The 70962-nt window shown below is 42.0% G+C and overlaps 2 protein-coding genes across 2 annotated transcripts; both read left to right on the top strand.

The window, feature by feature from the left end:
* The first annotated feature begins 11361 nt into the window (after positions 1–11361).
* LOC147418214 (uncharacterized) lies at positions 11362–16974 on the top strand. The gene is made up of 8 exons (XM_086507080.1): positions 11362–11885; positions 11940–12192; positions 12980–13475; positions 13695–13880; positions 15387–15451; positions 15527–15624; positions 15713–15837; positions 16928–16974. Exons 1-8 carry the CDS (start codon positions 11362–11364, stop codon positions 16972–16974), a joined length of 1794 nt encoding a protein of 597 aa, XP_086363206.1.
* Positions 16975–17448: 474 nt separating this feature from the next.
* Positions 17449–44006, top strand: OGG1 (8-oxoguanine-DNA glycosylase 1). The gene is made up of 3 exons (XM_086507127.1): positions 17449–18528; positions 18761–18971; positions 43336–44006. The coding sequence occupies exons 1-3, from the start codon at positions 17489–17491 to the stop codon at positions 43570–43572; spliced, it is 1488 nt and encodes a 495-aa protein (XP_086363253.1). The 5' UTR covers positions 17449–17488; the 3' UTR covers positions 43573–44006.
* Positions 44007–70962: the final 26956 nt, after the last annotated feature.

The raw sequence follows: 70962 nt of genomic DNA, 5'->3' as shown, positions 1-70962 counted from the left end.
CAATCACAATCACGTGCTTGAGTCCTCATCGAACTAGAAGTAGGTGCTCAAAAGAAGGATTTGTACCAAGTCAGGAATGAGATATGTTGCTTCGCATTAGAAAGTCACATATTTAGGATCATACTGGTGAGTGTGTACGTTGGTCGATATGTATACCCATAGAGAGGCAGAAAATCCACTAACAACTCTAGGGAAGAAGCAATACTCGCATCACAAATCAATTCCAACTGCATTCACCCATGCTTGCACCTTGAAAGTTGGTCACCTTATGCAAGACCTTCACATGGGTTTGAGAATCCATGATGTAATTGCTAGTCACGGCCATTGGAGGGGAATGTCATGCTTAACGGTGATTTGATCAATATGTATGTTGAATGTGGTGCCCTCACGCAACTACAAAAAGTTCTAGATGAACTTTTTCTACAAATTGTCGCCTTCTGGAGCATGTTGATTGACATGGTTGTGGAAAGGCATATCTTGGCTATTTTTTAACCACATGAAAAGTAAGGGTTTCTCAACATACGAAGTCTTTTGGAGTGCTTCTATACGACCTTGGCATGTTCTTGATGACCATTTTACCCGTAATGTTGCATGTCAGATACATTGAATGATGGGAATGGCATCTCTTGGAATCCACTAGTCGTGAGATATGCACCACAGGAGCACGGCCAAAAATTTCTAGGCTGTTTTCAGCTTCCTATCTAGAGTGTAGACTCTTGGAATGCATTATTGCAGGATTTGCCCCACTGGAGAAAGCACCTCTCTCTAGATGCAATGACCTATGCATGCATCTTGAAGGCATATGGATCTACGCAAGATGCTAATATGGGCACAAAAATTCACAATTATATTGTTAGTTGAAGGATGTTGTAAAAAGATATTGTGCTTGGCACTATCTTGGATGTATGCCAAATGTGGTGCGTTTGAGAAAGCACAAAAAGTGCTTGAGGAGCTTACTGTCCAGAATGTCGTTTCTTGGAATGCACTTATTGTGGGATGTGCGTAACAAGAGCAGGGCTAGAAAGCTCTTGGATGTTTTCAGTGGATGCAAAGCAACTATATCTCTCCAAATTTAGTCAGTTATACTTTGGTCTTGAAGGCTATGCTTACATCTTGAAGGCATGTGGCTCTACACAAGTGCTCGAAGAGCTTCCTGTCTGGAGTGTGGACTCTTGGAATGCACTAATTGCAAGATTTGACCCATAGGGGCAGGGCCAAAATGCTCTAGCAGATGTGAAGCGGGGTCCTCTCTCCAAATGCAATCACCTACGCATGCATCTTGAAGGCATGTGGCTCTATGCAAGATGCTAATATGGGTACAAAAATTCACAATTATATTGTTAGTCAGAGGCTCGTGAAAAAGGACGTCGTGCTTGCCACTATCTTGGTCGATATGTATGCCAAATGTGATGTGCTTGAGAAATCACAAAAGATTCTTTAGGAGCTTCCTGTCCGGAATGTCGCCTCTTCGAATGCATTGATAGCGGGATACACACGACAAGAGTAGGGCCAAAAAGCTCTAGGTTGTTTTCAACAGATGCAAAGCAAGTATATCTCTCCAAATTGGGTCACCTATACTTTCGTCTTGATGGTTTCTCACTAGGCAAAAACTCTTGGAGTGCTCATATAGAAGTTTGATGCCTAGCTCGATCTTAGTAAGAAATCTCTAAACTTTTTCTTTGATGTAACACAGGGGCATTTCATCAAAGATTGTTTCTTGTGTAATTTGTTGGAGTGTATTGATTGCAGGAAATGCGAGAGCTTAGAGGAAGGATTTGTACTAGATCAGGAGGATAAATAGTAAGCTCCTCAACAACGCGCTACTTAAAAAAGACATAGATTTACGAAGCTCACAAAAGCACAAGTTTTCTCTCGATGGGCTTCTTGCCCTGAATGTCATGGCTGATATGCCCAACACGATTGTGGCAAAGATGCACATTGGATGCAAAGGGAAGGCATGTTTCCATATGCAAAATGACATGCTTGGTGGCGCTTTGGTTGATTCTCTCGGGACTTTTATCACTCAGAATGTATTGACTGCAGGATATGTCCAACATGGCTAGGACAAGGAAGCTTTGGGTGGTTTTAACCAGATGTGAAGGGAAGACCTTTCTCCTACCACAATCTCCTATGATTACACCATGAAGACTTTATGGCCTAATGCAAGACACTTACATGTGGGAGAATTCACAACAAGATTGTTGGCTGTGCAAAAAGATGTGATTGGTGATACTATGGTTGGTAGCATAGACAGACAGAGCGTCAAAAGCGATGAGCTGCCAGAACCAATCCAACAGGACAAATAGAGCTTCACCAATTTTGGGGGAACACATTTTTGAAGTTCATATACCAAATCTAGTATCCGCTTGAAAGCATGAGAAGTTCTTTTTCTGGAATGTTAGCTCTTGGAATGTGTTGATTGCAGGATATCCTCAACATGGCTGTGGCAGACTCTTTATCTTTCTTGCTATTTTTAACAAAGGCAAAGACGTGCAGACTTTTTGTGAGATAGATGGTGTGATCCATGGAAGAAACAAAGTCAAGGAGACTCTTTGGAAAGGAAGCTTTAGCTGGCATCATTGTGTTGGTTAGGACAATCGACAGATGAATGTAGAAATAGAAGGTATGTAAATACTTTGTATTCTTTACTCATTACTGAGACTGGAAATTGCACGCTATCGTGGGAATGGCACATTTCCTCGTATTATTAAAACTGGGGAGGACTGTGCAAACTCCCCCATGCAAGCAGACTTGCATGTTTTCTTTTTCTTCCAAACATAAAAAGGGGACAACATCTAAAAATGAACATATTTTAAACGATCCGTATCACTTTATATAAATTCTAACCCTTTTACGGTTCTTTTGCGAGGTACACGACTCAAAATTGTTGCATCACAATCGTAACGCACTTGAGACAGTACCAATTAAGAAACAAAAAACTTGCTTTGACGAAAGGTAACAAGCTCTCTCCCTCTCTCTCTCTCTCTCTCTCTCTCTCTCTCTCTCTCTCTCTCTCTCTCTCTCTCTCTCTCTCTCGCTCTCTCTCTCGCTCCATTTTCTTCTCCAAGAATATATACACTTATTGAATCTTCTAATGGCGCAACCATACTTACACAAATAACAAGAATGCACAAAATAAAGCGAGATTGAATCAAAAGATTAATACAATTTAATAGCTAAGGACATATTTAGACATATCAAAATTGAGACATCAAGATCGTGGCATTGTAAACACAAGAAAACAAGAACATAGAAGAGAAAATCTTGAGAGAGAGAGAGAGAGAAAGAGAGAGTTTGTGCTTTGCTTTCCACAGATCCTATTACCTTAAGGTGACAACCCTCACTATCTCTACTAACATATTATGGCGGAGGAGTTACCATGCCACGTGTCAACTTTTGCACGTTCTCAGCTAAGGAACAAAAAAAAAAGTTCTCAGCTAAGGAACTTTAAACAGTGGAGTTGCGCTGGAGGGCGGCTCTGCATAAACTTGAAGTACATTCAAGTACCTGCAGAACGTCTATAGCTACAAGCGATGAGCGCTACATTCCTTCTTAGTCATTAGCTGCGCTACATTCCCTGCTGAGACTGAGAGAGAGAGAGAGAGAGAGAGAGAGAGAGAGAGAGAGAGAGAGAGAGAGAGAGAGAGAGAGAGAGAGAGAGAGAGAGAGAGAGAGAGAGAGAGAGAGAGAGAGAGAGAGAGAGAGAGAAGAAGAAGACGCAGAGGCCGGAGGAAGGCTTGGTATGGTCTCCCCCCTTTGCTTGCATACTTGCTTGTCTGCATCTGCATCTCTCACTACCTCCCCCACCTCCCCCCCCCCTTCACGCCACTGTCCCTCAGCACGGCAGTGTCCCTCCACATGTCGTAGGGAGCTTCGTCATACCAGCACGGCATCTGCATCTGCATCTCTCACTACCTCCCCCTCCCCCCCCTCCCTTCACGCCACTGTCCCTCAGCACGGCAGTGTCCCTCCACACGTCGTAGGGAGCTTCGTCATACCAGCAGGGCATTGGCAAATCTGCCTAATGATGTTGAGCTTGACATGGCAGCCTTTGGACAGGCGACTCTGCATGAGGCTTCACACACACACACGCAATCATGCTAGCCCTCATTATCTTGCAGCTGCATCTGCCTGATGATGCTGAGCTTGACATTGCAGCCTTCGGACAGGCGACTGCATGAGGCTTCACACACACACACACGCAATGATGTTGCAGCTGCATCAACTTTGAAGATGGAGTGGCGTCAAGCTTGTTGCAGCGACAGTCCAGCTCAGTCTCCCTCCTGCAACATGAACGGACCTGCATTCCCGCTCTCTCTCCGTCCTGCTCCCGCCATCGTGATCATCTTGCTGCAGATGCTCCCTCCTGCTCCGGCAACAGCCGCTCTCTCTCCGTCCTGCTCCCGCCATGGCGTTGGCGCACGCGCCACTGCCTCCTCATTTTGGGCACGTCGAGCTCCGCCACTACCTTCAGAGGCATGGGCAGGCTGCAGAGAGTCGCCACCGCAGAAGCATGCCGACGTCTCTCTCTCTCTCTCTCTTTCTCTCTCTCTCTCTCTCTCTCTCTCTCTCTCTCTCTCTCTCTCTCTCTCTCTCTCTCTCTCTCTCTATGCATGCTCAAGATGCGTCTTCTTTCTTTTTTATTAGGCAATAGGCAATGTCTATGCATATGCCCTTGAGAGAACAAAGGGGGCAAGGGAACCTACATCACTGGTCGTCATCACTGGGTGACTCCATATGTGTGTGTGTGTGTTTTTTTTTTTGAGACATGCAATATGGCAGAGAGCTCTCTCTTAAAAATCTATATTTTTATTGTTGGCAGCAAGTGTGCAAGCCAAGGAGAGTGGAGTCGTGTTGTGGTGAGCAGTTCAATCAATTAGTGCAGCCAGGTAAAATGTGTTGGCTAATTTTTTTTCAATTTAATTATTTGATTTGTTGATTATTTGAGAGAGAGAGAGAGAGAGAGAGAGAGAGATGTTGTAGTAAGTTAGGTTAATGTAATGGAAAGAAATGAAATCAATTGAAATTGAAATGTTATATTAACGTCTTTAAAAGGCCAAAATGACCTATGAGACGGACGAGAGAGAGAGAGAGAGAGAGAGAGAGAGAGAGAGAGAGAGAGAGAGAGAGAGAGAGAGAGAGAGAGAGAGAGAGAGAGAGAGAGAGAGAGAGAGAGAGAGATTTGACAAGTAACCGGAAATGAATTGATATTAACATTTTCAAAAAGCTAAAAGTTCTATGAGACCAAACTGTTACATAATTGTGAAGATAGATGGAAAGAAATGAAATGAAATGAAATGTTCTACTAATGTATGAGACCTAAGCTTAGGTAAATTAGGTTATATTAACGTCTTCAAAAGGCCAAAATCAACTATGAGTCCAAACTGTTACAAAACTGTGTATCTGATACCATGTCTGGGTGCTAAACAAGTAGAAAATACTACTACTACTACTATAATCCATCCTCATTTGCACTCTAGATATCGAGAGAAGATGGCTCACAAATGTTATATTAACGTCTTTAAAAGGCCAAAATGACCTATGAGACCAGAGAGAGAGAGAGAGAGAGAGCTAGAGAGAGTCAAAACTGTGAATCTAAGACCATGTTTGGGTGCTAAAAGCTTAGGTAAATTAGGTTATATTAACGTCTTCAAAATACAAGATAGAGAGACAGAAATGAATTGATATTAACGTTTTCAAAAGGCTAAAAGGTCTATGAGACCAAACTGTTACATAATTGTGAATGCATGTTTTGACCTAAATTTAGGTAAATTAGGTTATATTAATGTCTTCAAAAGGCCAAAATCAACTATGAGTCCAAACTGTTACAAAACTGTGTATCTGATACCATGTCTGTGTGCTTAAAACTTAGAAATACTAGTATTGCTACTATAATCCATCCTCATTTGCACTCTAGCTAGATATCGAGAGAAGATGGCTCAGAAATGTTATATTAACGTCTTTAAAAGGCCAAAATGACCTATGAGACGAGAGAGAGAGAGAGAGAGAGAGAGAGAGAGAGAGAGAGAGAGAGAGAGAGAGAGAGAGAGAGAGAGAGGGAACTGTGAATCTAATACCATGTTTGGGTGCTAAAAGCTTAGGTAAATTAGGTTATATTAACGTCTTCAGGCCAAAATCAACTATGAGTCCAAACTGTTACAAAATTGTGTATCTGATACCATGTCTGGGTGCTAAACAAGTACAAAATACTACTACTACTACTATAATCCATCCTCATTTTCACTCTAGATATCGAGATAAGATGGCTCACAAATGTTATATTAACGTCTTTAAAAGGCCAAAATGACCTATGAGACCAGAGAGAGAGAGAGCTAAAATTGTGAATCTAATACCATGTCTGGGTGCTAAAAGACTAGAACAAAAATACTACTGCTATTACTAGAATCCATCCTCATCCTCATCCTCATCCTCATTTGCACTCTAGATTTCGAGAGTATGGCTCAAATCCTCTGTTGTACTCTATGCTATGTAGCCCCATAGCTACATAGTAGAGAAAGAAATAGCTACAGAGTAGAGAAAAAAATGAAATGAAATGATCTATGAGACCAATTTGTTACAATTACAAAATTGTGAATGTTTTGACCTGAACTTAGGTAAATTAGGTCAAAAGGCCAAAATAACCTATGAGACCAAACTGTTAGAAAAAATGTGAAGATAGAGAGAAAGAAATGAAATGTTCTACTAATCTTCACAATTAGGTCAAAAGGCCAAGATAACCTATGAGACCAAACTATTACAAAACTATGAATCTGATACCATCTCTGGGTGCTAAAAGCAAGAAATAAAATGAAATGAAATGTTATATTAATGTCTTCAAAAGGCCAAAATGACATATGAGACCAGAGGGTTACAATGTGTTGAATCTGATACAAAGTCAGAGTAACAAAATGAAATGACAAAATGATAAAATGGTAAGATAAAAGTACTATGGGATCCTAAACTGGTAGGCGTGAACTAAGCGCACACACACACACACACACACAGACAAAGAGTTGAAAATGAACCGAGTTTGAAGGGTACTTACACACATACAAACAAAGAGAGACAGAGAGAGAACACACACAAACACACATAGAGAGACAAAAAGTTGAAAATGCCAAACAACCACACACAAACACACACAAACAAAGAGAGAGAGAGAGAGAGAGAGAGAGAGAGAGAGAGAGAGAGAGAGAGAGAGAGAGAGAGAAGAAAAAGACCAAAGTGAATAAAATTAAAGATAAGCGAGAGAGAGGGAGGGATATAGGGAGAGGTAAATGTGAGTAACAATTCCATCCAAAGATGTAGCTTTTAATGTCATAGAGAGGGTTTCCAAAGATCTCTTGCTTGACGTAATTGCCTAGAGCAATTCCAATAGACCTTAGAGATTCTTGTATAGTCTTGAAAATCAAGGCATGATACTCAAAAGGCAATCCCAAGAGAGCCTTCATACTGAACTAAGATGGTATCTTTGTCTTCACCCTAATAAGAAAGAGTTTTTAAGGGTCCCGTCGATGGAAGTATTAAAGGATCTATCTAATGATAGGCCCTCCAAATCTAGCTATGCTATTCCAATGATAGTCAACATAACCAGTTTGTCACTCTCATACGAATAGTTTCAAAAGATCCCAAGGATATTATAAGTGCCCTGTTGTAAGAAAATCAAGAGGGAATTTGGATAATCAACATCTTATTCTTAACAATAAGATAAATCACCTGATTGTTCTATACATCGTGCCGAGTTTGGTAATTGTGATGTGAGATTATCCATAGTTTGATCACCAAAAGGTGACCACATGGATAGAAGATCACATGAAACCATTATAGATTTCAAAAAGGGTTGGATAGAGAGAATAACATTTGTGATTGAAAGATCCAGTACTGTGGCTGAACCCTATAAATTTTAGATATAGAGTGAAAGTGAGAGAGAGAGAGAGAGAGAGAGAGAGAGAGAGAGAGAGAGGGAGATGGAAAGGGAGAGAGAGGGATAGGAAACAGACTTATTTAAAGAGACATATTGTAAAGTCAAGTTTTGTGGATGAAGTCCTAGAGCAACTACACTTACAATGTCTCTCTTTTTTTTCTTAGGAACTTTATGGCACCTAGCGTATCTGCTGAATGTTTTGGTCATGGATTGGAAGCGATGGAGATAGTAATGAATCATATAATGATTCACTACTCTCCGGAAAACAAAGCTGACTTCTCTCAAAGCATTGTTCGAGGTTTCTTTCCGGGTGTTACTATAGAACAAGCTTGGAGAACCTACGACTGCACTTCCATGACTCGAGATGGAACACCCTTTCACCAGGTGTTTGTCAAAATCCAGAATGATCCCAGTCAATGGTTTCGCAACCTACGCCTTTTGCAGATTCGAGTAAAGATGGAATACTCAGATGCCCTATACTTTGATTCTGAGTTAGGTTGTTGTTCTATATGTGAAGCTTATAGCAAAATGAATGCGCTAAAGAGCATTGTAGGACCTGATAAGAGATAAGGAGCCTATTTTCAAGCGTCCCAGTGCTAAACGCTCTTTTCCCATTTTCAAATGTAGATGGGGTTGATTATGTATTGAGCAAAACTTTTATCTACTGAACAAAAGTGATTCATGAGCATTTTGGTTTGTTTTCCACTTCTCATGCAATCCTTTGTTGTTTTTCACATCTAGATAGAGATGATGTATTTTTTTAATTCTAAAATAGCAGGCACTTAAAAAGTGAATATTCTACGAGGGTACTTTTTAATTTACAAGCATTCAAACCTTCTCTTTGGTTGTCACATTTCTCTTTGCAACCACTTTAGGTTTTTCTGTACAGTAAAATGGAGATTAGTTGTGCCATTCCATTGGCTATTGCAACCAACGGCTTGATATCTTCTGGGATAGCTGTAAGTGCATCAGCGGATGAAGAGGAGATACCGTCATCTCTTCCTACTATTCACAATGTGCGTGCAACAAAGAGAGTAGCTTGAAATGTCGGGAGGATTAGTGCATCTGCTAATGAACGGGAGATACTTTCATCTCTTCGTATTCGAAACGTGCATGCGGCAAAGAGAGCAGCTCAAAATGTCGATTGGAATTCGAAGAAGCAAATTACTGAAACCTTGCTAGAGATCAAAGCCTCCTGCAATAGGATGGAGACAATGCAAACCAATGTCTTGGATGTGGTTGAAACTTTAAGCTCTGCATTGGAGATTGAAAGTGGGATACTATGGAAATTGCGAGAAGAGACAAAAGCATCAAACTTGCAGAGACTAGAGAGTGAGGCATACATGAGAGAGAAACTTTCCAAAGTTGAGGATTCTCAAAAGATGATATTGGCATCTATTGAGAATCTTTGAAAAGAGGCTTTGCAGAGTCAACGTGAATCAAAAGGACGAATGCAAGACAATAATCTACGACAAATCGTGTCAGGATTGAGAAGTATTGTCAACAAGCTCGGTGCTTTGACAAAGGTTCAAGGTTCAAGACTTTCAGATATCCGAGCTACCTCAAATAAATTGAGTGCTTTGGCTAGATTAGTTCGACCAAAGCAGCGTCAAGTTTCTCAACGACCTAATCCTACTAATCCTACCAATGGTAGAAGTATGTAATGTTTTGTTGTATCTTCATCAAACTGTTCTTTTTAATTGAGTCAAGCCGTTGTGTCAAATGTATTTAGTCTTACTTATGGTAGAAATATGTAATGTTATGTTGTATCTTCATCAAACTGTACTTTTTAATTGAGTTACTATCAATGTGTCAAATGTATTTAGGTTAGAGGATATAATTAGATGTTCCTTTTTATATCGATTTTCTATTATGCATAAGAATGTCCTTTTAGTGATTGACCAAAATTATAGCAAGTATATTATATTATAACAAGTATATTATATTATAATATGAGATCTATTTGCTCTTGATTTCATAGATGGTATCTGGACCACGCATATTATTACGTGGTCATGCACGACGTAGTCGACTGTGTGATGATTCGCGAAAGGCGAGGCGCCAAATAGCACGAGAGAGAACAAGGCATGCACTACAAAGTACTATTGGAACTTTATTGGAGTGCAATGAAAGGCAGAGCATACATGATGTACATGAAGGAAACTTTGAAGCCATGAATGTTGGGACAACAATGAACATAGTAGAGGGAAACTATTCTAAATTAGAAAAGCATTGTTTGTCCATCCGCTTTGAATATCCAACGTCTCTCCTTTTACATCACAAGTCTATGGCACCAGTTCTATCCAAAAAGTGTGTGTTGCACAACTTAGGAAGCTTAGATTTTGTTTGCTCCAAATGTGGAGCAAAGGCATGGAAGGATGAAGGAAAAACTCTCCAAATATTTGTGGGTAAATATTGTTGCTCTAATGGAAGAGTTCGATTACTTCCTTTGAATGAGCCACCAAATGAATTGAAAGATTTGATGAGCTCAACCACAACAAGAAGTAGACAGTTCTTACAAAACATTCGGGGATACAATAATGCATTGGCATTTGTGTCTCTTGGTGCCCATATCGATGAGACTATTAATTATGGTGGGAGGGGTGTATACACTTTTAAGGTTCATGGCTCTGTGTATCATAGCATTGGTTCTTTAGCGCCTGCTGAAGGACAAAATGAAGTTCCACGCTTTGCACAATTATATTTTTTTGATACCGAACATGAGTTGAGCAACAGATTGCATCATGTTTCAAATTTAGATCGTAGTATTCTAGAGTGTCAATTGATGATGCATAGAGTAAATCCCTATGCAAATGCTCTACGATCTGCTGCTTCTTTGTCTGGAGATGCTATTGTACCCAATATGAGGATGGTTATTGCGGAGCATCGTTGTGATGGTTGGCAATATCTTGCTCCAAGGGGTTCGGAGGTTGCTGCAATTATGCCAGGACAAGGGGATGATAGAAATATTGGCTATCGCGACATTGTATTGAATTTTCGACATGGAGGCTTGAAAAGAATCTCCAGTATGCATCGAGCTTATATGTCCTTATTGTATGTTTTATTATTTCCAAGTGGAGAGGATGGGTGGCATCTTTATTTACAGACTATCGATGGAAAAAAAAGAGAGTCAAAAGCAATATTATGCCTTTCGCTTACAAATAAGAGATGATACCGTGGAGTGTCTTCTTCGAGGGGGTAGGCTATTACAACAGCATGTCGTGGATGCTTATAGTACTCTAGAGGAGTCACAGCTTTTGTGGATGCGAAATAACCAAAAAACACTTCGTGGTGAAGTGTACCAAGGATTGGTGGACATGGTTGAGGCTTGAGATGGCTTAGAGAGGGCTGAAGGTCAAAATGTTGGCCGTAGAATTGTTTTGCCTTCATCTTTTGTTGGAGGTCCAAGATATATGTGCCAACTATTTCAAGATGCAATGGCAATTGTTCGTAGTAGGGGTAAACCGGATCTCTTCATCACATTCACATGTAATCCACGATGGAAGGAAATAGATGATGCATTACTACCTGGACAAAGTGTTGTTGATCGTCTTGATCTGACTATACGAGTGTTTTATCAGAAGTTCCAAGATATGATGCATTTACTTATCAAGCAAGCCGTGTTTAGGGAGGTGATTGGACATGTTTCAGTGATTGAGTTTCAGAAGAGAGGTCTTCCTCATGCTCATATATTGTTGATACTTGCATCCGCATATAAACCCATAGATACATTACACTATGACAAGTTGGTTTGTGCAGAGCTCCTTGACAAGAATGTGTTTCCAAAATTATTTGATGTAGTGAGTCGTTGTAATGTTCATGGGCCATGTGGTCCTTTGAACCCAAGTTCTCCATGTATGGTTGATGGAAAGTGTAGATTTAAGTTTCCACGAACATTTTCTACGTCTACAAATGTAAACGAAAGTGGATATTCTGTGTACATGAGACGAGATGATGGAAGGTTTGTTCCGTCTAAAAATTAAAATTTAGATAATCGTTGGGTTGTACCTTATAGCCCCCTCTTATCACTAAGATACCAAGCCCATATTAATGTGGAGATTTGCTCAATTGTCACTGCTGTGAAATATCTTTATAAGTATGTCTACAAGGGACATGATGGAGCCACTATTGTTCTTCAAGATTGTGAAGGAGCTACTGATGAGATCAAGAGTTATGTCAATGCACGTTATGTTTCTTCATCTGAGGCTATGTGGAGAATATTTGGCTTCGACATGCATAGTGAAAGGCCAGCTATTCAACGATTGCAAGTACACCTTCCATTGCAGAATATGGTTACATTTCAAGATGGTGATGATGTATCACATTTGCTGGATAATGAGCAAAATAAAAAAACTACCTTGACAGAATGGTTTGTTGCAAATCAAAACTATCCAGAAGCAAATAGCTTCACATATACTGACTTTCCAAATGGTTGGGTATGGAATAAAAGTCGAAAGACATGGTCTCCACGACAACAGGGTGTTTCTATTGGGAGAATGTATAATATTGTCCATACTGCTGGTGAGGTTTATTACCTACGAATGCTTCTCAATATTTACAAGGGATGTAAGTCTTTTGAAGACTTACGGATGGTCACATTTATGATACATACAAGGAGGCATGTATTGCAAGTATGATGGTCACATTTATGATACATACAAAGAGGCATGTATAGCTAGAGGATTATTGCAAGATGATGAAGAATCGTCACTTTGCCTCCAAGAGGCATCTTTTTTTCAAAATGGAATGCAGTTGAGACAACTGTTTGCAATCATATTAGTCTTTTGTGAGCCACTTCATCCGGCTACTCTTTGGGACAGATTTTGTTCCGAATTTTGTGAGGACTATGTTTATGCCCTAAGGATGCGTATTTCAGATGCAAGCGTGCGATTTGATGTGGCAAAAAATCAAGCTTTGCTTCATATAGAATGCTTTTTGCAACAACATGGCAAGAGGCTTTGCGATTATATGTTGTCTGCAATAGACTCAACAATGGTATCCTTAAGTGAAAATGGTGTTATGGCTGAAGAAACAATGTTCAACGTTGATGAACAGTGTAGTATAGCAGATTGTATGGAGACTTCCTTAAATGAGGATCAACGAGATGCTTACCACCAAGTGCTACAAGCTGTTGACACACATTCAGGGAAGGTGTTTTTCCTAGATGGTCCTGGTGGCGCAGGAAAAACTTACTTATATAATGCACTTCTTTCACGAGTGCAAGGAAGTTGTAGAGTTGCTCTTGCATGTGCATCCTCGGGTATTGCAGCTTTGCTTTTGAGTAATGGAAGAACTGCTCATTCTAGGTTTAAGATACCTTTGGAGCTTCACTCTGAAGCAACTTGCAATATAAAGGTAAATAGTCAACTTGCAGAACTTCTAAGGAATGCAGCTTTACTTATATGGGATGAAGCTTCCATGACACATCGCTATGCATTTGAAGCAGTGGACAGAACTTTAAGAGATATTATGCAGCGAGATACTTTGTTTGGTGGAAAAGTCATTTTGCTTGGAGGTGACTTTCGACAAATACTACCTGTTGTACCAAAAGGTAGTCGTACATACATTGTAAATGCTTTGTTGTGTCATTCTCACATATGAAAATATACGAAGATATTGAGGCTTACTAGAAATATGCGTATACTTGATTGCGGTTCAAATTCACTTCAACAAAGTTTTTCCCGTTGGGTGCTTGATATTGGCAATGGGGTTATGGATGATGGAGGAGATTTAGACAGAGTCAAAATACCTTCACACATGATGCTTCCAGAAAATAGTTTGGAAGATCTTCTAAGATTTATATATGGAGATTTGTGTCATGTGCAAGATCATGCAACTTTTTTCAGAGATCGAGCAATACTTGCTCCGCGGAATAAAGAGGTGGATTTAATTAATGACTATGCATTGCAAAGAATGCATGGAGATTGGAAAGAGTATCTGAGTGCAGATTCAATTTGTATGTCAGAGGAAAACACACATTTGTACACAATTGAATATCTTAATAGCCTTACTCTTGGTGGTGGTTTTCCACCTCATGCTTTAGTCTTGAAAGAAAATGCTCCTATCATGTTGCTGCGAAATTTGGATCCAAGACGTGGATTATGCAATGGAACCAGATTGATATGCAAGAAATTTCATCATAAGATAATTGAGGCAGAGATAGTTACATGATCGAATATTGGAGAGAGAGTTTTTCTTCCAAGGATTGACTTTATTATTGGAAACCAATAGGGGCTTCCATTTCAAATGAAGCGTTGTCAGTTTCCAATGAGGCTTGCTTTTGGGATGACTATCAACAAAGTACAAGGACAAACACTTGGAATTCTTGGTCTATATCTTGCATCATCGATCTTCTCTCATGGACAATTGTATGCTGCAATGTCACGTGTACGAAGTGCAGCTTCTATGAGGATTGTTGTCAATACTGAAAACATTCAAGCGGAGTGTTATTACACTCCAAACATTGTATTCAAGGATGTATTACAACTAGCAAGCTCATAACAATAAGTTCAAATTGACATTGTGGCTCTCACTTAAAGTCAGACACACTTGATGTTAAATTTTATTCATATCTCTTAGATCAAAGTATTGCCCACAGATGGATCCTCGACGCAGTGCCTCCTATGTAGTGGGTCACATCACTGAATTCATTCGAGGTATTTATCTTCTTTTTTAAATTAGTTTATTACCTTGACCTATTATTTTCTTGAGAAGATTGGCTTATACATTGACTTACTCTGTTGAAGATCCACCGCAATGGAGGGGAAGAGTTCCTGCTATGTTTTTGGTGATCTTATTTGATCAAACTCATATTGTTTTGTAAGAGTTTTTATATATGGTATATTTGTAGTTTTAAGCTTTTATTGCTCTACATAATTCATGGATGCCTTGCAGAGATCACTCTTATCGAGGTTTTATCATCGTAGGCGTTTATGAAATGCTATACTTAGGAAGAGATATGCCCATGGAAGTTCTTGGATATTATCATGTTGCCTTTTCTTCGAACCACGAGCATCGTCAAATTCAAGTTAATATTTGGTTTGTGAGTGACGAGAGGCCAGTCAATGGACAACAGGTGGGGGTTGCTGAAGACCACACTACACTATATCAATTGAGGATATTTACTCAAGTTGAAACACCACCCCGTATCTTACAAAACATATGCAACATAGGTCCTTGGACTTATAGAATCCCTAATGTGGTCTCTCGAAGGCTACACTTTGAATAACTGTTTTGTATTGTCTCTTTGTGAAGTTGTGAAATTTCAAAGTCTGTTGAATTGCTTTCATTCCTCTCTCTCTCTCTCTCTCTCTCTCTCTCTCTCTCTCTCTCTCTCTCTTAAATCCTTCACTAAAACAAAAGAAAGAAGGACATGGTTCTCTACAGCATGATCGTCAAAGTCTTCTTTATTCTATTTCATCTTTGGTCCTCTTAAACTTCCAAATCTGTGCTGTTAGAGCAGATAAAGAATGGCACGATACATCATGGTTTCGTACACCCTCAATGATGTACCTACTTATATTAGAGGTATGTAAATGTAAAATCTTATCTTTGTTACTTACTTTTACAAAAAATGAGAACTTTGTGGCCTTTATTTTGTAGTTTACACGTGTTACATTTTTTCTAGATCCTCCATTGTGGAGGGGTCCTGCACATATTGAGGATATTGTTCGTATTATCGAGGATTTTGAGATCCTTCTGTGCGTATAGCTTGAATTTGAATCCATATGACGTTAAATGTGTTGTTACTTTTTATGTATGAATGGTTGGTTGTTATTTTCATTGTAGACTTCAATATTATTGCATACATTCTGTCTTGGCATTATATGAAGCACGATATTTTAGAAGTGTTGTAGGTTATTATCACATAGAGTTTGATATAGATGATATGCTAATCACTATACGAGAGTTAGGTATGCAACGGCCTCTCAATTGCAACTTTTCATACGGTCCCTATGGAGTGAATGAATGGATGTTTAGAATCTATTCTTTGGGTGAATCACCTCGACTCCTCGGTCGCAGTGTTCGACGTGTCGGACCTTGGATCTTGAGAGTTCCAAGTAGAGTGTGTCGTAGGCTCAACTTCTCTAGATAATCAAACACTTTGATCCATTGTCTATACATGCTAAGTACCATATTTTTTTAGTTATTGGTGGCTTATTGAAGTGGGTTTTTATCTACTAGATAGGTTAATGAGAATGAGAGAGAGAGAGAGAGAGAGAGAGAGAGAGAGAGAGAGAGAGAGAGAGAGAGATTTGCGAATTGCTAATGTAGGTTAATATGGGTCATGATGTATTGTCTATTCTCCCAATACATATAAGCATGACTATATATTTGAAAGTTAAGGAAGAGTACATTTGTCAAGGATATGGTACATGGTGTTGGTGGCATCATTGGGTGTATTCATATGCTGATGGGTGGTATGGAAATTGTGGACGGTTAAGCATTTCACTATGCAAAGTGTCACAAATATTGAGCGAAATAAAATTGATGAGAGTCCTACAAGAACTATATATAGTTTATATGTATTATGTCAATGTTTGTGGTTGTGATATTCGGTTGTGAAAGATATATCACAATCACAAATTTTACATTTCGGATGAAGAGTTTGAAATTTTGAAATTAATTGTGAAGTTTATCAATGGGGTATATTGGAGCGATCCTGAACTGTCCAATTATAGAGTAGAATATGAGTTGTTGTAAGCAAAAAAAATTGGAATGTTGTAAAGATTTTGACCTAATGAAGCTCTTGACACTTTTTGGCATGACAATCAGTAATTGAAGTATTTGTATCGTGCTTATACTTTTTTAAAGTGTTTAAGTGGCCATGTTGATCATCTCTCTCTCTCTCTCTCACACACACACACACACACACACACACACACACACATTTTAAGCTTTGAGTACTAATGTTGTTTTCTTTTCTTGTAGCCAATTAAATGGCCCACGAAATTGTGAATATTTTTTCAAGTGTAATTTTTTTAATTATTGATGTCTTTGAAGAAAATTTGTTACCTGCGAACGGGGATGGCAATGGGCATGGGAAGTGATTGAGAAAAACTAGAATGTTTGGGGGTCATATATAGATGAAGAGTTGGACACGATTTACATCAAGTTGTTTGATCCCTATTTCTTTCCCAACATTAGGCTAATGCTCTTAAAGCAAGAGCTTGGGATGATTCGTCATTACAAGATTTACTTGAGTCGGGTTCAAAAAGTAGATTTAAGAGAAGTTTATAGAGCTCCAACTCAATGTCTTGATCCTGTTGAAATAACACGACTAAGAGTGTTATGCAGATATGTTCCTGAGCCTTTTTGACAATAATGTAAACTATTTTTTTATGTATAGTTTCGATCGTGTGAGTGTGGATCGTGTGTGTGTCATTGAAAGATGTATAAAGATCCACACACACTCAAACACATACAGAGTGAAGTGGTAAGAGCGAGCGAGGCCCGTCGATAGACGGGGCACGCGAGCTAGTGATTCAATACAAATGCGGCTTACGAAGCACTCTAGTTAATTGGAGGCAGTGCCCTTGACGACCTTGTTCTTTGCTTGACCCGATGAACGTTGGAAGCTTTGTTCGAGTGGGAGCTCGCGGTAGCGGGCTTTCCATGGCCACCCGCTCTGTTGCTACTGAGAAGAGCTCTTGCTGCGCGTCAAACGCCTCCCCTCTCCGCGATACCAGCAGAACAGTGAGGCGATCTCTTGCTTCCAGTTTCCCAAGTACAAGCGAGCGGGCACTCAGTGAATGCTTCAAAGCAGAACGTTCCGTTTCTTCGACAACAAATGAGTGGAGAAGCTTAGGCGTAGATCAATCCGAGCTCTCTCTTGCCCTCACCTTGCCCACAGGTCAGAGCTTTCGTTGGAAGCTAACGGGAGATTGTGAGTACACGGGGGTCGTAGACAAGTATATCTTCACACTTCGACAGACACCTACTGATGTTGAATACGTGCTTCACAATACTTGTACCTGCAGCATGGGCTCTCCTATCACGATATGCCATGCCACCCATGGCCCATATTTAGCCAAGTATCCATTCCATACCACCAAAACATGCCAGACCGAGTTTTCAGGAGGTGAGGCCTACGCAAGCCCTCTGAATGCGGGGAAAACATCTACTTTCAAATGCTATAAATCAGCAGAGACAAGATATGCTCATCCATGCCATGCAATGCACGACCCCCCTGGAGTTACTACACACCCAGGGGGTGCTGCTTACTTGTGCCAAATTCATGGTCCTCGATCCTGCTGTGTGTGCTTGGACTGTGCAGAAGTTTCATTGAAAGGTTATCTCAACCTAGATACATCCCTCAAAGAGGTTTGGGCACCTTTTATTGCTGCAGATGCAAGGTTTTCTGCTGTAGCTCCATACATGAGAGGAGCTCGCCTTCTTCGACAGTCCCCTTTGGAATGCCTATTCCAATTTATTTGTTCTTCCAATAACCACATACAAAGAATCTCACAAATGGTGGACCATCTTGCTGGTCTCGGGCCTTACCTTGGAAATGTTGCTGGACTTGCCTTTCATGCATTTCCCACTTTGGATACACTGGCGGAAGTTACAGAGGCGGATCTTAGAAAAGCAGGGTTTGGCTACAGGTAAGCGAGCCCTATCTATCTCTGTTTATGTTCTCCTCACCTCTAATGTTTTGCAAAAATTCCTGCTTGTCAGTCAAGGGGCGCGCACACACACACACACACACACACACACACACACACACACACACATTCAAGTTGTGAAGGAATGTTTGTTTATTAAGAAACACACATTCAAGTTGTGAAGCAATGTTCATATATTGCTGTTTATGAAATTTGCAAGTTAGTAATACAGGGCTAAATATATCGTTGGAGCAGTAAAAGAGCTGCAGCTGAAGAAAGGTGGAGGTGAGGAATGGTTATATTCTCTGAGAGGGAGGACTTTGGACGATACCTTAGCTGAGTTGTGCTCTCTTCCTGGGATTGGACCAAAAGTAGCAGCCTGTATCGCACTATTTTCATTGGATCAGCACCATGCAATACCTGTTGACACGCATGTGTGGCAGGTACATCCTGAATCCTTACAACTGTTTATATTTTAGCTAATGTTTGTGCATTGATGATACCATCCTCGATCATGCCTTCACGCTTGTTTCCTTGATTTATTTCTCCTTGTCAATTCTTTTCCTGCACTCACCAATAGAACGGTTGAGTGTCTTGCAATAATGTCAAAAACCTGCCTTTTTGATCCTGTGTTGTGTTGATGATAATATTAATGAGTAGGGTGATTCTTGGAGATGAAGCTTGCATTTTAGGTGAGTCCCATTTTGGAAGGTTACTACAATTGTTTTCCCCCTGCACCTGTGTGACGGGTTTTAGGGTTAGGGTTTTCAACAAGGTTCAACTGAAAAGGTGAATCGGATGATGATTAAGTTTGATACTGTGAGCAAATCTCCTCTTGGGACCGGGCAACCACTTGATCATGAATCTACCACGATAGTTCTTCTCTGTAATGTCCTCCATGTGTTGACCGCCCACCGAGCAGGCCTTTCATGCAACACCTGCAAACAATGGAGTGCAGAGGAGCGGTAGCAATGGCAATAGAGAATGCAAGTGAAAACGCAAGCACAAAGAGAGAGATCGCAAATGCTAATGCTTGAGAGAGGAGAGAGAAAACGCTAGAGATCATTAACCCCAAATTCACTGGCTATAATCTGTAAATGACAACATGAGGAACAATACAAAGGGGTGGGGTCCCTATATAGTGAGTTCCCAGTTTGTCCTACCTATGTCTCCTACAAACCCCACGACCCCATAACTAGGGGCGCCCTGAAATAATGCCACGTTGTTTATCAACAGTAACATGCCTTTTTTTGAGGTTATTCATAACTTTTCCTTGTGTGAAACCACTTGCTCTGTTTTAGGTCGCTTCATAACTTAACTGGTCCGTACATAGCACGAGGCTTAATCTCGATCGAGATAATAAACTTGCCTAGGGGACCAAATCTGGTCGCTGGCTATGCATGAAGGGGGTGGGCATAACACCCGTTTGTCGCCGCCAAGAAGGTGTGGCTGGGCACAACCAAAAAGTAGCCCATTCCCAATCTGCTCATGGAAGATACTGGAACCACCATTAGAGAGGAAGGTGTGACTCTCTTAACACCCCTTCTTCAACTCATGGACAAAGAACCAATCCAAGGTAGCTGGCACGAAGGGATAATGTTGCGTGTGCTAGATGTTTGGTGAAGATATCAACAAGCTTAAGTGACGCAAGACAATACTCTAGTCGAATAAAGCCATCCATGGTTTTCTCATGAACAAAATGGTACAGTGACGTGCACACTTCACTTGCGCTTCGCGGACATATTTCTGCTACAGTCTAGCATGAGTCTTAGCTTAGGACTAGCCTAGCACCTTTGTGAGCCTCTAGTAGAACCTGCATGTCCAAGCCGGTCATAGTTGCATACCCTCTCTTGCACAGGACAACATTTCAGCATATAGGCATTTTACCGCGTGTGAACCGCCTCTTAAGCCATTTTATTAATAAGCGACTTTTCATTTCCCCTTGTTGGAATGTACATAGCGCAAATGGCTAAAGGACCTATAAAAGAAATCCCTTGTGCGCTAGTGGAAGATAGAAGAGGCAGCAACAACAGAGGAACCTGCAGACTTGGGGATTGCAGGCGAGCACCTAGAATTTTCAGCCTTCTTCTCCATCAACGTTTTTAGCCTTAATGATCAGCGTTTTCAGCCAAGACAGCCAACATTTTTACCTTTCTCGGCTTCTGCCGCAGCACCCTCAGCAGATCAGCCCTTCCCTCCTCGCAGCCGGTTGTTCCGTTGCGGCCAAGTCGACGGAATTGTTTTCAGCATTCAGCCATAGACCTGTCGTCGTGGTCGTCGTTGTCGTCACCATCGTCGACATAGATCCATCAGTACCTCGTCGTCAACATCACCGATGTCGAGATAGACCCATCAGTACCTCGTCGTCATCAGCATCGTCGTCGACATAGACCCATCAGTACCTTAGTACCTCAGTACCCCGCAATACCATCAGTACCTAGCATCAGTAGCATCGGTACCCATTAGCATCGACACTTCAACATTTAGGTTGTATGAGCATTGTGCAAGAATAAAGAAAGTACTTGCTCTGGCAACAGAGCAAGGGGACCCTTGAGGGTTGGGACCCGACATCCTTGTGTCATCTCTTTTCTCGCTCTTGTCTCTCTTTGTCTTTCATTTCAGTTCAGTTCTTTCAAGTAAAGTAAGTGTCCCTTGTGTTTGTGCGGAGTACTAGATCCGAGATCCATAAACACTTCCGCTGTACGTGACAGGTACTATATCTCAATATGCTTGGTCTTGACATGAAAAACCGGCTTCCTCGCATTAGTACCAGCGTTTTCAGCCCATTAGTACCAGCGTTCTCCCCATTAGTACCAATATTTTCCCTATCAATACCATCGTTTTCAGACCAACAGTCATAGTTACACGGAACGGAAACGGGGGGCTCCGGGATGTTTTTGGAATAGGGGGCCCTTGGGGTGGCGGAACGGGAACGGAGGCCGGAACGGTAGCCTTGAGGGAAAGGGAGAGGGAGAGGGAGAGAGAGCCTTGAGGGAGAGGGTGAGGTAGAGAGCTTGAGGGAGAGGGTGTAAAGTCCTTTATATAGGAGAGGATGGAAATAACACCCCCCCCCTAAAAGTTCCAAAGACCTGTCCCAAACTGTCTTTTTTTAAAAATTTGGCGTTCCGGATTTGCCGTTCCACGTTCCACTTGTTCTGGGCCCCGTTCAGCACCGTTCCCGTTATGCCTGGGAAGAGAACGGCGTTCCATTCCCGTTTCCGTTTCGAGGAGGCGTCGAGATTGGGAACGCGTTTCGAGAACGAGAGGGCCCCGTTCCGCCCGCTCCCTGTTACTATGCCAGCAGTACCAACATTTTCCCATCAGTGCCAACGTTTCAGAACAAGCATCAGTACCAGCGTTTCTGCATTAGCCATCGCTAGCAAGTAGCAGATGTCAACCTTCATCATTAGCCACAGCAAGTACCCGTCAACATTTGAGCAGTACCAAGTATCTACGCATTATCAAGCCTCTCTATGTCAAGTATCCATCAACATTCATCATCTAGGATCATTGTAACAACATTGTGAAAGTCAATAAAGCAAGTACTTGCTTTGGCAACAGATCAAGGGGGCCGTTGAGGGTGGTTGGGACCCAACATGCTGTGCCGTCTATCCTTTCTCTGTCACAAACTGGTGACGTGGCAAGCCCTTGGACACACCTTGCTGACGTGGCACAGGCCCGTAAAATGCGCCGACAGGTTGACGTGGCAAACTGTACGGACGTCCGCAATCTGCGCTGATTGCTAATGTGGCAGATTCTCCGCAAAACGTGCTGGTCTGCTAACGTGGCAGTACGTACGGATTTCTGGAAATTACGCTGGCTGTTTTAGCAGCTTTTGGTTACAGTTGCTTTTAAGTGTAAAAGAGTTTGGGGCTCTGCTTTTGGGCATCCCTTGTAAGAATAAATAAGTCCTTTTGGGATTCACTCTTCAGAGCATCTGGATGCAGAGTCTGAGAGTGAGTACCCACGGACTCTCTTGTACTTTGCACACAGATTAATATAAAAAGAAATACCGAAAGGGGCGCAAGTCTTTGGGGCGAATACCTCTTGGCACGGAACTACGCCGGGCCGTGTCGACTTTTGTGAACTGTTTTGAAGTGAATCGTTGCTGTGTCGCGGTAGAATCCGGACTTGGGGTGTCCAACTTTGTTACAGTGGTATCAGAGCGCGACCGATTTCTCTTCTACCGGGAAATCCGATTGTTATGTGCGCACTTCACTTGCGTCATGTGGACACGCTTCTGCCATAGTCTAGCATGAGTCTTAGCTTAGGACTGAGCTTGGTACCTTTGTGAGCTTCTAGCAGGACGTGCATGCCCATGCCAGTCATACTTGCATACCCTCTCTTGCACAAGAACAATCATTTCATTATGCACGCATTTTACCGCGTGAACCACCTCTTATAAGTTGTGTCTTGTAACATGCATATGTAAGCATTTGTGTTGCATTGTGATGTGCCAACTACTGAATATTCCTAATTGGATGAGATTGCCGAGGTATGTAATTTTAGTGCATCAAGACACCCGTGGAAGATCAGTACGGTTTGGGTGTGATGACTAATTTTACTATGCTGGAATACCAAGAGTTCCGATCTAGACGAAAGGAGAAGCTAACTCCTTAACAAAAAGAGCAAAGTGATTGTCCCTCGGAAATTTTTGAGCTAACTTGAGTTGTTTTGCAGATATGCTGTAATCGTGGACGATTACTCCCTTTCAAGAAGGGGAGATGTCACAAACCGCTGACGTGTCAAAGCCTTGAAGAATGGAGCCAACTTGCAGATGCCCGCCGAGGGGCCTAAACCCTAAGAAGAACAAGTAACAGAAGAAGAAGTCCTACCAACTTATGGGGACCCCGTCCGATGGGGCCCCAAGTGACATAAAAGGGCCTCTGTCTGTTTTGTAGGCGTAGTCGAGGGTGATTACAATTCTTTCAAGAGGGGGATATGTCACAAATTGGTGACGTGGCAGGCTCCCGGACACACCATGTTGACGTGGCACAGCCCCGTAAAATGCACCGACAGGTTGACGTGGCAAATTGTACGGACTGTACAGACGTCCACAATCTGCGCTGATTGTTGACGTGGCAGATTCTCTGCAAAACGCGCTGGTCTGTTGACGTGGTAGTACGTACGGATTTCCAAAAATTACGCTGTTGTTTTAGTAGCGTTTGGTTACAGTTGCTTTTGAGTTTAAAAGATTTTGGGGCTCTGCTGTTGGGCATCCCTTGTAAGAATAAATAAGTCCTTTTGGGACTCACTCCTCAGAGCATCTGGACGCAGAGTTTGAGAGTTGAGTACCCACGGACTCTCTTGTACTTTGCACACAAATTAATATAAAAAGAAATACCGAAAGGGGCGCCAGTCTTTGGGGCCAATACCTCTGGGCACGGAAATACGTCGGGCCGTGTCGACTTTTGTGAACTGTTTTGAAGTGCATCTCTGTTGTGTTGCGGTAGAATCTTGACTTGGGGTGTCCAAGTTTGTTACACTCCAGAATCTGCAGTCTCAACCAAATTGAGGAGAAGGGCTGATTTTTATCACAGTGTGCTACTTAGTGTGTGTGTGAGTAGTGGGTGCAGGTGATCACAGTTTTAATGGAAAGCTTGCCTTCTCCCTTGTCTCATGTGTAGCGCGATGATTTGCTTTCGTGCATCTCTCTCTCTCTCTCTCTCTCTCTCTCTCTCTCTCTCTCTCTTTTGGCACATATAGTAAGGCCCCACTAGTTGGGCTTCTCAGATGACCATGTACAGTTCTGGGGATTTTATGTGCGGTTGCCAAGGCAAGAGCCTTCTGTAAAGGAACCAGATTAGCTAATTGCTAATCCCCTACAGGTATGCACAGTTCCATTGTGAAGGATTGCCTCAACGGAGAGTTTTCTTGCGTGAAAACTCGTCATTTTCAAGGGGGAACTGTCCCATTGCGTGCGGGAGCTTTTGAGACACGCGTAGACGTGTTTTCTCCGCTCAAAATGATGCGAAACAGAAAATTACAGCCTGCTGTGTTTTTTTTGCAGGTTTAGGGTTTTGCACCTAAACTGCAAGGTAATTCCAAGGGAGCTTGTTGCTAAATTGGCTTTATCTGACATAAAAATAATTCTAAATGAATTAGTGGATTTATAAGTGAGGGGGTTTTCTTGCTTCGAACACCAGGAAAAATAATTCTAAATGAATTATTGGAATTTTAAGTGAGAGGGTTTTTCTCACTGGAGACATCCGAGTATAGAGTATTTCTAGTGCGCCATTCAAAGTAATGACGGGAGCAATGTGAACGGGAATATCTGTAAGGCCACTAGGAACGGGTACTTCTAATGCGTCACATCGGATGGGTGACAGGGAGCATCGGGAAGAAGTATCCGACCATTCGGGAACGGACATCTCTGATGCGTCATAGGATGGGTGACATGGAGCATCGTGAAGGAGATTGTACCGTAAGTTCAGTAGGAAAGGACTAGGTGTTGGGTATTCTTGATGCGTCACAAGGTGGGTGACGGGTGCATCGGAAATGGAATATCCATAGTCAGGAGAAAATTCCAAACTGTGTTGGAATTGTGCACAAGGAAAAGCAAGCACTTGAATGAAGATGGGTTCAAAGGAAACTTTGAGGAAAAAGAGATGCTTTCTAAGGAAGCGGAATTGCTTTTTGGGAAAGCAAATGCTTTCCCGCGAGGAAGCCTATGTCTGCATTGCAACTGTGCATTTGATTGCATCCAGGGTCACCTGGGAAGTGCTGTGCGATCTTCTGCAGGGCGTGTGAGACTTTGGTTAGCCACCAGTGGGTAGAGGTGCCAAGAGGTGAGAGGGTGTGTCCCTTCACCAAGGGGTGTGTGCCCCTTCACCAAGGAAGGCAACACATGAAGAGGCATGCGCGGAACGAGCATCTGCTGCCGGGCCACGCCTATAGAGAATCAACAAGCACGTGAGCCCAAGCTTCGGGTAAGAGATGCACGTCATCTTTCTGCAAGGCAATGTTTGCTTCGGGAGCGGGTGAGGTTAAGTATGCTGGCTAGTATCCATGAGGAAAGCCAACCTTTCTTTTGCTTCCATACAACTGCGGGAAGAGGGTAGAGTGCAGCGGTGAGGGTGAGAGGCTCACAACCTTAGGGTCCCAGAATTTTTTTTGCTTTGATACCACTGTAAGGATTCTAGGTCCTAATCCTTAATTAAGTACTTAAACTCATGATTAAGACTTAAGAAACTTGAACTGTACTCAGAAACAAGACTCAAAAGACTCTGTGTTGATTGATGATTGCTTGAAACTGAGTACAATAATATAGGAGACGAAGAGACACAAATGAAAAGACATGTCTCCTGGTGAAGAGACATGACTTTAGGCGTAAAGAAACATCCTTTCGGCGAAGAGCTGCAACCATTGGGCGAAGAGTCACAACCGTAGAGCGAAGGGGTGTGACCAGTCGTCGAAGGAGTGTGGCTTTTGGCGAAGAGGCACGTCTCTTGAGCGAAGGGTCGTGATCCAATCGTAGGGGTCCTCCTTGGCATGACACTTCGCGTATCTGCAACTAGGAGTAGATGTATTGTTGTTAACATAGTCACAATCGTGACAGCTGGTGGGAGTTGGTTTACTTAAAGGCGTCATTTATGCCTTTGAGTGGGAGGTTGTTGGGTTAAAGGCCCTAAATGACCTCTTATTGTACATTTTTATACTTTGTTCAGGTTCACATTGAACCTGGACACATTTTTTAAAGTCACTTATAATAAAAGTGGGAAAGCCCAGAAACTCACTAATTGAGTTTTTCCCAAATCGTACAAGCTCTCTCTCTCTCTCTCTCTCTCTCTCTCTCTCTCTCTCTCTCTCTCTCTCTCTCCCCCTCCCTGCTTCGATCCCTAGCGCTTTCTCTTTGCTACACTCCGTCTCTTGCTTCTTGCCCCAATCCTGCACTACATCGCGACGCGCACCTATCGGTACCCTTTGCTTCGCGCTTTCAATAGCATCACGCGACAAATACATGGCGGCTGTAAAAACTTTGTTGTTACTGTTTTTCTTATTAGTTGCAAAGTAAGATGCAACCAAGAATAAATCACAATGGCATCCATCTTACCATCATACTTATTGAAAGTCAACTTCTCAGTGACTAGATTGTTGGAGTCGTCGTCTCTACCCGGTCTACGTAAGGATTCTGTGGACTTTTTGGGTGGATCAGCCTTCAAAGATAAAACTTGATATCTCCACCATTGACTTAATCAAAACCTCCATAGAATTTGGTGCTGTCACAAACTGCTAACGTGTCACGTGACACATCCCAACCCTATGTGTCCGTGGACAAGCTACATCATAGCAGGTTTCCCGTCAGTTCAGTCAGTCTAGATTAGCAGTGATCTGGCACTTTTGTGAGTCTGTTCGTAGCATGCCCAGTCACTTAGCATAGATGCATATCCTCCGGTTGCACACAGCATGATCATCGGAATTCCAATCAGAATCCATTAGCATCAATTAGGGGAATTTTCCAGTGCATTTAGCCTATTTTCCTATTTATTGGTATTTTCACTTATTATTTTTAAGTGACTTTCCAACAAAAGTAGGTAGGGCAATTTTGCTAAGTTAATATATAAGCAAACCCAAGTTAGCACTTTCTGGCAGAAGAGGCAGCAAGAGCTTCCCCCTCAACAGGCAACTTCTCAGCAGTAACCCCCTCAAGGACCCCTAGCGTTTTTGTTCCCGGCAGTAAACCCCCATCTCTGGCGTTTCCTCTCTAGCAGTCATCGCCATCACCCTCAACCCACTAGCGTTAGCAGATTGATGCCGTCGCAAAGACCATCAGCATTAGTGTTTTTCCCACAGTTCAGCCATGCCAGCGTTTTTGCTTTGAAGATGCATATTAGCCTGGCATTTTTGACAACAGACATAGCCATCCAGCGTTTTGATCCTCAGCCCAAACCAGCAGCCTTTCCGGCGTTTTCAGCTCCAACTACTAACGCTAGGAAACCTGCAAATTCAGCAGTGACAAAACGCCGGAATTCAGCCATAGACGCAGTAGCAGATCAGCCTTAGACGGTTGCAGAAAGACCCCCAAGTTTAGCCCAAGAAAATGCAGCCAAAACAGTCATTTTCAGCCACCGAAACAGTCCCCGAATTCAGCGATTAGAAGCCTACAGATTTCAGCCATCTAGTCGTGATCGTCATCACCGTCGTCGTCATCGGCATAGTCCCATTGCATCAGTCCATTGCATTCGCATTGTACACCTTTGTGCAATCAAAGTAGACCACTCTCGCCGACGAGAGTGTGGGGCCTTTGGAGGAGGGTTTTATAACCTCTCGAGTGTCGTATCTCTTCTCTCTCCTTCTCTCAGTCTCATTCACTTGCACACACAATATCCACTCACTTTGTTCGTGACCACAGTACTCTACAAGACGGAAAGCTCTCTCTTTCCCTAAAAACTAAAAGGAACCTTGAGCGATAAAGATCACTAATCTTGAGAAAATACAACATTCATTCCGCTGCACCTAACATTGGTATCAGAGCTTTGGAAGTGTTCTGCATTACTCAAGGAAAGAACCACAAGAATTTTTTTTGCTTGTTGCGATTGCACGAACCCAAGTTTACTTGGGCGTGGCGATTCCTAATCGTGTTTTGTTGAAGAGTGACAGGAATCCCAAGAAAGAAGGGCTTGTCCAGCCTCCCCTTGTGTCTCTTTTCACTCATTGAGAGCGGACCGTGCACTTGACGACCGGCCAATCGACGTGAGGTGGCAAAAAGCAACCTTGGTGTGAGCGCAAGGCCGCCAAGGGGTGCGCCCGCAGAAAGGAGTAGAACTTGGGTGAAGAGAAGATCCTTCTCCAACGCGATTTGCAAGCGAAAGAAACCCTCAAGAACCTCAAGATCCTCAAGAACCCAAGAACTCAAGAACCTCAAGAACCTCAAGACCCTCAAGAACCAAGTTCCTCGTGAACTTAAGAACCAAAGATCCTAGTGCATGGTCGTCACCCGAAGGGCATGGATACTTCGCATTTAGGTGATGAGCATGAGAGAGGCGACGAAGGATTCTCCCCACCAGGAGATTTTTCAACTCTCCCCCTTCGCCATCTACGCCACGAGTTGTCCTCACTCCTATGGAGATGATGGTCAAGTCGATGTTGGACATGATGGCACAACAACAAGAAACGAATCGAGTTGCATTGGCACAACTCGCAAGCAAAGCAGAAGCACAAGAAGCCAAGGACCGCGAGCGCGATGAAAGAAACGCCACACTCGCCGCAAAACAAGAAGAAAATCGCCTTGCTCAGGAACGTGAGCGCCTTGCTCTCGTCGCAAAACAAGAAGAACATCGACTTGCTTTCGAACGCGAGCACGATGAACGAGAGGCTCAAAGGGAGATTCGTCATCAAGAATTTATTTCCCACATCCTAGCCGCGAAGACCGAACCACCCAAAGATCGTGGGAGTTCGTCAAGTGGCGCAAGCCACGACGCGGATTCCAACCATCCAGTTACAGAAAAAGTTGACTCTCAGTAAGTATGACGGTAAGATGGATGCTACAGTTATTCATTCTTGGTTGCATCAATTTAATGCTTATTTTGCGACAACTAAGAAGACAGAAAATAACAAAGTTTTGACGGTAGTATGTACCTTGCCAGTGATGCCATCAATTGGTACCACGCATGGCAAGAGGCACAGCTAGCCACGCACCTAGAGGCAGCCGACGATTTCACGCCCCTCTCTTTTAGTTGGGCTGATTTCCAAGACAAGCTCAAGGCGCGGTTTATGCCACCTCAGTACCTTACACGATTGAAGGACGATTGGCGCTCTCTCAAGCAAAACGGTATGCCGGTTATGTCTTTTTCTAATCCTGTTTTGTAGCTAGGTACCCAACTACGCATGTCGGATGATGAGCGCAAAGAGGCTTTTCTCTTTGGATTAGACAAGTATATGAAGTACGATGTCGAGGTATTCGATCTAATCGATCTCAACAAGGCGGTAGCGATTGCTCTCGCACAGGAGATGAAGCACAACAAGGGAAAGCCTAAGGAGAACAAGACTTCCACAAGTACCTCGCAAACTTCTCAGAACCCGCAGAACGGTAAGAACGGTAAGAATGATAACTCTTCTAATCAATCTTCCAACAGTATCTCATCAAAGAATTCTTCCAATGAATCTAAGGGTAAGGCTAACACAACTGCTAAACCTAAGCTTACTCCAGATGAAAAGGTAGCACAAGGAATTGTAGGAGGATACATCACGTCGGAAGAACAAAGCACTTATTCTAAGGAAGGTCGTTGTTTTCATTGTCACATTAAGGGTTACATAAAACGAACATGTCCTAAGCTTGAATCGAATGAATCTAAAGAACCCACAACACCCACTACATCTGTCAATGCAATGAATGATAACACGATTGTGCCCAAAGTTTCTCAGGACCCTCCCATTGATGATTCTCTCATTAAATGTTATGGTCGTACGTCGGGGCACCGTCTTGTCATATTGTTTGACCCAGGTAGTATGCATGATGTGATTAGCCCCTCTCTTGTTGAGCGAGCCCGCCTCGAAGTTAGTCCGAGATCTCCTATCGAGGTCTCTGGCTTTCGTCCTGGTATGGACGCTCTCATCACAAAGGAGTGCCTTGATGTGTTGTTTGCAATTCAACAGACTGCCTTCACTTGAAGATTTGTTGTTTCTCCTCTCTCAGGATGTGATATGATTTTAGGCATGAAATGGTTTCGTGAAATAAACCCTCTCGTTGATTGGGAGGCTAACACTTTAACTCTCAATGCCAAAAGTGATTCTCCTACTGTCTTTCATGGAGTGGACACTGCTCCTTCTCCATCTCTCATTACTAATATGCAGGACAAGGTTGAAAGGATTCGGGATAAGGAGACTCTCTCAGTCTCTTTGTCTCCACAGTAGGGCACGCACAGAATTTGCATGATTATGAGAAGCATGATGAATTGACTAATAATGATTTGCATGATGATTTGGATGAAAAAGACAAGCATGATGAATTGCATGAAGATGATGTGATTGTTCACAAGGATGATGTCTTAGTTGATGCTTTTTCTGGCGAAGCTAAACTCGTTGTAGAATCGATCAATCACTAAGAATCGATCTTGGCTTTCGAGTCGAGGTCCACAGATCCCCCACAAGACGATTCGATAGATCCCGAAGAAGCGATCTTGGCTCTCAAGCCTTGGTCCAAAGAACCATCACAGGAAGTATTATGTGTTCGCATGATTGATACGCACGCATTGTTCAAGTGTTTCATTCGTGAAGGTTTTCTGAATTTTAGTCAGCATTGTTATGTGATCCCTTTTCCTAGGCATGACATATTGTATGCTGAGCACGTTTCTCTCATGGATGAGCACGAATGTATGCGGATTCTTCATGAAAAGTTGACAAGTCTGTATGTCAAGAAGTCACATTCTATGTCTCTTCCTTGGCATGACGCAGTTGTAGAAAGAGCACATGATAGTATGAGCACCAAGCATGGGCATTTCCATTGTGATTTGCCACAGTTGATTGATTTTGATCAAACAGAAAAGATTCGAACGCATTGTTTGCATGTGTTTGATGAACGGGGTGTCACTCCGTCTCTATGTTCATCTACATTGCATACACAGTCTTTAGAGAAGACAAGATTTTTTTCCTTCACTTTACATGGAATGGGTATATTCATGGTTTTGTGTTGGAGATGGTTTCAGGAATTTTCAGCCATGGAGATTCTTGAAGACGAAAGAAGCAGGTCTCTAGACGAAGTTGAAGCATTGAAGGAGCCATAGAAGATTTTGTGTCGCTTTCGGCGCGGCCCAAAGAAGCAAGCGTTGTAGACCTTTATGAAGTTCAAGTACCACTCGACCCACACAACAGAGTGGGCCGGCGAAGAGTCCCTTCCAGGATTCCGGATGCTGTTGGCGATCTCCCTCGACGCCATACAGTTCGGTACCAGTACCTCACTTTGAAAAGGAGGGGATGTCACGTGACACATCCCAACCCTATGTGTCCGTGGACAAGCTACACCATAGCAGGGTTCCCGTCAGTTCAGTCAATCTAGATTAGCAGTGATCTGGCACTTTTGTGAGTGTTCGTAGACCGTGCATGCCCAGTCACTTAGCATAGATGCATATCCTCCGGTTGCACACAGCATGATCATCGGAATTCCCATCAGAATCCATTAGCATCAATTAGGGGAATTTTCCAGTGCATTTAGCCTATTTTCCTATTTATTGGTATTTTAACTTATTATTTTTAAGTGACTTTCCAACAAAAGTAGGTAGGGCAATTTTGCTAAGTTAATATGTAAGCAAACCCAACTTAGCACTTTCTGGCAGAAGAGGCAGCAGGGCTCAACAGGCAACTTCTCAGCAGTAACCCCCTCAAGGACCCCTAGCGTTTTTGTTCCCAGCAGTAAACCCCATCTCTGGCGTTTCCTCTCTAGCGGTCATCGCCATCACCCTCAGCACACTAGCGTTACCAGATTGATGCCGTCGCAAAGACCATCAGCATTAGCGTTTTTCCCACAGTTCAGCCATGCGAGCGTTGTTGCTTTGAAGATGCAGATTAGCCTAGCGTTTTTGACAACAGACATAGCCATCCAGCGTTTTGATCCTCAGCCCAAACCAGCAGCCTTTCCAGCGTTTTCAGCTCCAACTACTAGCGCTAGGAAACCTGCAAATTCAGCAGTGACAAAATGCCGGAATTCAGCCATAGATGCAGTAGCAAATCAGCCTTAGACGGTTGCAGAAAGACCCCCAAGTTTAGCCCAAGAAAACGCAGCCAAAACAGTCATTTTTAGCCACCAAAACAGTCCCCGAATTCAGCGATTAGAAGCCTACAGATTTCAGCCATCAAGTCGTCGTAGTCATCACCGTCGTCGTCATCGGCATAGTCCCATTGCATCAGTCCATTGCATTCGCACTGTACACCTTTGTGCAATCGAAGTAGACCACTCTCGCCGACGAGAGTGGGGCTATAAGGGAAGTATGTGCCACTTCCCCCAACTTTCCAGCCCCGTTTTCCAGTGATTACTCACGTCCCTTGTATTCGGCACTTTCTTATGATATTGATCATTCGTTCGCGTCCCTCATTCTCGTGTCCCTCTTGCGTTCAGTTTCAAGTTGTGTTCTTGTATGTGCGTTTGCTTGCCTGCAGGTCCCGTTTGCATCGCAGGTGAGCCGGCGCGGCCCCGTTTCAGCGACGCCCCGAACGAGGGCGTCACACTTGGTATCAGAGCTTCGGCTCGAGTCTCCGCCGACCCGACGTTGGCCCACGGCCCGTGGTTGTCACCACGTTTTCGGCCCGTTCTGCCTCGTTTTTCCACGTTTGCTCCGCGTTCTCGGCCTGTGTGGCCCCGTTTTGCCCCGTTCCGCGCGTTTTCTCCCCGTTCCTCACAGTTTTTCACCGTTTTGCCTCGTTTGACCCGCGTTTCGCCCCGTTTTCACCGCGTTCTTCGCATTCTTGGCCCGTTTTGCCCCGTTTTTCAGCGTTTTACCTCGTTTTGCCCCGTCTTACACCGTTTGGGACCGGTTTTCACAGTTTTTGAGCAGTTTTTCGCAGTTTTCGCCATTTTGGACCCAGTTTCGCACTGTTTCATAGTTTTTCAACGTTTTCAAGCCGTTTTCGCACAGTCTGTCAGTTTTCGACATTTTTGAGTTTCTCTTTTCGGTTTCGGCCACAAAAGTACAGGAATGGCTGGAGATCAAGAATATGATGACGGATACAGAACCGAGCCTGATCTAAATAAGAAGAAGAAGAAAGAAACGAAGACACGACAAGATGCACAAGACACAATAGAAAGAAGACTCGAGGCCCGCATCATGGCCTCCGTGGAACAACAAATCAACCTGATGTCGGCTAACCTGGGTGAATTGATTCAAACACAGCTAGGCCAACGATACGAAGACCAACCAGGTCCCAGCAATGTCAACACGCGGCGTAACACCCAAAGACGACCACGACCCGAAGACGAAGATGATTAGGATGATCGAAGTGAAAGACGCTACTACAGCTCGGACCGACATCTAGAAGACGAAAACAGACTGGGAAAATTCAAACCCAGTCCCCCAGAGAAATACAAAGGCAAACGCTCCTCACTGGAACTCAACAAGTGGTTCAGCGAGGTAGAAGACTACATGCAGTGGAACAGCATAGGCAGACGCAGATATGTGCAAGTGGCCAAAACCTTTCTGGCCGACGACGCCTATGTCTGGTTCCTCACTGAACAGCAATCAAAGCACTGGGAGGAGTGGGAGGATCTACAAAAAGACATGCTCAGCTACTTTGTCCCAGAAAATGAGGGCAACAAAGTCAGGGATTCGTGGCGCGATCTACACCAAGACGGCCACATATCAGACTACATTGTCAAGTACCAGCGACTCATGCTCCAACTCCCATTGATGCACACAGCAGACAGGCTGCATGGTTTCCTGTACGTCCTTAAGCACTGGGCCCGCCGAGAGGTAGAGAAACAGAGTCCCAACACCTGGGAAGTGGCCGCCAACATGGCAGAAAAGCTCCATGACACAAACACCACACCAGGTTTGCCTCCAAACAACCGTCCCAACAATTTTGCACCCAACCACTGGCCTAACCCACCCGTCGGGCAAGGTCGCGGATTTGTACAGAATAACAGAAGCAATGTTACCCGCCTCCCACCGCCCAATCCCAACCCGGGACTAGGCCGCGGAAATGGCGCCTTAGTCCCACGCAGCGTTTTTGCAAGCAACTCCTACAATCCCACACCCAACAGTTTTGCCTCCCAGAACTACAACGGCAATAATAACAACCTGTTCCCTGACCGCGTGTGGTGCAACGACTGCAAGAAGGATCATGGTCCCTACTACGCTTGTGTACGCAAGCGCAATTACGCCTCAACATCATATGGCAGAGCCAACACCATACAAATCGAAGAACCACCCTCCCCCCCCCAACGAAGAATCGAAGAAACGACTGACACTAGTGCTGACCAACAACTTCGGATTGGAGCCGTATCCCTCCACCCTCAATGCATGGCAGCAGCAATCACGGACATTCAGAACTTGTATGTCCAGACAACGATTGGGACCCAGCAACAATGGATCATTGTAGACTTAGGCGCTACACACAATTTCCTATCCCCTCAGTGCGCCGCTCGCCTGGGCCTACGCCTCACCACCGTCAATGAAACTACAGTCAAATTTGCCCAAGGAAAGAATAGCAACGTAAAGGCAGCACGTCAAGTCAGGGTCGAGATTGGTGAATTCACATGTCGCCTTGACTTCATAGTGGTCCCAATGGACGACTTTGAGGCCATCATTGGTCTGTCCTTCAACGACAAGTATCTCATTGCACTCCTCGGCATGAAGGTGGATCAATTACTGCTGAATAATCAAGGCAAAGCAGTGACAGTGCAAGGCGCCAGACTCACAACGAAGCAAGCATTCACCCGTCAGGCACATACGCAAACCAAAGCCCCCCCCATCAACCGCCAAGACCCTGCACAGTTAGCAGCGATGAAAGGAAAACAGAAACTCCTAGAATACTCGTCCCCCAAACTCAACCTCATGAGTGCAAAGCAAGCAGAGAGGGCTCTCAAGAAAGGAGCTCAGGTTCATCTCTGCATCATGCAAGCAAAGGAGCAACCCACAGCAAGGCTCAACTCCATCACCATCGAGCAAGCCAAAGTGGGCGACCCCTCCCTTACCCCCATCCTCCAGAAGTACAAGGATGTCATGCCCCCAGAACTCCCCCCCGGCCTACCCCCCCCTCGGCAAATTCAACATGAAATTGACCTCATCCCAGGAAGCACATCCCCGGCAAAGGCCCCCTACCGCATGAACGACACCGAGCTCAAAGAGCTCAAGAAGCAACTCCAAGAGTTAGAAGACCAAGGGTTCATCCGACCAAGCAGCTCCCCTTTTGGCACCTCAGTCCTGTTCGTCAAGAAGAAAGACGGTTTGATGTGACTCTGCGTGGATTACCGGGCCCTGAACAAGATCACTATCAAGAACAGTTACCCAGTCCCCCTCATGGAAGATCTGCTGGACAGACTACAGGGTGCCCAATACTTTACTCGCATCGACCTCCGATCAGGCTACCACCAAGTCCGCATCGCCTCTAAAGACATCCCGAAGACTGCCTTCCGCACCCGCTACGGCTCCTGGGAATGGATGGTCCTGGGGTTCGGTCTCACCGGCGGTCTGGGTACTTTCTGCAGAATCATCCATGACAGTTTCCGCGACATGATTGACGACTACCTCATCACTTACATCGATGATCTGCTCATTTACAGCAAAACCTTAGAAGAGCACCAGAAGCATGTCGCTGCAGTACTCCAGCGCCTCCGGGAACAACAACTTTATGCCAAGCTGGAGAAGTGTGAGTTTGTTGTCCAGAAGATCGAGTTCCTTGGCTTCATTGTCACGTCCGAAGGGATTATGGTGGACCCCAAGAAAGTCGACGCTGTCATCAAGTGGGCCCCACCGACATCCATCAAAGAAGTCCGAGAGTTCGTGGGTTTCTGTCAGTACACCCGCCGCTTCATCCGCGACTTCAGCAAGATTGCGGCGCCACTGAAAGAGATAACCAAAGGCCACAAACCCTTTCAGTGGACCTCTAAAGAAGAAGAAGCCTTTGAGAACCTGAAGATAGCCATGTGCAGTACCCCTGTCCTTCGACTACCCGACTTCACCAAACCCTTTGAAGTCCACACCGATGCCTCCGATGGTGCCATTGGCGGTGTCCTCATGCAAGAACATCAACCCATCGCCTACGAGTCCCACAAGTTCACAGATGTGGAGACCAAATGGACCACCCATGAGAAGGAAATGCTCGCTGTCGTCCACTGCCTCCGAAAGTGGCGACACTATGTCCAAGACAAACACACCAAGGTATACACTGACAACATCTCCCTCAAGTACTTCCAGACACAACCCAAACTCACCCCCAAGCAAGCTAGATGGCAAGATACTCTCGCAGAATACGACATTGACATCATACACAAACCAGGTACTACAAATGTCATGCCAGATGCTCTCAGCCGAATGCCCACCCTCACGGCTATCTCCACAGCAACCAGCACTTTACGCCAACGGATCCTCGACGCCCAAAAAGCTGATCTTGCTGTCCTCCGCATGCTCAACGACCACATCTCTGGGAGAGCGGCAGTGGGTCTTTTTGAAGTCAAAGATAACCTCTTCTACGCACATGGAAAAATCTACATCCCCGATGATCCAGAGTTAAAGAAAGACCTCATGTGGGAGGCTCATGACTGCAAGCTAGCTGGACATGGGGGCCAGAAGAGGTCTTATGACAAACTCCATCAACACTACATGTGGCCAAAAATGAAGGACGACGTAATCTACTACGTGCGTACCTGCCCAACCTGCCAACTGGTCAAGGCTCAAAGAGTCAAGCCTGCTGGCCTCCTCCACCCAATGCCAACACCCTCCCGGCCTTGGGACATGGTAAGTATGGACTTCATCGTCGACCTCCCCCCCTCCCACGGCCACACCACCATCATCGTGGTCGTCGACTACTTCACCAAGCAAGCTCACTTCATACCTGCAAAGCCTCCCGTCACAGCCTACCAAGTAGCCAAACACTTCTTCGCCAAAGTATTCAAATACCACGGCCTCCCCTTAGCCATAGTTTCTGATCGCGACACCCGCTTCCTCAGCGACCTCTGGCGCGAGCTCTTCAAGCTGCTAGGAACCCAGCTCCCCTTCTCCTCCGCCTACCACCCAGAAACCGATGGCCAAACAGAAAGAGTCAACCAAGGCATTGAAGACTACATCCGCAACTACGTCAAAGCAGATCAAAAGGACTGGTCCGAATACATGGACATCATGGAATTCCACTACAACAACTCCATCCATAGCAGCACTGGCTACACCCCCTTCGAGCTCTCCACAGGTAAAGAAGTCATCACCCCTCTTGCACTGGCAACCGGCGACGTGCATGCCTAGGATCTGGAATGTGAAGAGTTTTTGCAGCAATGGCAAACACGCATGCAACGCGCAAAGAAGAGTCTCGAGCAAAGCAAGGTACGCATAGCCAAATACGCCAACCAAAAGAGAAGACCGGCCGAGCTGTTCCAAGAAGGTGACTTGGTACTGGTAAGCTCCCAAAATATCAACCTCCCTCAAGGCCTCTCCCCGAAGTTCAACCACCGATTCTACAGGCCATACAAGGTGCTCAAGAGCTACAACGACATCACCTACAAGCTGGAGCTACCCCCGCAAATCAACATCCACAACGCTTTCCATGTAAGTCTCCTCAAGAGGTTTGCACCGGATAGCACCTATGGTCGGAATGTCCCCGAATATGTAAAGGATGGCCCGCCAAATGAGCCGGAGGCCATCCTAAAGTCGCGCTTTGGGCGCCGGGGACAACTATTCTATGTCAAGTGGCGCAACCGACCCATGACGGAATGCACTTGGGTACCTGAAGAAATCATGCTTTGTCTTGGACGACCCCTTGTGCTCCGATTCTACAACATGCCCACTGAAGAGGAGGACATCGATCAACATGACACCACATAGAATAGTCCTCACCCCCCTTGTAAATAGCACCACCCTAGGTAGCTAGACATTTTTGAGCAACACCAAACTCTCATCTTTGTAAATATCCACCCCTCAACCTCGGCAACAAATTTTGTATCGGCACGCCTCAAACCCCGGCTTGACGTGGGCGTCAAGCTCTCTCAACCCGGGGGAGTATATAAGGGAAGTATGTGCCACTTCCCCCAACTTTCCAGCCCCGTTTTCCAGTGATTACTCGCGTCCCTTGTATTCGGCACTTTCTTATGATATTGATCATTCGTTCGCGTCCCTCATTCTCGTGTCCCTCTTGCGTTCAGTTTCAAGTTGCGTTCTTGTATGTGCGTTTGCTTGCCTGCAGGTCCCGTTTGCATCGCAGGTGAGCCGGCGCGGCCCCGTTTCAGCGACGCCCCGAACGAGGGCGTCACAAGGGCCTTCGGAGGAGGGTTTTACAACCTCTCGGGTGTCGTATCTCTTCTCTCTCCTTCTCTCAGTCTCATTCACTTGCACGCACAATATCCACTCACTTTGTTCGTGACCACAGCACTCTACAAGACGGAAAGCTCTCTCTTTCCCTAAAGAACTAAAAGGAACCTTGAGCAATAAAGATCACTAATCTTGAGAAAATACAACATTCATTCCGCTGCACCTAACATAACGTGTCAAAGCCCTGAAGAATGGAGCCAACTTGTAGATCCTGGCCGAGGGGCCTAAACCCTAAGAAGAATGAGTAACAGAAGAAGAAGTCCTACCAGCTTATGGGGACCCCGTCCGATGGGACCCTAAGTGACATAAAGGAATAAAATAAAGTAGGACCCGCACACTTGCGCAACCCGCTAATGACGTGGTAGAACGTTACTGATCTCCGCAATTTGCGCTGACAGCGCTGCCGTGGCAGATTTCTACAAAACACGTTGACATGCTGACATGCTGACGTGGCAGGCTGAACGGATTTCCGTAAATTACGCTAGCAGCTTTTGGCATTACTTTTGGACGAGAAACTTTTGAGTTTGAAGGCTTTTCATGTAAATTGCTCTTCATAGGCCAAGGGCCTTTAAATATGTACTAAGGGCTCATTCTTTGGCATGCTTCCTGGAGAAGGTGCAGAGTTTGGAGTGCCGGCTTGTACTTTGATGATGCAATATAAAGAAATACCGAAAGGGGTGCCAAGGTTTGGGGCCAATACTCTCTGGGGTGGAATTCCGCCACTCCGTGTTGCGTGTCATCTCTCTCTTTCAGTTCAGTTGTTATTGAAGTGCTAAAAGTTTGTTCAGTCTGTTCTTTTCTATTGGCACTTGGTGCTCGTCTTGTGACAGTGGTATCAGAGCATTAGGCGTGTGCTTTTTTGAAAGCATAGCGGTCCTACAAAAGAGCAGACAGAGCTATTGGAATTTTACTTGGAAGTATCTTCGGACCCTAACCTTGGACTTAATAGCCACTCCCACGCTTCATACATCGCACATCAGGCGCGCTCTCGTCTTCACCGCTCATGTCTTACAGGACATAAGCCTTAAAGATCACTTGCAAGAGAAGGATCAAGATTTGTTTCGAGTCATTGTTTTTCTCAGAAGTAGTGCCATGCACATGTTGATTTCTATAGTTACCAAGGCGCACACTCCAAGGGTTTGGCAAGCTTTCAAGAAAATTTTTTGCCCGAAGGTTTTTGACATCTTCCTTCGGAGTGCAACTTCTGGCAAAGTGGGGTATCCTGAAATGCTTGCCATGGAAACCCTTGCAGATTATAACTTGAAATTTTTCGACATCTCTCAGTAGGTGTCTCTTTTCGAGCTAAAAACCTTGGAGGTCTAATGTGATTGCTATGTCTTGGAACTACCAACGCCGCCAGAGAAACACTATCTGTCCAAGAGCTGATGGACGATACTGTGGTCGGCTATGACCTTATGAAAGGAATCTAACCCTAATTTTTGGTGCAGGTTTCAGGATGGAAAGTCAGTCGACTTTTTGAGCCCGACTGATGTCGAGATTGCTTTTTAAGTTTGAAATCTGTTTGAGAACTTTTTTTGGTAATCTTGTTTGAATTTAGTTTGAAATGGATGGTATCTGTTTTGAACCTGTCTTTGTGCCGATTTGAATTGTTTGACTCTGGTTTTAAATATTGGTTTCAATGATTGGTGATTTTACTCCGGGGTGGAGAAGTGAGAATATTGTTTTAGTATTGTTTGAACCTTGGAACGATGCAGCCCGATGTTGGGGAGCATTCCGTTGTATGCTAGAAAACCTCCGAATGATGCAGGCCGATGCGTGGGGAGCGTTTGGTTGTATGCTTGAACCTCCAAGCGACGCAGATTGCGGTCTGGGGAGCGTTTGGTTGTACAGTCCTCTCAGCTGATTGCTCGGACCTTTTTAGGTTATGTGCGAGGCGTTGTTTGTTGTGTCTTGTAACATGCATATGTGAGCATTTGTGTTGCATTGTGATGTGCCAACTACTGATTATTCCTAATTGGATGAGATTGCCTGGGTATGTACTCTTAGTGCATCAAGACACCCGTGGAAGATCAGTGCGGTCTCGGTGTGATGGCTAATTTTACTACGCCGGAATATCAAGAGTTCCGATCTGGACGAAAGGAGAAGGCAACTCCTTGATCAAAAGAGCTGAAAGGAGAAGCCAACTCCTTGATCAAAAGAGCCGAAAGGAGAAGCCAACTCCTTAACAAAAAAAAAAAAAGCAAACTGATTGTCACTCGGAACGTCCCTCGGAAATTTTTGAGCTAACTTGAGTTGTTTTGCAGATATGTTGTAATTGCGGATGATTACTTTCTTTTAAGAAGGGGGGATGTCACAAACTGCTGACGTGTCAAAGCCCTGAAGAATGGAGCCAACTTGCAGATCTTGGCCGAGGGGCCTAAACCCTAAGAAGAACAAGTAACAGAAGAAGAAGTCCTATTGCATTTTTGTGGCAGGTTTGGGGTTGTTTGGGGAACATATTTGGTGCAGTTTGAGGGCAGGTTTGGGGGGCAAATTTGGGGATAGTTTTTGGTTGTTTAGGAGTTTATTTGGGACTAAGCTGAATGGAGGTAATTCAAGCCTTACTTTAGTCGACCATTCCGGCCTGTTCCCGTTCCCGTTCCCGTTCCGGCCCCCCCTCCTCCTCCCCGTTCCCGTCCGTTCCGGACCCCTCCTGTTCCCGTTCCCCATTCCCGTTCCGGCCCGTTCCGGGTAACTATGGTATCATGGCCTCGTGAAAATTCTTTGCGAGGAGTTCATTGCGAACAACGGAGTATTTCAGCCCTACACCCTACAACGGAGTATTTCAGCCCTACACCCTCGAGAAGCATACTCTCTCATTTTAGGAAATTTTCATCTCGGGAAGTTTCTTCGGCAAGCAAGTTTCCTCTCCGACTCTCTTATTACAATTTCTTTTTATCACAACAAGTGCATTTCAGAAATTGCACCTCTGAGTATGTTTCACTCTTGGGTGGGAGAATGTTGGAAATTTGTGAACAACAGGTGTTTTTGTCCAATTTTGGACAAATTTCAGCATTTACAGGTCAAATTCAACAATGTTCTTGAATTTTTTTTCAGAAACTCAATTTTTTGTTTTCAGACGTGAAGAATCTCTTCGAAATCAAGAGATGAAGGCACTTGATTCGATTTATGGAAAGAGAGAATGCAAGGTATCCTTTTATTAGAAGATTGCGATGGTGCACTGCAAGCTGCAAAACGTGTAGCTATGGCAGATAAGACGTGGCTTAATTTTAACAAGAAGGCTATTGCGTATGTAAAGATGGCTATTTCGGATAGAATTTTGGTAGACCTTAAGAGTCTTGACAGTGCCTATGCTGTGTGGGCAAAGCTCAAGGCCACTTATGAAAATAGAACGCCGACTAATTAGGTGCACTTGATGAGTAAATTGATGCGCATGTAATTGGATACTTCCCCAGTTGAGCACATCGGTGCTTTTTTAGGTAATCTTTTCTAGCTGTAGGATTCTCGTTTGTCCCCTTTTGATGATAAGTTAAATGCCATTTTCTTGCATATGACCTTGCCTGACCCCCTCTTGGTGTACAAAAAAACGTGAAGATCTGAGAGAGTTTTTTTGAAAATGAAACAGTCTAAATTTTACTTACATTTTATAGACATTAGGGGATCACACCTCTGTTGTGACTTGCCTTGTACATTTATATTGAGGCTGTGTCCATGAGATGTTTATCTCAATCAGAACATTTTTCCTTGCTAGAGAGAGAGAGAGAGAGAGAGAGAGAGAGAGAGAGAGAGAGAGAGAGAGAGAGAGAGAGAGAGAGTTCACAGAGGTCAGATACGATCTCCGGGATCGAAAACAAAACATTACAAAGGTTTCCTTATGAGTGAAGGGGTTGTTGGATACATCTCAATTAAGGACTGAGGGTCCAAGGGGGGGGTGGAAACGAGAAGTTAAGATGAAATGAGCAAAACCTTAGGAGGGGTAGGAGAGGGGGGAGCTGGTTTGGGAGTTTGGAACTCTTGTATAATGGCTTTACCTCCTCGATAAATTGCCCATTTCCTTGCTATGCGTGCTTCTCGCATCTTTTGGAGTTCTGCCTTCTGCTGTTTGAGTTGGGTGGGTGTAAGATCTTTTGCAAACCAAATTTTGGTGTCCTGGAGAAGCCTCGATTGCTCAAGGAGTTTGATTCGATCCGCCATGTTTGAAAGTGAGGATTGCATGGTTGGTGCAATGTTCATGTGTTAAGAGGAGGTGATTGTTGTTGGGTCCCATTGCACCATGTGGGTTGTTGTTTGGATGCGAGCAAAGGCCTCATGGAACTTGAGTCCCCCTCCCCTTTCCAGTCGCTTGGAAGCTCGCCAATGGGAACATTGAGGGCAATATCCTCTTGGTGTTGTATGTGTGTGTGTCTCTCTCTCTCTCTCTCTCTCTATATATATATATATATAGAGAGAGAGAGAGAGAGAGAGAGAGAGAGAGAGAGGACTCTGAAGTTGAAGTTGCACAGCATAAGGTCTAGTGGCAGGCTTAAAGATATAACACAAGATCTCAAATGGAAGTTAGTGACAGGCTTAAAGATATAACACAAGATCTCGAATGGAAGTATCTAGAAGAGTCTAGTAGCTCCAATATTACCTCAAAAGTTCTAGAGGTGTGTAGAAAGCTCTAGAATATTTGGAATGTTCTAGAATTTGCCTAGGGGTGAATCTCTATTACTATTTGTGTGGCTTAAAAGGCTGTAGTAAATATTATTTACTGTACTGCCAGGCTCGTATCGAGCATCTCCAAGGGTTTTTCAGTAATAAAGATGATGCACAGAGAGAGAGAGAGAGAGAGAGAGAGAGAGAGAGTTGTAAAGTTACCTTAAGGAGACTGAAACTAATATTGGATTGATTGCTATCTATGAAGATTGCCACCAACTACATTATGCCAGAACTGGCGGGTGAGCGCCTCACTTCGAAGCTCCATGTGGCTGTTTCAGAAGCTTTTGTGGAGAGGTTTGGCACGTATGCAGGCTGGGCACAGAATGTTTTGTTCATCGCAGAGCTTTCCTCTCATCAATCTTATCTGCCAGAGCACCTTCGAAGATGTAGGGATAACTTTATGAAAAAGAATGGCAGGAAAAAACAGAAGCTGGAAAGCTGACAACAAACACATCTTAACTATGTGACTGGATTGGCGACCAGGTTTATCAGCATGAAGTTATATGGTCCTCCACCGTTGTCTCTCTTTTTCATGAGAAAAAGAGACACCAGAGGATGGACTGTAAGACCTCGTCACTCAAGCAATGAGTAGACAAGCCATCGTCTAGGGAGAGCACACTAAAACACACGTCGGAGTTGCTCTACACGAGTACCAAAATAGAACCATAGAGTTTTTTGCAAGGAAATGGCTTGCACGATGTCTAGCACGATGAGATTGTTGCAGTACATGGCCATCCTTATTCCAAACAATTGATGCTTTTAATGTATGTGTATTTATCCGCCATGTATACTAGTACTAGTATACTACAAATGTGTAGGATTACAATTCATAAAGAAAAACGTATGGCTTTGCTTTAGCTTTGCCAATTGCCAACATTTCTGTGCAAATTTCATCGATGGAGGTAATCAGAATTGTTAACAAGAGCCATGAGCTGGATGCAATTAGTTTATAGGACGTCTCGGTCGGAGATAGGAGAGGCCTTTACTCAGAGATAGGAGAGGCCTTTACTTCAGCAGAAAGTGAAGTATGTGAAAACCAAAGCATAGAAGAGGATCATAAAGGTGTCTTGGGGTAGACAATGGCACTGCTTTTTAGTTTGAGGGTAAGTTAAGGTTCAATTAGCTTGTGCTAGTTGTCTTTATTTCTGCTTTTGTTAAAGTCTTTCTCCATCAATTACAAAGTCATTGCATCTTTTATAGAAGTGTATTAGTCTTCAAATGTCAAAATGCTGTTGGGCATAGTTTCGAGTAATTGACCCAGAGGATTCAGTAGTAGTAGTAGAAGGATGTCACTTGCGCATATTTACTTACCCCTATATATAGTTCCCTCAGAAAAAAATCTATCCTTTTTGCCTTCAAACCCCCCCATTCTACACTCATGTGCCACCATATGGTAACCTTTAGGGAATATCCTAAGGTAATTGAGTATTGAAGCAACTTGTTGAACCTATGCTATTGATAAAGCTAGTCTTTGAGCTATGTCTTCATGGACTTCCCATCTTGGTCTCTATGCAATGGTTCCGACCTTATTGAGGGTCCTGCTGGACTTGCTGCTAGAGAACAAGCACTTATGGCGAGTCACTCCGAGAAGATGGTCTAACGGTAAGGCTCTCGACCTTTGTTCGCAGTATATGTGGTGCATTTATTAGGTGGCCATGGTGATGCCTACATGTGGCTCTTGCCCGGTACACCACCCTTGCTCGAAAAAGTTTCATGGCTAAGTTAATATTTGGAAGGGATAAGCACCTCTTCTTGTGGGTCCTTTGGTGTGTTGTTAAAAAAACAAAGAAAGGACCCTCCTAAACGAGCGTCTTTGTCCCTTCCCGCCTTAATCTTCTCAGGTCGTTGCTATCTTTCCAAATCCATCTATACTGGGGCATCACTACCCCTCGCCACCACTGAGATTGATCCTATCTAGGCAAGAAGTCTTAGCTTGGGGATTGGGATAGTGAAACGTTTATTCCATAGCATAGTGTTCTTTAGTGCTAATCTTTATCAAATAAAGAGCCACCACTAAAATGCTCTTTTAAAGGAAGATTTATGTCCCAAAAAGATTGTGTCCATGTTGCTACGATGCAGCCTCTAGTTTTTTCCTCGTCTTGTCCATTACATTGGGATAGCGCTAATATTCACATAAGCGAGATGTATGAGTACCATGCCTTGATGATGATGTTTGGCGTGATGTTGATCCTTCTTCTCTTAGAGTCGACGAGTCCCTCTAGTCCAACTTAAGTCTTGAGTCGTATGATCACTCCCTCTGTATGAGGCATTGGAGTCGGTCCCAGTCTTCCTTGTTTCTAGTCCATTCTCTGCCTAATGTAAAAAAGATGTACCATCTTTTTTCTCCCTAGGTATGTAGGATGTGAGTTCAATTGAGTGCAGGGCAAGCTATTCTTGGGTAAGTCTCTTGTGAAAGAGTACGTCACTATATGTTTTAGAGTTGTAATGTGTAATATTCAACAAATAAATCAAGACAATGATTTTGTCCTTTGACGTTCTTTTCCATTTTCAACACTATTCTAAGCGAGTTGTTGGAGAAAGCCACCAAGTTAAATAAAAATGGAGTTTTGTCTTGAACAACTACAAAGTATTAGTTACCACCCTTATTGTGAGGCCAAGAGTCCAACATAGGGGTTCCTTTATTTATAAATAGAGAAGGATGGGTGAGGGGTTCCTACCCTTTGGCTTCATTATGGTATCGGAGCTAAAGATAGGGAATGCGTGGAGTGTTCTTTTTCATGAAACTCTCCTTGCATGCATGCAACTTTGTGTGAATGTCCTAAATGCAAATTTTGTGTATCTGAATAAGAATGTCACTAAATTGTTTGATTTAGTTGTACATCAGTAGGTCAAGGGCACTACAAGTGAGCTGCCCAAGGATTCTTTTGGCTCACGGGCTGAAAATTCTAATCGTGACATGTCGCAGCAAGGCTCCAATCTCTTACACAAAAACAAGTGGATGAACTATTGAAAAATACAAAACCACGTCTTTCGGGGTGAGGAGAAAAAACGCAACAAAGACACGATTAATATTTTCCTTAGTAGTTGGAAAGGTATTCATTGAGTTCGTTGTACTCCGAATGTGGTCAAGGCACTAGAGACTAGCTTGTTACTAGAAGGCAAAGCTCATAAATGGTGGATGTCTCTTAAGGAGAAGCAAATCCTACAGCGCACATGGGATCCATGTTCCAAAAAGAATTCCTTCCTACTATAAAACAAGTACATATCCATGATGATCCTGATGCATAACACGCACATGTCTAATAGTTCACATGCACATGCATCTCATAGGAACAATCAAGCACACAATAAAAGAAAATTTTCTCTTGCTTCATTTGATGCGTCCAAAAACCCCAAGGGGTTTGGAGGCAAGCTCTCAATTGAGAAATTTGAAAACGCAAAGAAAGAGAAAATGTTTTCATTGTATGTAAACTGGCCATGGCAAAGAGGATTATCCCAAGGGAAAATTTGTTGCTCAGAGTAAGAAAAAAGTGGTACACATGGTGCAATTGCTTTCACTTGAATCCTCTTCTCATTACTTCAATGTGGACATAACATGTAGTGAAGCAGTTTATGAATGTCGTATTAACTGCCTCTATGTGGGAATCGACATTTGACCCACATGAGATTGTGAGAATGCATGACTACATTGAAGGTCACAAGGTGGGAATTATGAGTAAGATATTGAAGTGTGGGATACTTAGGTCAAGAGTGTACCTCAAGTATCAAACAATGTTGGATTTTCAAGTGATGAACATGGATAGAGCAAATGTGATGTTAAGTCGAGAGTGATATCATTACGTTATAGCTATGATCATAACAATATTATGTTTGAATCCAATGGTATGCATGTGCTATTGTCGAAGATGCACCTTCCTCACCACTCATTTATACAACCAACCTCATGAAGCTCTCTTTCAGTGATGAAATAGAACATCTCCTTTTGTGTTACTCTTTGTGTCATTTGTTATCAAATGTTGATAATGAATTTTTTATGTCTGAGAATTCCTCAACACTACATGCTTCTCTCCCTTTCTCTTTCTCTCTCTACTTCTTAGTCACAACAAGCACATGTTGCTCACAAATTGAAGGAAATCTTAACGAAATACAATGATGTATTTCCACAAGATTTACCACCCGAGTCACGTTCTGTGTAATACGACATAGATGTGGTTATTGGTTGTCAGGTTGTAAGCTTGTTAGCAAACCGCCTTATAGATTGAATCATTCTGAGGCTAGGTGGATGTTAGCATGCTGACTACCTCATGCACATGCTTATTTGCGGTTACTTTAAAGAAAAAGTACTTGTTTCCAAGGATAGATAAGTCGTTTGATAAAATTACGCATGCATGTAGTTTTACAAAAATAGATATGCGGTGCGGGTATCATCAAGTAGACTTGCTAATATACTTAAAACTGCTTCTTGAACAAGATTTGGACATTATGAATTTTTGCTTATGTCTTTTTGTTTAATCAATGCTCCAACCACTTTCACAACACTAATAGATAGTGTTTTGAAACTGTATCTGAGTAAATTTGTTATTGTTTTCTTTGACGACATTTTAGTATTTGAAGCATCTTAGGATGAGCGCTTACAAAATCTGAAGTAGGTATTTGATCTCCTTAGGCAACACAAATTATAGGCCAACAAAGAGTCCAGGGAAGATTTTTTGAAGATAGAAATTTTCTATTTGGAGTATATAATTTTTGTTCTTGGTCTTTATATGGAGGAAGTGGAAACCATCCATAAATGGTCTCCTCCTAAAATTTGGAAGAATTCCAAACTTTTTAAGGACTTCCTATTAAAAACTATGTGAAAATTGTTGTTCCTATGACGAAAACTAATTGAAATCCAAGAAAAAAACATTTAATTATGGAGATGATCAATTGAAAAGTCTTGAAGTACTTAACACTAGTTCTGTAATTGGACACTTAAGTGTCCTGTTTTTCTACCAAGTTTTGGCAATTTATTTGTCAAGCTAGAAAGACATTTTCTACTCCTTGCTTCTACCATAGATTGGTTATGAGGGAAAGAAAACACTGGATTTTTCTCCATATCAAAATACAATCTATATGGAGAGAATTCTGATATTCTAAGACATAAATTTTAGTAAAATTTCAAGCTATTTTTGTCAAAAAAATCATAAAATCATTATATCTTTTTGTAGAGATGGCCTTTTTTATGTTTATAAAAACCAAGTGCTAGCCCTTATTGTTGTAAAATAATGGAATGCACTTTGAAGATAAGTTTGCAAGTCACATGCAAGCTATAGACATGATTTCATACTTGAGCACGTGCTGAATAAGAGCATAATTTTGGTCTTCCAAAGGTCCCCTAATGAAATTGATACTATTATAATGCAATTTGACAACTACAAATGACTTTATATATTTAAACCAAGAAACTACGTATTTTTTGGGCTCCCTAACTCAATTAAATCTCATTGCTTGAACTCTATCTTGAATTTTTTATCGTGCAAAAACTGTTAAAAATCTTGAGTTCTCTATAATAACATTGAAACCAAGGTTTTACGCACCCCAATTGTGTATTTACCACGTACTTTGATACATTTAGTTGATCTACATGGAAAGTTTGATATTATTTGAAGTTTTGAATGCTCGTGTTTCAAGAATGAAAATATGAAAGTTTTCTTTTATGCAGTTTTGAATATTTAAAATGATCCAATAATTTTTGCATACCAAAGCCCTTCTACTTGCCACCTTGAGTGCTCAAAGGAAAGGGCAAGCAATGTATCACTTTCTAAAACTCACAAATACATCAGAAACATATTTTTCTTTGTATACAATGATATTTTTGAAATGACTTTATCAAACACATGGAACTTTTCATTATTTTATATACTCCAAAGTCAATTTTTTTGCTCATGAAACTTTCAATTATCTATAGCAAAATTGTGGAAGAGTCACCTAAAATTTTCTACAAAGTCGCTTCAATTTTTCTTGAGCTTATAAAGGCGATTTCTTCAAATCGTCAATCGCAGTCTTACGAGGGTCAACTTCATGAGTATAGTTCTTGATCATGATACATTCTAAAATGCAAGGTTATATTTTTAAAATACCCTCTAGCTAACATATTTAAGCATATCAAGAGGGTTTTCTTAGATAATCCGTTTAATGCAAGTAGCATTTAATTTAAATTTGTTAAAAAAGGACACTTAAAGTGTCCTGTTTTGGTACCAAACTAGTGTTAAGGTCGCTCTAGCTATTGCACCCATATCCAATGAAACCTTTTGTGCTTGGGATAAATGCCAGCAACATAGCCATTGGATCAATTCTTCTTCAAAAACAAAGGCCAATTACCTTTGAGAGCAAAAACCTCAATTCTGTCTAGAACATTAGTTTTCTTATGAAAGAGAACTATATGCCATAGTGTATGCTTTGAAAAAGTTGAGACATTGTTTGTAGGTGCCCACTTTGAAATAGTGCTTGATCATAAAAGGATTAAATGTTGACACAACAGTTTGATTCAGTTTGATTTGAAGGCTTGAAAGGCCAAGTGGGCTAAGACTCTTTAGGATTATGATGCAAAGCTCTGGTATTATAAAGGGCGATACAATGTGGTGGTTGACACTCACTCATATACTTGAAATCAACTCTCTTTTATTGAAGGAGCTAAAAAGTGAGTTTTTGGAATCTCTTAAGAAAAAAGTGAGCATGATGATGCGTACTTCAAGGTGAGGAGTCATGTCAAAAAGGGGGATCCTCCTCACTCCAATGCTGGTAGTGTGGCTATTTCCACCACAATTGGTTCTCCTCTTTCACGTGATGAACTAGCTAAGGGAAGAAATTTCCCATTGAAGATGGGTACCTACTCCACAAGGGGAGATTATGTGTATTGGTGGGGGCAAACATTTGGTGCCAAAATCTGTACGAATGTCATGATAGTCCAAGTGCAGGGTACCCAGGCATAAAGAAGACTTATGCACTCATACAACATCAAATTTACTACCCATGTTTACATGGGCATGCCAAGAATATGTCTTTACACTGCCAAAAATGTTAGGTTAACAAAGCAAAGTGCCTAAAGGAGGGAGGTCTCTTGCATCCTTTGGAGATTTCCAATGACAAATGAAAAAGTATCCCTTTGATTTTATTGTGGGTCTACCAACCATTGTACAAGGTAATGGCTCACTATGGGTGATTGCAGATAGGTTGACTAAGCTCTGTAAGTTTACTGCAACCAAATCCATCAAACTAACTCTTGAGTTAGCCACATTATTCATTGACAATCTTTATAGAGTCTATGGATTGTAAGCAATCACGATTCAAAGTTTAAGTCACTTCTGGAGGGTTGTCTTGAAACAATTGGGAAAACAACTCAATGAGAGGGTTGTCTTTAAACAATTGGGAACACAACTCCTACAAAATATCCTAAGATGGATTGTCAAACTAAACTAGTAAACCTGGTGCTAGAGAGGCGTAGAATATGTTACAAGCATACACTAGCAAAAAGAAATTATGTTGGAAAGATCATCTCCCTATTTTAGAATTTTCTTATTGTAGTGTAAAGCATGCTACTACTTGATATAGTTTCTTCATGCTTATGTACGGGTTTCAATTACAGTGGGGTTGGCTAGTGAAAAAATTTAAGAAGTCAAGGAATTTATCCAAGATCAAGATTGCTCATGAAAATGTTCGACAAACACAAGACAAGGGAAACATTGCAAGTTACTTTCATGAAAAGTAAAGTGGTATTCTTGCATGTTCCAAAACATTTAAAAGTCTAAAAACTAGTCCTACATCTAAGTTATCTTCTAAATATTGTGACCCATTCAAAATACTCAAACAAGTTGATGATATGGCCCATAAGCTTTTTTTACCTATGCCCGTTTTGTATTTTTCCACCTTTTCATGTAAATCATTTACGTAAATGCTTGGATAGGGATGACAATGTAATTGATTAACAACTTCTCATGGATTTCATTGAACCTTCTATCCAGCCGCATGAACTTGACTCTTGAGCGTATTCTTGACTATCATGATTTATGTACTCATCATCATGTACACTGACAAGTGTTGGTTAAGTGAAAAGATAGGCCTAAAGAAGGTGCCATTTGGGAAAAGATGAGTGTTCTTAAAAAGAATTATCCGACTTTTGTTTTCAAGAACGAAATCGTTTCTCCAAGAGGGGAGTCATGTGAGACCAAGGGTCGGGGCACAGCCTAGTGGAAAATGGCATAGGGGCTCCTCTATTATAAATAGAGAAGGATGATGTTAAAGTTAAAATATCTCACGTGAATAGCCCAATTGTGATTTTGGCTTTATTTATTTATTTTACCTATTTGTCAAAGTATTGGGTAGGGCAAGTTACTGAGGGGGGTACTGAAGGCCCCCAAACTAGTATATAAGCAATACTTTGCCCCCATTGTATATCACTACTTCATTGCCAAGTTGGTTTGTTTAGTACTCTCTCTCTCTCTCTCTCTCTCTCTCTCTCGCGTATTCTCCTCATTGCTCTCTCTCTCTCTCTCTCTCTCTCTCTCTCTCTCTCTCTCTCTCTCTCTCTCTCTGTCTCTCTCTCTCTCTCGTGCGTATTCTCCCCATTGCTCTACGCTTCCACATCATCAACTTTAACATGGTATCACAGCAGGTGGATCTTTGATCCCAGGAGAAGTTGGACACATTGAAGAAAAGGAGCAATTGCAAAATGAAAGCATTGGGAGCATTTTAAAATGTATGTCTTGGCAGGTCTGGTGATTACATTTTAAGATGGTCAAGCGTTCTGAGCAGCAAAACCCTCCATCACGGTAGTTTTACGTAGCGTTTTGAAACACACTCAATCGGCCAGAGCTAGAGGAGCTTGTTGCAAGCATCTCAAAATGCTGCTTGCTTTTGGTGAAGCGTTTTGAAATACTACGGGAGGAGGAGCCCCAGTGGAAGACAGTTGGTGGGCTGTAAAAATGAGTAGCATTTTGAAACACTAGACGTAATGGGAAGCTCTTTGTCCTAGGCTTTTTGAAACGTTTGCAACATTGGCAGCATGATGGGGAATTTTTGGCATGGCTTCTTATTGAGCTTTTTGAGATGCTTTAAGACGTCATGGCAAACCGATGCAAGTGCATAGTGACTAGCGTTCTAAAAAGTTAAGGTACAAGAAAGCTTTGGGCTGCAGTTTCCAATTGCATTTTGATATGCCAAGGAAAGAACCAATTTGCCGGTTTTGGACTTGCAATGGCATTTTGAAAGCAATGGAAATGAGAGACTGAAAGAGCAATGTTTTTGGTAGTAAAGGCATAAGCAAGGGCTTGTTTCCGCGTAGCTTTGGCATCAACATGACCAACACCAACTCTCGGCTATGGAAAGGGATTTGACCAGTACCCAATTACCAGCCTATGCAAGAGTGAAACTCTCAAGTAATCCATCAAAATTTTTTGCCCAGGTATGTGAAGCCAAAGGCAAATGCACGAGTTTGCTAGAGGACAAAGGTAGCGACAAGCTCAACAAGGATAGAAGGGCAAGTGCTCAATTAATTATGTCGGTATGTACGAGGTCCGAGAGCCATTGTTATAAATGTGAGATGACGCTTGCCTCGGGAATGCAAAGCCAAAGGAAAAAGTAGGAACTCAGAAGACGGAAAAGGCAAAGGCAAGCTAGATGGAGATAACGGCGATACACATTTAACAAATGAGATTGGAATGGCACACATATGGAGGCCACAGTGGTGACAACGCAAGATTTCTAGTTAGATGGAAGATGTAGTAACTTGCTTCAGGGAGAGAGAGGCTTATGAGTGGGAGAGAGGGGCAAATGGCGCTCCCTACAAATGATTTGGACCCATGTGTTCAAGTTATCATTTCTTGAAGCCATGTGTTGGAGCTCAAGGCACATGCATCTGGCAAGGAACCAATGCAACGTATGCAAAACACTATGGATGTGCTCCAAACAATCCATTGTTGTTGGCGAGATTATGGACAGGATGTGTTTCAAAGTTCATTGTCTAGGAAAGTTTGGATGTGTTGTGTTCACAGTTCATGAATCATGGGGATTCTTGGATGTAGTGTGGTCTACAATTCGATGTTCTATGAGGTAAATGATGCTCAAGATGACATTCTCCATAGGTAAAAAGTTGGTGGTAACATAACCGAGGTGTATCTAATAGGGAGTTGTTATTGGGGTATTGATAGTAGCTTCTTCATACACGTGGTCTTCCTATATATGTCCACTATGAGTTGCAGAGAGGGTGTTAAAGTTATAGAATCTTGAATGAATAGCCAATGTGATCCCAATATTTATTTTGGCTTTAGGTATTTATTTTATTTATTTGTCAAAGTCTTCGGTAGGGCACTTTATTGAGGGGGATACTTAAGGCCCCAAGGCAAATATATAAGCAACACCTTGCCCCCGTTGTATATCACAAATTCATTGCCCAATTGGTTGGTTCAACTCTCTCTCTCTCTCTCTCTCTCTCTCTCTCATATTCTCTCATTGCCCAATTGGTTGGTTCAACTCTCTCTCTCTCTCTCTCTCTCTCTCTCATATTCTCTCCATTGCTCTATGCTTCCACATCCTCGACTTTGATAGATGACTGAGAGGAAGGAAGGTTCCTACCCTCTGGCCTCATACTTATAGAGTTCCAGAATAAACAATAAAAAACCCTAGTCAATATTACTATAGAGCAAAAATAAAGAAAACGATAGCATGCAATGGGGATGAAAAATAAATACATGTGTAATTTTCCTTTTTTTTGGTATCTCTTCTTGCCCAAAAATTATGTGTCTTGGGCCCTTGTGGTGGAATAGAAATTCTTGCTTGAAAATGAGATCATTGGTGGATAGAATGGAACATTCAGATGGAGTCAAACTCATTTTAGGAATTTAGGAGTACAAGTCTCTATATTTATATTTTGGAAATATTTTGACAAAGTGCAAGCATGAACTAGAAAATCATTTATACTAAGATTGTTGGAAGTCAAAGTTCAAGCATGACACATATGCAACGATAGGATCAACAAAAAAATAGTACTAGAAGCTAAAACCTTTGGTGATTTGCAACTGCTCATTTTTTATGTGGAGCACCCAAGACAAGGCACGCCTTTAAGAAATTTAGTAAGTAGATGGCATTGCCTTTTCTTGGAGCCTTGCATGACCCAAAGATGCACGTTCACTTTGACCCTTTTAGAGAGAGCCTACAATCAACAGGTAGGTGGTGAAGCCTAGCACCAATTGTATAGATGTTCTTCAATATAGTAAATAGTATTTCTTAAGGTGACAATTTATGACTAGCTAAGCTATATAACCTATTTTAATTTAATTTATGGTCTTAGATTAAGTATCAAAAACTCTCAAGGTTGTGGGAGAGCTGACCAGCTTTGTATCGACACAAACTATGACCATTAGTGACCTTATCATACTTCACCGGATAACCAATGTGAATCTATGAGGTAAAAGACGTCATTGACTGCTACATATAAGATGTTTGATTTCTCTATGCAATTTAAAATGATTGGTTTGATACTCATAAATAAAAATTAAATTAAGAATTTTCATCAAAAATTGTAGAAAAATTACAGTTGATCGATTGAGCAATCTTGATTAAGAAATTGAGTGGAAATGAACGTGCTCAAAGTAGTGAACTATAAATTTTGGTACACTCATCCCATACTTCAATTTGGTAAGTCCTACACACTAAGCGAAACCACAAGTTTTACCTTCAAAATTAGAGGCCAAAACACCCAAGTTCCATGGCCCTTTCTTCAAAATATTAAAATATGGGTAAATGATGGTAACTGCTAATAAACTCCTAGTTCGTGATCTAATGGCTCCCATGAGTACCCCTTTTTCAAGGCCTCAACATAGGATATGTATAGAGAGGACCAAGTACGTTTGACGCCAAGTTGGTAGTCTTTGGGTCTTTTAGACGTGCCTATAGTGAGTTGACAATCTTTATTCATTTGTTTATGCTTTTAACAACATTTTTTTCCTTTTTAGTTTGAGCTTTTGCTCCAGTTATTTACAGGGAGACTCTATCAAAATTTTCCCATGATTCTCGCCATAGTTTTGGTTCTCTCACCCTAAACTTGATACTTGGTAGTTATGGCTTCTAATTCTAAGAAGCACAATTACAACATCCACAAGATTGGTCACACAAACTTTTCCATTGGAAAAAGCAAATTTAAGATGTTTTGATCCAAAAAGGTTAATTGAGCCATTGTTTGAACACCAAGAGGGTGATGGTTACACAAATGCATAGTGAGAAGCACTTAGATCCACTATTCGTTTACATCTTGCAGAGTCAATGTATTTCACCATTGTTGGTGAAGGTACTTCTAAAGCTTTATGGAATAAGTTGTGTAGCACGTTGTGACGTGTTTTTATGGAATGATGCGGGCCACACCAAAGACTTTGAAAGATTTTTTTTAGTGCTTTTGGATCTCATTGATGTAAATAAAGCATGCTTGTACAAAGTGTACAAAGGGGGTGTGTGCCAACTATTTCTATGCATGTGTGATAGTTATAGTTTTGCTATTTTTGTAATAAAAATGTCAAGACTTGAAAGAGTGATTATGTGATTTAAAAACATAATCAGTGAGCTTGTGCAGCTTGCAATAATGAAGAGTTGAGGTTTTGGAGTAAAGGTTCTTGTGTACATATGCACAGGCGTTGGCACTTGATTGCAAAGTTTGTCTCATCAAGAAGGGCATGAACATGGATTCAGCTTTGCAATTTCACCCTTGTTCATGTTTGGTTTGGTGATGAAGCTGCATGGAATAGAGCTCTCTTCTATGCCCTTATTTGCTTTTAGGATTTCATAGTGAAACCCCTATGGTATGCTTATGAATAGGAGAGTTTTTTCCCATGTTTTTAATCGCTTTATTTATTTATTTATTATTGAACTTAGATTTATTTGGAAATGGGCTTAATTTGAATGGATTTTGGTCAAGTTATGTGTATATATAGGAGTGCCACATGGCAAGGCGATCGAGAAAGTGTGAAGCCCTTGGGTTTTAAATTTAGAAATTTTCCATTTGTTTTTTCTCACATTTTTCTTTGATTTTACTGACCCCTTTGCTTCTTTGAATGCAATTGAGTATAGTGGGAGTTGTAACAATGTAGAGGAAAGCTAGTCGGGGCTAGTCGAGGTTGAGAGTGTGTAAGATTGAAAAACTTTGTAAGTGGAGATCGGTTCGTATCTTCTTGAGAAAGGTATTCTCTTCATCCTCTTTTCTTTGTGGTGGTTTGAGGTGCTGTAGAGGCCAACCCCTCAATCTCTACAAGACATATGGCGAAGATGGAAAAGGAGAAGATGTGGACAAATTCTTACAAAGGATCGAATTGATTGTATGGAAGAGAAATGCCAAGACAAGGATCCTAAGGAGCAAGGCTCGACCTAGGGGGTCAGGGACCTGAGCCAGGGGCTCGGACTGGACCATTATGGAATGGGAATCCGTATTATGTCTAGGGCTAGGAGCGAGTCTATATATAGGGTGGTAGGGTGGTGAATTTGACCTCTCAGTCTCCTAGGTCTTATACTGGTATCAAAGCTCAGAGGAGAGGGGCATGGAGGAGGAGCCATGGAAGAGGGGGGAAGCGGTGTGGAAGGCATCGGCCATGGAGTTTCTCATAAATCTCTCTCTCTCTCTCTCTCTCTCTCTCTCTCTCTCTCTCTCTCTCTCTCTCTCTCTCTCTCTCTCTCTCTCTCGCGCGCGCGAGGAGTCTTGTGGCGAGATGGACAGAGAACAGGGGACACGAGAAAGGTCCCTTGCATGAAGGTGGCGGGTTTGACAGGGAAAAAGGCAGCAGAGGAAACATCCCTTGCATGCGAGAGAACACGCGGGTGGACCTGCACAATTGGGGGCATGAGAAGAACCAAAATGGAGCACCCTGTGGTACTCTGCAACTTTCGTTTCCTTGCTGAGGCCACTCGGAGTCGGCAGAAGACGACGCAAGCATTTTTCTCCCTGCGTGCCCTGTCTGCAGAAGCCACCATGGACAAGGGCTTGAAGTTCACACTTTTGAGGATCAAGTTTTATTTAGGGTGTCCTAGTTTTTGGCACCCACTTTCGTTAAGGGTTGAGGCCCATGGTGGACAAGCCATGCAAGCAGGAAGTTCGTGGATGGTGGAAAAAATCATTGTAGAGATCATAGTAGTATGGCATGCAACCATGGCATGAATAGCTCTGCAAGGCGAGGCTGTTGTTATCATATGTTGAGGCCAAGGCAACACAAAATCCATGAAGGAGAATCGAGCCTGGGCATTGGCAAACCGCATTCGTATTGCAACAATGATATGCATGATCGGCACACAAATAGTGCCAAGTTTTTATGAATTTGCAAATCATAGTGATTGGGTCAAGCAAGTTGATCAAGGATTGAGCTTTAGTGGGCAAATCGGCACGACTGCAAGCAATAGGAATGACAAATTTTGTGGGTGTGTGTCTTATCAATTTCATGAGATGCAGAGTAAGAGAAGAAAGCATCGAAAGAAAGCAAGGTAAACAGAAAGGTATCCTCAGGTCTAGTGTATCTACGAGCAACATAGACAATTCACGAGCAAGCATGACATATTCATGCAGGCTTTTAATCACCTTAGTGGGTCGACAAGGTCGTTGGTATGAAGATTTATTTAAAGCTTACTTGTTTTTGAGTTTATTTTGGCAAAAATATCGCGTTAGTAAAAGCAAGCTTCGAGACCATGAATTATGGTGGAGGGGAGCTTGTTCCAAGGGATGTTTGTCAAGGACAAATGTCACAGTGTTCAGGCAAGGCATGTTGCATACACGATGCCTGGTAAAGGTAAAGGCATGGTAGTGCTTGAGAATCTCATGGAGATCAGCACCGCCTGTACCCTTGATGAAGGAGGCTGAGGGACCTAGGCAAGGCTGACCATTACCTACAATTTGACAAGGTGGATTCTCTGTGAATGCTCGATAAGGTCCTTCCGACATTTGGCATAGCGGTTGCCGCAGTTTGGAATATGCTATTACCATACGAACTTGGGGGAAACTTGCCAAGATTTTTGCAGGTTTTTAAATCACACCAGGGCATATATGATACATATGCTACCTCACTTGAGCAACAAATATGGCTATGAGCCAGATGTAAGAGAGTTTTTTTTTTCGAAAACTCAAGACAACTCGCCACAACAGGGCAACCAGGTTAGACAATTTCAAGTTTTCTTGTTTTTCTACATTTTAACTTTTAAGTTGTCAAAGATTGCCTATTGTACAAAGCAAAGTGATTTGACAGCATTTATGAGAAGCAAGGCTTCTAACCCATGCCAAGATCCTGCTGTTGACTTCAAATCAACGACATTGGCACACAGTTCTGGGCATTAACAACGTGCAGATATAAGCTCATAATTTACATAAGACAACGACAAATTGTGATGTATCCATGCTCGATTGTGCAAGGCACTTCTGATATCAGCTCAATCTGTAGGGTCGTCAGTGTCGCCAAGGGCTTACACCTCTAAGTGCATGGTATGTCGATGAGATTGACATAATTCAATCTCATTACTATTTACGCTTCCGCTATAGCACTAGCTACTCTATCAAGGACAAGCTCAGTTATGGATGTTTTAAAACATTTGTTTTATGTTTATTGATAGGCAAAGTGCCATACCTAAGTCACTCTGGTACAGTCATGACCACATATATGCTAGGTGGATCCAGATGTGAATTATGGTACCTCTCTCTACAAGAGCGTTGTACACACACACACACACACACACACACACATTGTTGTACGCTTATAGGATAAGCTATGACACAGACATGGTCTGCACTATGCAAGGGCATACAACACATTAGAATAAGGGGGTTCCTTAGCCCAACATTCTCTCTTTCTCTGTCTCTTTCCAACTTCTATGTGAGAAAGGTGAAACTAGGCATGATTTTATTGAAATTTTTCTATGTCAATATTTTAACAAGAAGGGCTAAGGCCAACATGAAGGGCTAAGAAGCATGTATTGCCACCTATTTTGGAATGACTAAGAGCCATTTGCTTGTAATCCATCAATGATTGCTTTCAAGATCAAACAACTATATTCAGTTAAGTAACCATGGATTCTAATAAACAAGCAAGAGTCTTGCCAATAGCGATTTTTTGGGCATTATTTTAGTATTACACACATTAAGTGTGAAAATCAAGTTGAGTTTTTAAATGTCTTAAACTCGTAAGGGCTCATCTCTACCAAGGTGTATAGATGAAGCCAACATTTTAGACAATACAAGTACTCACAAGTGACCCAAGATTATGGATTTTTGGGTCTAGAAAAGATCTAATTGTGAATATGATTCCAAATTGAGTGGATCTCCTATTTTATCTATAGCACTAAGAGTGTCTATATGAGTACAGATTTAGGGTAAGACCCAACTCGTGAGATTACTAATTCACTTATTAAGGGTTGATGGTCAATTCTTGGATCCTTCACACTTTCACTTTCAAGGAAAGAATTCCACAAACTGCCAAGGGGTAGTGGACAATTTCAACTTCAAAAGTAATGTAATGCCACGGGAAAACCCAAGGGGGGTCATGGACATAGGCAAAGGGCCGGCTTCTAGTTGAACAATTTTCTTGCAAAGTTTAACCAAGGGGTTTGATAATGTCGATTTTAACCAAGGGGTTTGGATTGCAAAGGCAACACCTAACGTTACATGTGCAATACTACTTGCATTTCACTAATTTTCAATTAGTGTTCCTAGGCCTTTGTAGGCGCGGAATTTGGGTTAGGTGCCTTTCACTACGAGTAAGTGAACACTATGTTCAACTTCGAGGTACACATCTGATTTGGTTTTGTTTCTATGTTTTTGTTTCCTTTTCCAAGTAGGATGCATAAACTTCTATGCTTTCATCCATTTTTTCTCTTCAGCAAGATGACAAGGTCATGTAAGAGTCAAGAAATTTGGAATGTAGTTACTAAAATAAATTTCTACATTACGTAGTTAAGGACCCACTTGCAGGGTTTGATTTGGCACACGTTGTCACATGGGATACAACATGATCTAAGAATTCAAGGAGTTCGATTTAACCAGTGTGGAGAAAAATTCATGAGGCTCCCTCTCACGCACATCGCACCGTGTTTGTAGTTACCTCCACACACTAGTACATCTCGTACTTGAAGGATTTTCTTTTTTTAAACATACTAGTTGAGACATATTCCACATGTGGAGAATATGAGTCTTTGGGATTGACCCTAGCGCTACTACTTCAATTATGTGTTGCGAAAATGACACTAGGTGCTGGTCGAGTCTGTTTTCTAGACCATTTTTTAGCACATCGTATCAGGAACAATTTCAGTGGCAAAAAATTATCAGATACAAAGAACAACTTGTTAAGGTTACAAGTGCAGCTAAACAACATTAACGGATGGTTGTTTATGCATATAGCAAGCTCTGAGTTGTTAATAAAAAGGTTTCATTGTTTGTACCTAGAAGTGATTAATATTTCAACTTCTATTATGGTTCAAACGTTTTAGCCAGGCTTCCAAATGATTGCATCAGAAAGTATTTAGTTTCTTTTATAGAACTATTTACACTCCTCTTTAATGTGTGCTAGGAGCATCACATCATTTGCCATAAGTATTGTCAAGTATTATCATGGATATGTAGGTTCGGATTTGTTTTTGTTAAATGCATGTGTCCTGGTGTTTAGCAAAGGTTGATTTGGAACGACATGTATATTCATCACATTAGTGGCTTATGAAGCATTTTGCACTCTATGTGCAGTATCTCTATGAGATTACTTTGGATCTACCAAGCACCAATAGAGGTCACGGCTTGGTTTGGGTGCTTGTGGATCTTTCAAGTTAACCAAAATGGTTATGCATGTCATTGTTGATTCCTCAACAATATTGTACGACATTGTGATTCCCATTTACTAGTCATTTTGTAAGACTGTCTGTAAACTTTGGGGAAACACATCTCAATACTGTCAGTATCCAAGGGGATATGCAAATTACAAAGTGTAATCTCGTGCTAAAGGATATGTGAAGTGAGTACGTTAGCACCAAGCAATCCAATTAGAAAGCATTTATTGCTCTAGTTGGAGTTTGCTTACCATAAGTTAAAGCATGTTTGTGACTAGGTTTAGTCTTTTCATGTTTAAGTCAGGTTCTCAAGCTTGAACACTAGTTATGGTGGGGTTGTTTACTAATGAAAATTGAGAACAAGTCAAGGACTTACATTTTGTTGATAAGTTATGTCAGCCAGTTACTTTCACGGAAAGTGAAAAGAGGTACTCTTTTGGGTACACCTTTGTTGTGATAACTCGTTTAGTATGCTCATATGTGTTCTAAATGGAGTCTACACACTATGTTGGACAGGAGCCGATAACACATGACGGTTGCAAATGGACAACAATGTGGAAAATCAAGATGTTACTCTTGATTACATGAACCTCCTATTGAGCCGTGTTCCAGTCAAGCGAATGGCTAGGTCTATGAAGGATGCCACAGTGGAAAACATTAGTGTATCACCACTCTCGTTTTTTAGGACAAAAACGCTTCTCCAATGGGGGACTAATGTCAGGACAAGCATCCTAAGGAGCAAGGCTCTACCAAGGGGGTCAAGGACCTGAGCCAAGGACTTGAATTGGACTAGTGTGGGCTGGGGATCCATATTATGGCTAGGGCTAGGAGCCGGCCTATATGTAGGGTGGTAGGGCGGTGGATCTGGCATCTTAGTCGCCTAGGTCTTATAATAAATAGGGATGATGGTGCCTTCAACATACATTTGGTGCATTTTTTAATTGAAAGTAAAGCACGTGAATGGTATGAAGATAGATTTGAAGATGAGAGAAAGAGCAATTGGGATTTTATTTCCCAAGCCTTGAGAGAAAGGGAAATTGGAATCTTCTTTCCCAAACCTTGAGAGAAGAGTTTGAAAAGGATGATGATCCAAAGGATTTGTGAAGAGAGCTAAGCAAGCTACAACAAGAAAAACATGAGGACATTAATGTACACATAAATGTTTGTATACTTGCAATGCCCACCTATCACTTTTACCCACCAAACTATATGATGCATAGTTTGTAAGGCTTCCATATGAGAACAAGCCAATAGTGCACATATATTTGGTGGATTCCAGCTTGCACATTGATGAGGTCTTTATTTGTGATCGTGGATGGTATGGAGCTAATTTAGAAGCCCAATCTTGGGGTCCGGGGTGGCACGTGAGCTACATTGGTTGGGGGTCTAGTGAAACCAACGACCTTCCATGCAAGGAATTGAGGCAAGCACACCCGAGGCAAATTTCAAAGGAATATTTCTTGCAATACTAGGCCATACGTATATGCCATTAGTACTATGGCCAGTTGTTGATTTTCAGGGGGGACTAGTGGCCACAGATGATGGGTTGGCATAGTCAATAGTGCACATGTCCCACACACACACACACACACACACACACACACAGAGAGGTATCTACCTCACACCCATAACACTATATAAGGAGGCTATCTCTATGAACCATGGAATCCTATATTGAAGGATAACCATCCCCTTGTATTCCTGCCTACTAGCTCTAGTGGTCTATATCGCCATCTAAGCTCTACCTTAAGAATTCATGATGGGTGGATGATGTCATCATTTTGTAGTAGTGCCAATCTAAATTTTGATTTGCCATCTCTCTACTCTCCTTGCTACAAGATTCTATTTGTTCTACATTTCTTACATGGACCGGTTATTAGAGCGTTAGGTGCTTGTAGCTAAGATTGTATGAGAAGTACTTGTATTACATTGCAAAATTAATCCCTATCTTGTTGGTGTCTTCAAATATTGCTATCAGTGCTACTTTACTACACATTCAACCACCAGCCTTCACGAAAAAGGCAAGCTTGATGGCACCAACTACACTCTATGGAAATTAAAAATTTCTACAATTTTGGATCCATATGAATTACTTGATACAATGTTGGTGCAAAAATGGTGCCAACATGACTTAATACAATTTTGGATTTGTATGAATTATTTAATACAATGTTGGCGCAAAATGTCTTGTAATTCCTCTGCATGCTACTCTTCTACATGCTTGAAAGAGAAGGAATGTCGAGGTCTTGTGCACCATTGGCATTTGTGTAAGTGATTCTATTCTCACTTTGATTCACCATACCACTAAAGCACATGAAGCTTGGAGCATATTAGCTCGCCAATATGAGATGCACAATTACATTAGAAACCAAAATCTAGAAAATCAACTTTTTGCTTAAAATTTTCTTATGGAGAGAAGGTGGAGGCCTTTATCAAGCAAATTAGGAATCTCCAAGATCAATTAGCTACTATTGGTGTAGCTATTCTTTGAAATATTTAGCTTAGTGATGCATTTGCAGACTTCTAGCTAGATAAGATGGTCTTGTTACGATGCTCAATATTTAAGTTCGCAATCTCTCGTACATTTAAAGAATTGGGTGTAATGTCATAAGGGGATTACATCAAATGCCTCTAAGATGGAGCCCAAGAAAGAAGAAAGTTAAAATTAGTTTTTTTTTTTGGTGACAAGAAAGGTCATGGTGTTAACGACTATATAAAGAAGAAAGCGGATGAGAAGAACAACACCATGAAAACTTATTACAAGGAAAGAGAATCCATCAACAATGTTGAGGTGGAGCTTGAACTATGGGCCATCATAGAAGAGGTAATCTCGTCAGCATAAACTCTATTTGTTGATGCTTGTTGGATTCTAGATAGAGGAGCATCCCAACATATGACTAGTAAAAGAAAGATTGGTATATTTCTTGGAAGCCTCTATGGGAATCCATCAATGTAATTATTGAAAATAATCCAAAAATTTAGCAAAAGGTTCAAGAACAATTTCTTTTTTAACAGCTACAAGTGAAACTAAGTAACTCTCTGATGTGTTATGTGTGCCAAATTAATAAGAATCTGCTCTCGATAGTTGCAATCACCCATCGTGGTCTTGAAGTTTGTTTCAAGCAAGCTGGAGTAGAAATCTTGGATTCTCAAGGTAATACAGTGGAAAAGGTAGTAAATTACAACAATCTATACGAGCTTCTTTACAAGCTTCTTGCACTTACACAACCATAGAAAAAGGCACAACTCAGTTGTGGCATGAGAGATTTGGTCACCTAAGTAATTCTATGCTAAAAGAGATATAGAAATTTGGGATGGGTGTACACATGCCCAAAATCTCAAATTTGAATGAATTATGTGAAGCTTGCATGATGCGCAAGCAACAAAGGAAGGCATTTCATGAGAGGCTCACACTTTTCTCTAGAGTTGGTACATGTAGATCTCTATGGTAGTATTCACTTTTGGTTTGGATGGATCTTGCTATTTTTTGTTGTTAGTCAACAACTTTATTAGGAACATATGGGTGTATTTCATTCTTGGGAAGTCTGAAGATTTTGAAAAATTTAAAGTGTGGCACAAGCTTGCAGAAAATGAGACAGGAAAGAAGATCAAGAAACTTTGCAAAGATAGAGGAGGAGAATCCATTTCAAATGAATTTGATAACGGTTGCAATGAGCATGGAATCAAGCGTCATGTTACTACTACTTACGCACCACAACAAAATGGAGTTGTGGAATGTTACATTTGGAATGTGGTAGAGATGACACAATGCATGCTCAAAGCCAAGGATATTTCAAACCCCTTGTGGACGAAACTAGTAAATATAGTAGTTTATATCCTTAATCAAAGTTACACAAAGGATGAAGCCTATTTTGGTAAGAATCCTTCAATCTTGCATTTTAGAACTTTTGGGTGTTTCTGTTATGCATATGTTCCTAATTCCAAAAGAACGAAGTTAGAAGCCAAAATCAAGAAGTGTGTCTTTCTTGGATATAGTGAAGAGCCTAAGGCATACATACTCTATGATCCAAAGGCAAAGAAGTTACTCACTAGTCGCAATGTGGTATTTGAAAAAAAGCCGCATTTGGTTAGAACAGTAGGTTTGTCCACTTTCTCATCAAACAAAGAAATAACCCAACTTATGCCAAATTAAACTTAGGTAAAAATTAAGGAGGAGGAGTTGTCTGATGTGATGAAAATTCAAACAAAACTAGCCAACATGTTGTAGTATCACAGGAGAAGCCACTATCAAAGTTGCCTCAATAGCTCTTTGATGATCAAAATCCCCATGTTCACAATCCTTGTGAACAAGAAGATGGATTGCCACCCAACAAGCCTCTAAACACATCATCAACATGGCTCTAATGACTAAAATTGTGGGTTCTATAAAGGAGACAACATTCATTGAAGAGGCCATCGCTGATCCAAAGTGGAAAGAAACAAGCAGACAAGTATGACAACTGGCTTACAAAGAACAACATATGAGAAATAGTGGATCGATATTAAAGAAGAAGGTCATTGCACCAAATGGGTTTACAAATTCAAACACAAGGCATGTGGCTCATTGGAAAAGTACAAAGCAAGGTTAGTAGCATAAGATTTTTCACAAATTGAAGGGTTTGATGTGGTGAAACTTTTGCTCCCATAGTTCAAGTGACCACTATTTTCCTTGTGCTTGCTCTTGCTGCTATCATTTGTTGGGTTGTTTTTCAAATAGATGTAGTAGCAGCTTTTTTGAATGGACTTCTTAAGGAGGAGGTTTATGTAAAGTAGCCACCAAGGTTTTGAGTGTCCCCATTAAAAAAGAAGGTTTGTAGGTTAAGAAAGGCTTTATATGGCCTAACGAAATCACCAAGGGCTTGGTGTATCATGATAGATATATTTTTCAAAAAGCTTGGCTTTGAAATGAGTGCTTTTGATACAAATTTAAGTGTACATAGAGAGAAAGAAAGCAAGTTATTGTTATCTTATATGTAGATGACTTAATTATCATTGGTGATCATGAAGAGCTCATTCAAAAAACTTGAAAGCATTTGAACTCCAAGTTTAAAGTGATATGGTTGAGAATTTTACATTATTGTTTGGGATTGAGGTTCTAGAATCCACAAAGGGCATCTTCATCTCTCAGCAAAAGTATGCAACATAAATTCTAAAAGCATATGGATGATGGATTATAAACCTATGAGCACTCTAATGGAGGTGAATATGAAACTCTCCATGGAGGATTCTTCTCCCTTAGTTGACATCAAGAAGTACAAGAAGCTTGTGGGAAGTTTGATTTCCTTGTGTAATACTAGACGAGACACTTGTTTTTCAATTGTTGGTAATTTGAGTACGTTTTTCAATCAGCCTAGGGAATCTCATTGGAAGGTGGACATGCGTGTTCTAAAGTATATTAAAGCTACATTGGGCTATGAAATTTTCTATGGCATTGGCACAGATACCCTAAGTGGGTATTGTGAATGAGCAAGAGATTGCGATTCTGGAAAGTCAATTTAGGAGATTGCGATTCTGGAAAGTCAATTTTTGGATATAGTTTCTCACTTGGTTTTGGAGTGTTTTCTTGGATTAGCAAGAATCAGCCAAATGTCACTCTTGTTTAATAGAAGTGCAGTATAAAGCTGCATGTCTTACAGCTTGTGAAGCAGCTTGTCTTACGAGAGTTCTCATAGACTTAGGTGTTCCTCTTGATTCAACATCAACACTTCAATGTGACAACTAGAGCTGCATGGTGATTGGAAAGAACCCTATCTTCTGCACACGTACAAAGTGTACTGAGGTTCAATTTCATTATGTTTGAGAGCTTATTGAGGATGAGATTATGGAGCTAGAGTATTTTTCTGTTACAGATAATTGTGTAGATATCTTTACGAGAGCTCTTAGGAAAAACCAATGACTTGATATCTTCGTCGACTCAAAATGGACTCATGACCAACATAATGCATCTTTGAGGGGATATTTTAGTGTATTACTTGCAATGTACACCTATCGAATTTGCCCACCATAATGTATGATGAACACTTTGTCAGGCCCCCATATGAGGAGAAGCCAATAGTGCACATATATTTGGTGTATTCCAGCTTGCACACTGATGAGGTCTTTATTGTGATCATGGATGGTACAACTAATTCAAGAGCTCAACCTTGGGATCTGGGGTGCGGGGGGCCAACAATCTCCCAAGTAGGGGTTTTAGGACAATGTTCCTTAGGTAAATTTTAATGCGTTATTCCTAGAATATTCACTATGATACTAGACCATATGTACATGCCACTAGTACCATAACCAATGATCAATGTCGGATGGCCGCGAATGGCGGGTTGGCATAGTCAACACACACACACACACACACACACACACACACACACACACACACACACACACACACACACACACACTTCTTTCACCCACCCATAGTGCTATATAAGGAGGCGATCTCCATGAACCATGGAATCTTGTATTGAAGGATTACAAGTCCCTTGTATTTGTGCCTACTTGCTATAGTTGTTTAAATCACCATCTAAGCTCTACCTTGAGCATATGGGTGGATGAGACCATCACATTGTAATAGTACTAATCTAAATTTTGATTTGTCACTAATGGCTAAAAGCAAGCTTTGGTGGTACAAAAAAATGCCCAAATTTTTTTCCATTTTTTGGAGAAGAAGAAATTGAATAGCTTTTGCCACATGGAATGTTAGAGTTTTCTTCATTGTTGTGTTACTTCATGATCAAGATTCTTATCTAGAGATGAATCCTTTTTGTATTTTGGAGGGAATACCTTGACTTTAAGAAGGATTTAAATTCTAAACAAAAAAAAACTTATTATTAGGTCAAATAAAGATCGTGGGCCCTAACCACTTGTGTGAAGGATGGTGGTATCATCATGTAGTGGTAAGCATTTGGATGTGATGCAGGTTGTCCTATTGCACTTCTGTGCTTCCTTTCCCCGGCTCTATGTTGCTACACTCCTCTGCTGGTTTGTGTCTTTTCTACTCCCCATTTTGCTATGAGGGCTTCCCTATGACCTGTTGTGTAGTCCATTGTGAGCTCTTGAGCTATATTACTATGTGTGCTCTTCTTTGGGCCATGAAGACTCCATTTTGCAAGGCTTATCCTTGAGTTTCATCATAGAGAAACCCCAAATCAAAGGGTGCAATGAAATCCCCCGCATCATCAATCTAGCTTCTACATCACCACCATCACCTGAGGTGCAGCTCAGAAGGATGCCAAACTCGGGGGGGGGGGGGGGGGGGGGGGGTACAATAAACAAATGCCTATCACATGGGTTCAACGCTAGGGATTATTTTATTCTATACTTTTTTGCATTTTCATATACAAAAGGGTAATGGAAAAACGATCTTGAAAAATTTACACATTGAATAGAAAAAGAGTCCCTTTTATTGGTGAAAAATTTACAGCTAAGGGGTTTTATAAAAAGTCTTTGAATGCATGCGATATATAAGTTTTACATATAGTAACCCTCCCAAGACACCAAACACACAAACAAGTGTTAAGCAAAGGCAGATAGCACATGACTGCAAGCAAGCCTCTTGCTCCATGATGATAGGGGGACAAAATCATCCAACAAGAGAGGTGAATGACACTTTATTTGAATTGTTGTATTTTTGTTAGTTTGGATGTGTTGCATGCGTGACTGAATTAAAACTTTGAATGGAAGTTTAGTACTTTGGAGTACCAATTTTGGTACTGTTTTGGCTGCAGTTTTAGGAGGGAAAGGGCAAGTCTAGGTGGTATTTATTTTCTCACATTTCAGGTAACAACAAGATGGATGAATATGCATAGCAAACAAACTTCTACTACACAGTTGAACAACTACGTGAGGAGTATGGATTAAGTCTTAAGGAAAAGATTATGCAAGATATACATGATGAGTATCCCCTTGTAGACTAGTGGCTTATAATTTTCAAGTAGAAGTATCATAAGAACTCAAAGATATACCTGAATCATCTGCATCTGCACCTACATGATGATTGTAGGTGTTAATACTACAAATTATATCAAGCTCGACCCTCATGTGCCAAAATAACAAGCAAGTTTTCCCGGTGCTATGTTTGTGAGAGATGTCATCTAGCCACAAAGAACCCTAGAGGCTATAAGGTGGCATGGGCTTTCTTTGATGAGGGCATGGTGAACCATTGCAAGAGAGATCGTGCAAGGATAGATAGAAAAATTGAAGCTTGGAGGATAATGAACGGTGTCTCTTATGATATAGGGCATCTGTATTCAAAAAGCCAGTCGCTGATTTGGAAGCAGTTGTTGAAAGGATGCCATGGAATAGGATGGATGTGATGACACATTTGACTAATCTTAAGGTTGTGCCATCCAAGAGAAGAAGGATGAGTTTCTAGTGTATGGTGGTAAAGAGCACTTGGAAATAAGCATAATGGAAGATATCACTTCCTTGGAAGTGTGACATGAACGTTTGCTATAAGAATTTCTTGTGGCCTTGGATGAGATACGAGAGGTGGAGGCTGAATTGGTTGCAAGTAGGCATTTGCTATATCGACATGGATTTGCTGATGAGATGAAGAGGCTGAAATTAGAGCTTTAGCACCAAGAGGTATTCTAACCTTTTGGTTCTATACTATTTGGATTCTATTATTGCTATTTTCCTCAATGATCATATGATATTTATGTCTATTCAATCTTACTGCTCATTGACTATTTGGTGATTATGTTTGTTATGGTGCATGATACTCTTGTAAGTTATGTCCAATATGGTACTTTATTAATCTCTTGGGTACTTCTTAAAATTTTTTATGTTTTTTGGTGTGTGGCTTGCTTTGATGGTGTTTGGTTATGTGGTACATTTTCAAGCACAAGGATTTCACTACATATCTTTGGTACTTTGGGGGCACTGTTGGAGATTTTTGGTTGCTTTCTTTCATTGGTGTTGCTTGATAATAAGGTAATTTATGTGCACTTTTGGTGCCTTTTAATATGTTAGAATTTCCTGGCACTTCTTGAGCTTTTTTGGTTGTTTGAATCTCCTTAGTGCTATGTGATAATTTGGTATTTTTTATACTTCTTGTAACTTTTTTAATGGTTTGGTACTTCGTGGCACTTCTTGAGGTTGTTTGTTTATTTGGCTCTCTTTGTTGCAACTTGATAATTTGGTACTTTTCCACCTTAGTACTTTTTAATCATTTGGTACTTCCTGGCACTTCTTGAGGTTGTTTGGTGATTTGGCTCTTCTTGGTGTTGTTTGATGTTTTCATACTTTTTCACCTTGGTACTTTATGGTCGTTTGGTACTTTTGAACACTTCTTGAGGTTTTTTGACGCTTTTGTCCATTAGTGTTGTTTGATGATTTGGTACTTGCTACCTTTGTATTTTTTCATCATATAGACTTGACTACTAGGAGTTTTGTTGATGAGATTAGGGAAGCTAATTTGCATCATATTGACTACACTTTGTATCTCGAGGTACACATCGGTGGATGTTAACCCTCACGGCTCACGGACACCCTATCACCTATGACGGACGTTGTATTATTTACTTGGTAGAGTCAAGTACCGGGCTTGTCGGTCCAATAGAAAAAGGGTAAGAGTGATCGCCGATGAGAGGCGCACTCTAACTGGAACATTCAAGGGATTAGTTGGCTAAGCATGGGCGTCCAAGTGGGAATAGAGCGAGCTCATATAAAAGTCAACTAAACCTAAAATTCACTCATTCTCTCATTTGTGCAATAGAAGAGTTCTCTTGCTCCATCTCCATCTTCTTCATCTTCATCTCCTTGTGTGTGTGTGTGTATGCATGAGAGAGAGAGGGAGAGAGAGAGAGAGAGAGAGAGAGAGAGAGAGGAGAGTGTGTTCGATCGAGCATTGCGACGGCGGCATGACGGCAGCGAGGCGGTTGAGTGTGGCGTAGCGGCGTCTCCTTCTTCTTTGCGGCGAGGAATCCTCCACGAAGCAAGCGTAGAGCGGTGAGTGACACACCATCGCCTTCTTTGAGCTTACTAGTTTAGGCTTGTTGTGTGCTTGGAGCCATTTGTGCCTCGCACACGGTGTATCGGCAAGTTCCTTGCATTAACACGTGCGACATAA

Source organism: Adiantum capillus-veneris, chromosome 30, assembly GCF_014529385.1.
Source record: "Adiantum capillus-veneris isolate H3 chromosome 30, ASM1452938v2, whole genome shotgun sequence".
NCBI classification, from domain to species: Eukaryota; Viridiplantae; Streptophyta; class Polypodiopsida; order Polypodiales; family Pteridaceae; genus Adiantum; species Adiantum capillus-veneris.
Note: the sequence above shows the minus strand (reverse complement) of the source record. Positions and strands in the feature narration are given on the sequence as shown.

Bases quoted from the DNA above. Each gene is read 5' to 3' on its own strand.
- OGG1 (XM_086507127.1), top strand. From the start codon at position 17,489: ATGAACGTTGGAAGCTTTGTTCGAGTGGGAGCTCGCGGTAGCGGGCTT. The intron at 18,529-18,760 runs GTAAGCGAGCCC...TTAGTAATACAG, and splicing joins AAAGCAGGGTTTGGCTACAG to GGCTAAATATATCGTTGGAG. The intron at 18,972-43,335 runs GTACATCCTGAA...CTATCTATGAAG, and splicing joins TTGACACGCATGTGTGGCAG to ATTGCCACCAACTACATTAT.
- LOC147418214 (XM_086507080.1), top strand. From the start codon at position 11,362: ATGGCAATTGTTCGTAGTAGGGGTAAACCGGATCTCTTCATCACATTC. The intron at 15,452-15,526 runs GTATGTAAATGT...TTTATTTTGTAG, and splicing joins TGTACCTACTTATATTAGAG to TTTACACGTGTTACATTTTT. The intron at 15,838-16,927 runs GTATGCAACGGC...ATGTCTTTGAAG, and splicing joins AATCACTATACGAGAGTTAG to AAAATTTGTTACCTGCGAAC.